Below are 72,089 nucleotides of genomic sequence, written 5' to 3'. Positions count from 1 at the left end.
ACTAGTTTTATAACTCCATGGGGAGTGTTTTGCTACAGAGTGATGCCTTTTGGATTGCTTAATGCCTATGCCAGTTTTCAGAGTGGGGTGGATAAGATCCGATACATGTAGAGAGACTTGACATTGTCTTTAAACATCTTGATGATGATGAAGCCCAACTCAACCTTGCAAAGTGTAAGATAGCAAGGGATAGGGTAGTGCTCTTGGGACATGAAGTGAGTGAGAATGGCATAACCCTAGACCCCTTTAAAGGTAGAGAGTTTACTACAGATGGAAATCCCCCAGCACAACCAAGGAGTTAATGAGCTTTGATCAAAAGCTCAGGTATCTATCTAGATATGGTCCATGATTGGTCTAAAAACCATATCTACCTACAATTTGATGACTCAATTAGACCTAGTGACTGGTCATATACATCCAATGGGTAGTGGTGGACTATTCGACCATAGATTTGATACTACCATCCATTCATTCCCTTTGCAATACTACTATACTTGCAGTAGAGAAGATATCGATGTAGGGAGGGAGCCACCCTACAAAGATGCTAAAAAACAAGCTATTGAGCCTGAAGATGATCTAACCTGGATACATATGATGGCTATAATCGATAGCTGGGGCTAGAGGATCTACATGGGTTACACGTGATGGTGAGAATCTCCCTAAGGTCATGCCCCTACAAATTATTCGTGCTCTACCTTCTGATACTGAAGTAGTGAACTTGAGTCCACATGGGATGACTCAAGCGTAAGCACCAATAGTGGTAAGGGGTCTAAAACAAAGACTGAAAGTGACACCAACTCCTCACTCACACCACCACCACAAGAAAAATAGAGCCCACAATATCCAAAGAAACTACAGGGAGTAGTTTTGAATCTGATACGGATCCCCAATCTAAAGAAAGGGATGAAGTTCATCAAGATGCCAAGAAGCATCTCTCGAGATGTAAACACTATGTAGTGAATCATCATAAAAGGCTGCAAGAAAGAATAACTACTACCCAATGGCTCTAGTACATGGGTGTATTGACTTACATCAAAAGTTTATAGATGATTGGGGAGAGGAGTTATAAAAGGTAAAGTATTATAGACCACTCCTAATTGATATAGCTAAGCTGGAAGTCTCTGATGAACCAAAACGAGTTGCTCAGCTAGAAGCAAACAAAATCGTAAACTCGCCAAACAGAAGGAACAAGAGACTAAGACTCCAGGTAAAGCAGCTGACCAAGGAAAGGAAAATGAGCCTAATTTGAGCTCAGCACTTGAGAATTACAAGTCATACACCATAGGGGAATGCAAGTTAGCGTTTGATAATGCTAAACATAACCCCACTAGTGAGAGTGGAGGAGTCTATGATGGGCCAATAGAGGTCAAGAAAGTAGACTTGGTAGAACCATGAGAAGATCCTAAGCCTGCCTACATAGCTACGGACTTAAATAAGGCTAAGGAGGCTGAACTTGTAGCTTTCTTCAAGTATTATAAGGATTTCTTTGCGTGGATATACTATGATATGCAGGGAGTTCCATAGAGGTGATACAACACACCATCCCCATGGTACCCAAAACTAAACTAGTCCAACAATGACCCTATCCAATGAATACCAAAAATGCAAGCATTGTTAAGGAAGAGATCAATAAAGTCATTGAGTGTGGATTCATTTATGATATTGAACACTCAAAATGGGTCTCACCCATTATGATTGTGCCCAAGAAGAATGGAAAACTTAGAGTGTGTGTTGATTTCAAGAAAGTGAATGTTGCCACGTGTAGGGATCACTACCCCTTGCCATATTCAAAACATGTGCTCGAATGAGTTGCGGGCAAGGAGGCTTATAGTTTTTTGGATGGATACTCAGGCTATAATCAAATTTCGATCGCACCTGAGGACCAAGCCAAAATAGTCTTTGTCATTGAGCATGGTGTATATGCTTACAGAGTTATGCCATTCCGTCTAACCAACACATCAGCTATGTTCCAAAGAATTATGAATACTACTTTAAGGACTTCTTATAAGAAAGTTTCTCGAAGATTTCTTGGATGATTTGTGCATTCATTTGTCTTGAAAAGAGCACCTAGCGTGCCTAAAAAGGATGTTTGAAAGGTGTCGATTTTATCGCATATCCTTAAACCCTTACAAATGCCAATTTTAGGTGAAACACGGAGTTATTCTTGGGCATATAGTGTCAAAAAATGGGATTTACCCACCCCTAATAAGAGAAAAATCAATGTCATCTTGGAATTACCCCCACCAACAAACTACAAGGGGAGTCCAAAGATTCATGGGCCATATCGTCTAGTACCATTAGTTTATTCTTTTCTATGTAGAAATAACTTATCCTTTATATAAGCTATGGATTGTATTTATATGGACTAAGGAGTGTCAACAAGCTTATGATGATGCACTGAAGTAAGCCTTGGGCCAGTGCTCCAATCTTGCGAATAACTAACTAGGATCGCATCTTTCATGTACACATGGATGCCTCTAATTTCGCAATTGGATGTGTCCTAGCACAGCCAGGGGAGCATAAATTGGACTATCCTATTAGTTTTGCAAGCTGGTAATAACTAAATGAAGCTGAAATCAATTACACCATCACTGATCATGAAGGATTAGCAATGGTTTATGTTGCAACAAAATTTTGGCATTACCTTCTTGCTAACAAATTTGTTTTCTATGTTGATCATCAAGCCTTTTTGTATATGGTAAACAAACCATGATCCATGGGAAGAATCACAAGGTGGTTTTAATGATTATTATTGAGTTCGCTTTTAGAGTGCTTGTGAGGTCTGGCAAGAAACATGTCATGGCGGATCATCTATCCCACATACCTAATGGAAAAGCACCAATCGAGTTGGATGACGAGTTACCGGATGCTACATTATTCAAGGTTAAGGCTGTTCTAGAATGGAGTGAGAGAATTGTTAACTTTTTAGCTAATGGTTTTCTAGAAGGAAAGGAACTAAGGAAAGATTTAGCAAGAAGGTTGCTAAAAGAGAGTGCACCTGACTGACTTATTGTCGAAACTCTTTATAGATGAGGTAAGGATAACATATTAAGACGCTATCCCAGGGAGGATGAATACTTATACATCATCAAACAAGCACACCAAGGGGTAGGTGGACACTTGTAGGCAACATTATAGCAAGAAAAATACTCCAATTGTGGTATTGGTGGCCCACACTCTTCAAAGATTGTGCACTATTTGTCAAGGGATGTGATGAGTGCTAACATTGTGCAAAGCCATAGAAGAAGGACATGATGCCATTGCATCTTGTCAAAGTCAACCTTTTGAAAAATGGGGCTTGAATTTCATTGCTTCAATTAGTCATACTGCACTTGGCACACAAGCACGCTTCATCATTATTGCCACATATTATGTAACCAAATGGGTTGAAGCAAGAGTCTCACGAAAAGCAGATGTCGTGGTAAGTTTCTCTATGAGAACATCATTACTCACTTTGGATGTCCATGTGAGCTAGTGAGTGATTAAGGTAAGCATTTCATCAACGATGTAATTAAAAATCTCATTAACACATTCATGATCGCTCACCCCGTAAGTCTACACCATAGTACCCACCATAGGCAAGTGGCCAAGCAAAAAGCACCAACAAGGTTCTTATTTCAATATTTACAAAGACTATTGAGGCTCGATGCACTGACTAGGAGTCTAATCTTACAACAACTTTATAGGCCTATCACACATCATACAAAGTTGTGATTGATTGCACGCCATTTAAGATGGTGTATGGACTTGAGGTAGTATTGCCTTGGGAGGTCATGATCCCTAGCTTAAGGGTAGATATAAGTGAAAAGCTTGATGGTAATGAATTGGCTAACCAATTATTTATTTTAGAACAACTTAGAGAGGAAAGATAAATTGCAGTGAAAAATGTTGACAGAAAAGGACCGAAAGAAGAATTTGTTTGACCGAAATCTCAAGGACAAGGAGATCAAGGTAGGAGATCCTATACTTATGTATGGGGTCCACAGTGAAAAGAAAAGGCTTAAATATAGTGAAAAGGGACCTTTTAGGGTTTGTGAAGTTTCTCCACAAGGTATTATACATGTTATGACTCTATAGAAACTGTTGGTTTCCTTAATGGTAGTAAGTTTAAAAAATATTGTGGACCTCTTACCGAAGAATCCTTATGTGCTTCTCATGAAAATAAATCCACCAACAAGGAAAGGGTTTCTCAAAAGAAGACTCAAGCCCAAGAGGAGGCAAGGGAAAGACAAGCCAAACTTTGACGTCAAGATAAAGACCTTAGACCTACTGCACAAGATTATGTTGGTAATCGACAACGTGGAGGATCACATCCCAATTCTCAGAACACTCATTGAGTTTCCTAGCCCCTATGGTAAAGTGTTCTCATTTCATTGTCCTACCCTACCTCTTTTGTAGTCCATTTCATACGCAATACCCCTCCTCCTCAATGAAGTTAAATCCAACCATAGGTGGCACACACCTAAGAAAATATTACCCTTGTGAGAATATACATACTATAATAGTGTAATCCCATTTGAAAATATTATATATTCATTTGAAAGTTATGAAATTTTTTTCCATAGAAACTTCTTATGTTTGTTTATTTTTGTGTGTGTGTGTTTGGTAGGCGTGCACGTGCATTTGTTTATTTGTGTGTGTGTGTGTGTGTGTGTGTGTGTGTGTGTGCATGTGTGTGTTTAGCATCTATGTGTGTGTGTGTCTGGCATGTGTGTGTGTAAACGCCACCATTTGTGTGCGTACACATGCATGAACGGGTGTACATATACATGGGTGGTTGCAAGATGAGGTTATCTAGTTTCATGTAGTGGGCGCCCTTGGCTTTAGCTGGAAAACAGACATTTTTCAAGAAGAAATAGCCAATCTCTCATAGTTAGCCAAGGAGTTTCACTTCAAGGTCTTCTAATGAAACATCATATGCAAAGTTGGGCACCTAAAACTATAATTTGATCGAATATCCAATAATTGCAAATCCCCTTTTCTTTGGGAACCAAGTTTGTATACAGGCCCTGTCGTAGGTTTAGACAGGTACAGTGAATGTGAGTAAATTGCCTATAACTTTTACATTATTACTCATATGATATTCCCACTTTGCATATCACAAATACAAATAACATAGAGCTTAACTTGATTTATCGAGTAATTTTTTATGTGTTCTACTATTTTTTATATTATTTAAAATATATTAGAATTGTTAAAAAACATACTATTCTATCCTCCCACCACATCTACCATTTAAAATGCTCAAATTGTATGGATCTAGTGATGATTAGATTGGGAAAGATTAGTATAATGTGGGCATAAGGTAAAATTCCAAATCTAACAGTTGGATTTTTGTAGATTTACTTTGGAAAATTTATTATGACTGTCAAAGGTCCATTAAATCAATTGTAATTTAATTCTAGAAAATTAAATATTGAATCTTTCAATCTAAAAACTCAAGGGATAAATACTCTTGTTGCCATGAATTTATTAAAAAAAAAATTGGCTTAATTTGAGTATGGGAAGATCCATTTTCAATCCTCCCAAGTGAAAATTCCCATATTGTGTCCACTCTCCCCTTTTCAAGTCTAAAACCAATCCTAGTTAGGTTTGGAAATCTAGGCTTGGTAAACTTCACAACTTAGGTTTCATTCCATGTGTGAGGCTTGGGTAGGCACAAATCTTATATATGCATGCCACTTTATGTCCACATGAGCTTCGAGAGGATCCACATAAGCAGCTTGCCACCTCCACCCTCCACCCTCCACCCTCCCTTCGAGAGGATCCACATAAGCAGCTTGCCACCTCAGCTTGCCACCTCCACCCTCCATATCAACATGGTCAACCTAGTTGACTCCCCATCTCATCATCCTAGTCATCATTAATGCCACATCATCTTGCCACCTTTACATGCCACCTCGCACTTGGTGACATGGCATGCCACATCATGGAATTGCCACATCAACCATAATAGTGCCACATGTCAAGAGATTGCCACGTGTCATGCCAAGTGGATAACCTATTTTTCCTATATAATCACACATGTCTAGTACTATCCCACAGTTATCTCTAGTACTATCCCATCATTGAGCCTTTATAATATTTTCTCTCTTAGCTTCCTTGAGAATGGGTTCTCAAAGTCGTAGGAGTCGGAAACATGATAGAACTAGACTTCCCCCCGTCCACCAAGTTCAAGAGGAGGAGAGGAGAAGGGTAGCTCGTGAGAGAAAGAGAGAGTGGAGAGCACGTCAACGAGCAACACCTTCCGTTGGCGATGATCCAAGCCTTGCTCCTCCTCTTCCACTTCCTCTCCCTTCGCCCTCTTCCCCCCCACTACCCCTTAGTTTAGATAATCCACATGAACCCGCCCTTCCTGAGTCCCCTTCTTTTCTACAAGAACCCACCCCCCCTCCTTTGGGCGCCCTTCATGTAGATAGGAAAGAACTATCAAAGTCAGGGGCACATCGTCGTGCCCATGCAATCTTCCATTCCTATTTCAAAGACCTCACGCCTTCATCACACAGGCATGTGTGCTTGATGCTTTGATTGATCTGCCCAACATGGCCAACAGCAGGGCGCTTTCCGACATTGGAGGTCAAAGAGAGAGGAGAGTTGGCATGGCGGTGCTACAAAGTATTCGTCATTCCTATATAGTTAACAAGAAGAGGAACTCTACGAGTGCTTTGGCTGCTCGACGGGCTATTGTGGCAGCCATAAGTAGCTCCCAAATGAAGGGTAAGGTTAGTGCCACATCTCGCATCCTTTCCATAGCACCACACGCACTTAGAGTTGGGTCTATTAGACGACAAAGTTTAGATGCCAATGAGGTTGGTGCTTTGTGGGCGAGTAGTGGTCGTGTAGCTAGGCATGATCGCCTACTAGATGAAACCACTAGAACCTTGATAGAAAGTTTTTGGGAGGAAAATTGTCGTGCCTCGCCAGTTTTCAAGAAAGCTTTGCATAAGAGAGTGACAACAGGAGTGTTCATTGAGTACGGTGCTTGCTTTCTTGAAATGACCCAAACTGAGTTGTATTCTCAGTTTGTGGCTTCGTATCCAGAGCTTAAAATTGAGAAAAGGTCATTTGAGGTCTTAGTTTGTGAGGTACTCACGTCAGCGTGACACATGTTGTCGCTACCATGTTGAGTTCAAACTTTTTTATGATGTGTTCCGTTCTCTTAGTAGGCATAGACAGTTGCCTCGTAGTTCTCGTGATTTCATCCACTCTCTTTTGTGTGCACGCACGGAGGATGCCCAGTTCCATAGGATGCCTTGTGTGGAGAGCAATTGCACATCATGTGGTTCACTTGCACATCTACAGATGGTAGATGTTGATGCAAGTGACCAAGAGATAGTGGCATGGCAACGTTATGAGTATGTGACACACTAGCTCCAGAGTGGTGGACAGTCCAGGAAGTTGCAGCTCGTGGACAAACATACACCACATTGTCACTTCACAGCCACATTTAGGGAGCAGATCTACCCCTATATACGGCACAGTCATTGTGCCAAGTGGTAGGATCATCAGTTCCGAGCATGCCTGGCAGAGTTTCCTATTGGTGTGGTCGTCTCTGTGATTGATTTTGCAGAGAACTACACATTCACACCTTTTCAGGAGATACAATCTGAGTATTACTTCTCAGAGCAGGTAATGGTTATATTTCGTAATATTTGTTTTGTGTTTGAGCTACATTACTTATTTGATTTTTTGTGTCCTAAACGTATGTATTGCTTACCTCACCAGGTTGCTATTATGGTCCACATTAGCTATCGACATGCAGAGGCTCATGTAGATGGGATAGCGTCGAGTACCCCCGAGACCCGTGTCATTATTCGAGAGTATCATTTCTATATCAGTGATGATCGTTCACATAATGCACATTTTGTGCAACACTGTTTTCGTCTCCATGACGATTTTTTAGGAGATTGTGGGATCAGACGTGTCCAGCGAGATGGGTTTGGTCGGATGGTTGTGGCGCACAGTTCAAGTCATCACGATAATTCTATTGGCTCTACAGGTATTACTTATGGTTTTCTTACATTTACAATTAACTAAATTCAATAGAACATCTTAAAGAAAACAATAACTAAGACTATCTTTTATGGATTTATAGGTGGCATGTGCAGTGTAGTATCCCAGTGATTTGGTCATTCTTTCAGACTGGTCACACGGGAAGGGAGAGCATGATGGTGCGGACGCGTGTGTGAAACGTGCCTTGAGGCGTCATCAGCTGTGGCGGCAGGATGCTCAGCGGTTCAGAGATGCGGGCCACGTAGTCGAGTGGTGCTCCCAACGTACCCCAAACGTGATACTCGGATTGTCAGGAGATTTTTTTGGCATGTGGATGGTGGCATGATTGACCGTAGAGCCTCCCATGATTGTGACACAGTACCTGGCACCTTGGGCTTACATTCCATCAGGAGCACGTGCATGGCAGCCCCCACGATTTACACACGATGGTTTGCATGCTTCTGTGGAGCATGTATGCATGGCGATTGGTCACATTGTGCCTCGAGAGGATGGGCAGATGCATGGATACAGACATTCCTCTCCCCCGAGCATCCTTCACATCCAGTGTTGTCTGATGAGCACACAGGTCCTGCGTTCATGGTCAGTTATGATGACCTGACAGATTTGTTACAGGAGGGTGATGTATTTGCTGTTATTGCCAGTGAGGGAAATAGCGAGGGAGTAGACTACTATCTGATGAGTTGCACTAGGCCAAAGTGCATCCTTGAGCAGGATACAGTGGATGATCATGGGTTTTCTTATGACGCCCATAGCATGATTGTGGCAGGCCGGTTCTACCAGCAGATTCGACTTCATCGGGGGAGTCTTGAGTTCCAGCAGTGGAAGTGGGAGTTAGAGGCATTTCAGTTCTCTCATCTAGTGGTTGCTACCAGGCTCACTCTTGATCGAGTGTACAGAGCCGAAAACACAGTTCTCACCCTCATTTTCGGCTTCGAGTGGATGACCATGAGAGCATTCTAGAGCAGTTGAGAGCTAGAGAGGGTGCTGCTGACTAGATCTCTATCTTGATAGTGACTAAACTCAAACTAGCTGGGTTAGCTCACTTACATTGTACTTAGATTTATGGGCAGTGACTAACCTCAGACTAGCTGGGGTAGCTCATTTTCATTCTGATGTACTCATTTGATGTTTATATCATTATGAGTTTTTTCATTATTGAGTATCATTACATTTTAGTTGATGTTCTTGATTTTATTATATTTTTTAACACTTTGGCTATCATATTGTTTGTTGAAAATCTCCATGCCATCGTACCCAAACATGCTCCGATGGGGACCAAACTTTCCAAGCATGTGGGGGGGACCCACCCCCACATGCTTGCAAAGTTTGGTCACACAATCAGAGCATGTTTGGATTGGTAATTAGCGCCCAGTTCGGATTTTTCAAGTCTCTTGGTGCTTAAGAGGCCATGGAAAATCCGGGCCTTCCCCATACCATCATACCCAAACATGCTCTGATGCGGACCAAACTTTGCAAGCATGTGGGGGGGACCCACCCCCACATGCTTGCAAAGTTTGGTCACAATCGGAGCATGTTTGGATTGGTAATTAGCACCCAGTGCGGATTTTTCAAGTCTCTTGGTGCTTAAGAGGCCATGGAAAATCCGGGCCTTTCCCATACCATCGTACCCAAACATGCTCCGATCGGCCCCAATATTTCCAAGCATGTGGGTGGCGGGGACCCACCCCCACACGCTTGCAAAGTTTGGTCACAATCGGAGAATGTTTGGATTGGTAATTAGCGCCCAGTCCGGATTTTTCAAGTCTCTTGGTGCTTAAGAGGCCATGGAAAATCCAGGCCTTCCCCATACCATCGTACCCAAAAATGCTCCGATTGTGACCAAACTTTGCAAGCATGTGGAGGTGGGTCCCCCCACATGCTTGCAAAGTTTGGTCCCCATCGGAGCCTGTTTGGATATGATGGTATGGGGAAGGCCCGGATTTTCCATGGCCTCTTAAGTACCAAGAGACTTGAAAAATCCGCACTGGGCGCTAATTACCAATCCAAACATGCTCCGATTGTGACCAAAATTTGCAAGCATGTGGGGGTGGGTCCCCCCCACATGCTTGCAAAGTTTGGTCCCCATCGGAGCATGTTTGGGTACGATGGTATGGGGAAGGCCCGGATTTTCCTTGGCCTCTTAAGCACCAAGAGACTTCAAAATCCGCACTGGGCGCTAATTACCAATGCAAACATGCTCCGATTGTGACCAAACTTTGCAAGCATGTGGGGGTGGGTCCTCCCCACATGCTTGCAAAGTTTGGTCCCCAAACCATCAGAGCATGTTTGGGTACGATGGTATGGGGAAGGCCCGGATTTTCCATGGCCTCTTAAGCACCAAGAGACTTGAAGAATCCGCACTGGGTGCTAATTACCAATCCAAACATGCTCCCCACATGCTTGCAAAGTTTTGTCCCCATTGAAACAGGGTACGATGGTATAGGGAAGGCCTGGATTTTCCTTGGCCTCTTAAGCACCAAGAGACTTGAAAAATCCGTACTGGGCACTAATTACCAATCCAAACATGCCCCGATTGTGACCAAACTTTGCAAGCATGTGGGGGTGGGTCCCCCCCACATGCTTGCAAAGTTTGGTCCCCATCGGAGCATGTTTGGGTACGATGGTATGGGGAAGGCCCGGATTTTCCTTCGCCTCCTAAGCACCAAGAGACTTCAAAAACCCGCACTGGGCGCTAATTACCAATCCAAACATGCTCCAATTGTGACCAAACTTTGTAAGCATGTGGGGGTGGGTCCCCCCCACATGCTTGCAAAGTTTGGTCCCCATCGGAGCATGTTTGGGTACGATGGTATGGGGAAGGCCCTGATTTTCCATGGCCTCTTAAGCACCAAGAGACTTGAAAAATCCGCACTGGGTGCTAATTACCAATCCAAACATGCTCCGATTGTGACCAAACTTTGCAAGCATGTGGGGGTGGGTCTCCCCCACATGCTTGCAAAGAAAGTTTGGTCCCCATCGGAGCATGTTTGGGTACGATGGTATAGGGAAGGCCTGGATTTTCCTTGGCCTCTTAAGCACCAAGAGACTTGAAAAATCCGCACTGGGCACTAATTACCAATCCAAATATGCTCCGATTGTGACCAAACTTTGCAAGTATATGGGGGTGGGTCCCCCCCCACATGCTTGCAAAGTTTGGTCCCCATCGGAGCATGTTTGGGTACGATGGTATGGGGAAGGCCCGGATTTTCCTTGGCCTCTTAAGCACCAAGAGACTTCAAAATCCGCACTGGGCGCTAATTACCAATCCAAACATTCTCCAATTGTGACCAAACTTTGCAAGCATGTGGGGTGGGTCCCCCCCACATGCTTGCAAAGTTTGGTCTCCATCGGAGTATGTTTGGGTACGATGGTATGGGGAAGGCCCGGATTTTCCATGGCCTCTTAAGCACCAAGAGACTTGAAAAATCCGCACTGGGTGATAATTACCAATCCAAACATGCTCCGATTGTGACCAAACTTTGCAAGCATGTGGGGGTGGGTCCCCCCCACATGCTTGCAAAGTTTGGTCCCCATCGGAGCCTATTTGGATACGATGGTATGGGGAAGGCCCGGATTTTCCATGGCCTCTTAAGCACCAAGAGACTTGAAAAATCCAGACTGGGCGCTAATTACTAATCCAAACATGCTCCTATTTGTGACCAAACTTTACAAGCGTGTGGGGGTGGGTCCCCCCCCACATGCTTGGAAATATTGGGCCCCATCGGAGCATGTTTGGGTACGATGGTATGGGGAAGGCCCGGATTTTCCATGGCCTCTTAAGCACTAAGAGACTTGAAAAATCCGCACTGGGTGCTAATTACCAATCCAAACATTCTCCAATTATGACCAAACTTTGCAAGCATGTGGGGGTGGGTCCCCCCCACATGCTTGCAAAGTTTGGTCCCCATCGGAGCATGTTTGGGTACGATGGTATGGGGAAGGCCTGGATTTTCCATGCCCTCTTAAGCACCAAGAGACTTGAAAAATTCGAACTGGGCGCTAATTACCAATCCAAACATGCTCTGATTGTGGCCAAACTTTGCCAGCATGTGGGGGTGGGTCCCCCCCACATGCTTGCAAAGTTTGGTCTCCATCGGAGCCTGTTTGGATACGATGGTATGGGGAAGGCCCGGATTTTCTATGGCCTCTTAAGCACCAAGAGACTTCAAAAACCCGCACTGGGCGCTAATTACCAATCCAAATATGCTCTGATTGTGACTAAACTTTGTAAGCATGTGGGGGTGGGTCCCCCCCACATGCTTGCAAAGTTTGGTCCCCATCGGAGCATGTTTAGGTACGATGGCATGGAGATTTTCAACAAACCATATGATAGCCAAAGTGTTAAAAAATATAATAAAATCAAGAACATCAACTAAAATGTAATGATACTCAATAATGAAAAAACTCATAATGATATAAACATCAAATAAGTACATCAGAATGAAAATGAGCTACCCCAGCTAGTCTGAGGTTAGTCACTACCCATAAATCTAAGTACAATGTAAGTGAGCTAACCCAGCTAGTTTGAGTTTAGTCACTATCAACAGCAACCCAATCAAAATCGTCATCTCTAACTGCCGATCGACGTGCGCATCGAGGCTGCTGTGCACGTCGAGGAGGCTGTGCCAGCTACTACGGGGGTCGTCGAATGTCTGCGGGGGGAGGTCTGTCTCAAAGGTAGGATCGTGAGCTGGTGCCGGTGTACTCGGAAGCTCACGAGTCCCAAAAGCTGCTATAGCCCTCTCTCTCTCTCTACGTCATGCTAATGCAAGTCGTCTCTGTCTATAAACCCAAAATCTATAATCTGCAATGGTACGTGCCTGCCACTCTACTCGTGTAAGCTCCTCTGCTGTAAGGACACGCTGCTCATGAGAAGCAGCACTGCTGCTAGCACCATCACCCGAGGTGCCACTAGGACCAGCACCACCCACGCGCTCATATGCTGTGATCTGGCTCTCATGTAGGACTCTCTGGTATGCATCAAACTCATGTGAGCTCCACTCAATCTCTGGAAGCACCTCAGGCTCCTGATCTCTATCATCGAAGGCGTGGAGTCCCAAGTCAATAGCTGATCTCTATCATCGAAGGCGTGGAGTCCCAAGTCAATAGCTGATGTAAAATCAATAGGCCTGCCAGTCCTAGCATCTACTCGAACGAGGCCTGGGTGAAGATCATCAATGCCCAAAACTATGTATGTCGCTAGGTCGACGCGTGCACGGCAAGAGGGGCATGCTGAGAACCGTACTAGCTCCTGGGTGATGCAAGACAAATGGAAAAAATGTCCACATCCCAGGGCATATCACTGTCACGTCCGAGGATCTGTGATACTCTCGAACATGCAGCATCAACTGCTCTACCCTATGCTGGGCAATCCGCTCCATAATCTGGTGATGCTGTGCCTCAGCTCTAGAGCTCTCTACCTCGGTCCGAGCTTATGCAAAAAAGTAAAGCATCAAAATAGTTGATTAGTCTCTCTCATTAGGTATTACTTAAAGAAATTTATAACTTAGGACCTTAATTATAACTCTTTTACGTGCAAGAGAAACCTACCTGCTCTGCTGGATGTCGGACTCTCTCAGATGCTGTGCCTCTGCAGTAGCTGCCTCTGCCGTCTGTAATGCAGCTCTCAGGCAGTCAATCTCCGCTCTCGCCTCTACCAACTCCTGAGTGAGTCTCTCAGTGGTAGGTGTGGGACCCTACGTGACACAATCAACCATGCCGCTCATGTAAAAATATAGAAAAGTACATATAAACATGTAAATAAATGACTAAAAGAACTTAAGAAGTAATAAATATGTAAATACCTCGACATCTGTCGTCGGTAGTATCGATCGTGAGAACAGGCGCACCACATGCTGGATGCTCTCCGTGGTACTCCCTACGTCGATGCCGACCTGGGTGCCAAGAGCCTCTACTGTCGACATAGGCACAAATGAAGGATCTGTAGTAGGAGCTACACGAAGGGCTGGTGGAGGCCGCCTACCCTGGTCCTGGAGACGGCCTCAGCCAGCACCACCACCCGGCCGATGGCTAGTGTAATCCACCTCCTCCCCTAAGACAAACTCCGCATATAATTGCTTTGCGAAGTATATGGGAATCTGGCGGTTGTTCGGCATCCTCCCCATATGCGGCAACATATCAACTATAGATATGTGCCGCCATACGAGGATGCGAACACCGTGAAATAGTAAGGGGCTTGCCTGCCCCAGGCCTCATCCCACGACTATCGAGGAAAAGATCTAAGTAGGCTCCATCCCTAATCGGAGCAAGATCACAGACCTGACGATATGTCAGGCCATGTGACACAGGAGCAGTGCGACGGTGGACTATCCACTCATCTACATAAACAATATCGTGAAGGCTACGAAGGGACGAAAGCATCGCCTCCAAGTCTGCCATGATATGTAATGTAGACGGTGTGTCTCTAGAACTCCTACGGATAGCCGCTAACTCGCGGTCTATCTCCACGATGAGGTCCACAATAGATGAGCGGCCCTCCTCGTGGCCCTCCTCGTGTGACTCCATGCTAAAACCTAAGCCTAACACAAAGGTCCAATGTGAAGGGTCTAATGCTTAGTGCTAAGTAGGTGCCTCCAAAGATTGAGTGGAGTGCACATGAGTTTGATGCATACCAGAGAGTCCTTCACGAGAGCCAGATCACAGCATACGAGCATGTGGGTGGTGCTGGTCCTATAGTGGCACCTCGGGTGATGGTGCTAGCAGCAGTGCTGCTTCTCATGAGCAGCATGTCCTTACAGCAGAGGAGCTTACACGAGCACACGTACCATTGCTGATTATAGATTTTGGATTTACAGACAGAGACGTCTTGCAGTAGCATGATGTAGAGAGAGGGAGAGGGCTATAGAGCAGCTTATGGGACTCATGAGTTCCCGAGTACACCGGCACCAGCTCATGATCCTGCCTTTGAGGCAGACCTCCCCGCAGATATTCGACGACCCCCGCAGCCGGCACAACCTCCTCGACGTGCACGCAACCTTGACGTGCACGTCGACCAACAGTTAGAGATGATGATTTTGATTGGGTTGCCGTTGATAGTGACTAAACTCAGACTAGCTGGGTTAGCTCACTTACATTGTACTTAGATTTATGGGCAGTGACTAACCTCAGACTAGCTAAGCTCATTTTCATTCTGATGTACTTATTTGATGTTTATATCATTATGAGTTTTTTCATTATTGAGTATCATTACATTTTAGTTGATGTTCTTGATTTTTTTAAATTTTTTAACACTTTGGCTATCATATTGTTTGTTGAAAATCTCCATGCCATCGTACCCAAACATGTTCCGATGGTGGGGGGGACCAAACTTTGTAAGCATGTGGGAAGGAGCCCACATGCTTGCAAAGTTTGGGTGCTAATTACTAACCCACCTGATCATGACCAAACTTTGCAAGCATGTGGGAAGGAGCCCACCCCCACATGCTTGCAAAGTTTGGTCATGATCGGAGCATGTGGGTTAGTAATTAGCGCCCAGTGTGGATTTTTCAAGTCTCTTGGTGCTTAAGAGGCCATGGAAAATCCAGGCCTTCCCCATACCATCGTACCCAAACATACTCCGATGGGAACCAACAAACTTTGCAAGTATGTGGGAGGCCACCCCCACATGCATGCAAAGTTTGGTCATAATCGGAGCATGTTTGGATTGGTAATTAGCGCCCAGTGCGGATTTTTCAAGTCTCTTGGTGCTTAAGAGGCCATGGAACATCCGGGCCTTCCCCATACCATCATATCCAAACATGCTCCGATGGGAACCAAACTTTGCAAGCATGTGGAAGGGGCCCACCCCCACTGTTTGCAAAGTTTGGTCACAATCAGATCATGTTTGGATTGGTAATTAGTGGCCAGTGTGTGGATTTTTCAAGTCTCTTGGTGCTAAAGAGGCCATGGAAAATCCGGGCCTTCCCCATACCATCGTACCTCCGATAGGCACCAACAAACTTCGCAAGCATGTGGGGGGGACCCACCCCCACATCCTTGCAAATTTTGGTCACAATCAGAGCATGTTTGAATTGGTAATTAGCGCCCAGTGCAGATTTTTCAAGTCTCTTGGTACTTAAGAGGCCATGGAAAATCCGGGTCTTCTCCATACCATCATACCCAAACATGCTCCGATGGGGACCAAACTTTGCAAGCATGTGCGGGGGACCCACCCCCACATGCTTGCAAAGTTTGGTCACAATCAAAGCATGTTTGAATTGGTAATTAGTGTTTAGTGCGGATTTTTCAAGTCTCTTAGTGCTTAAGAGACCATGGCAAATCCGGGCCTTCCCCATACCATCGTATCCAAACATGCGCCAATGGGAACCAAACTTTGCAAGCATGTGGGGGGAGGCTACCCCCACATGCATGCAAAGTTTGGTCATAATCGGAGCATGTTTGGATTGGTAATTAGCGCCCAGTGCGGATTTTTCAAGTCTCTTGGTGCTTAAGAGGCCATGGAAAATCCGGGCCTTCCCCATACCATAGTACCCAAACATGCTCCGATGGGAACCAAACTTTGCAAGCATGTGGGAGGGGCCCACCCCCACATGTTTGCAAAGTTTGGTCACAAATCAAAGCATGTTTGGATTGGTAATTAGCGGCCAGTGTGGATTTTTCAAGTCTCTTGGTGCTTAAGAGGCCATGGAAAATCCGGGCCTTCCCCATACCATCGTATCCAGACATGCTCCGATGGGGACCAAACTTTGCAAACATGTGAGGGGGACCCACCCCCACATGCTTGAAAAGTTTGGTCACAATCGGAGCATGTTTAAATTGGTAATTAGCTTCCAGTGCGGATTTTTCAAGTCTCTTGGTGCTTCAGAGGCCATGGAAAATCTGGGCCTTCCCCATACCATCATACCTAAACATGCTCCGATGTGGGGACCAAACTTTGCAAGCATGTGGGGGTGGGTCGACCAAACTTTGCAAGCATATGGGGAGACCCACTCCCACATGTTTGCAATGTTTGGTCACAATCGGAGTATGTTTGAATTGGTAATTAGCGCCCAGTGCGGATTTTTCAAGTCTCTTGGTGCTTAAGAAGCCATGGAAAATCCGGGCCTTTTCCATACCATCATACCCAAACATACTTCGATGGGAACCAAACTTTGCAAGCATGTGGGAGGGGCCCACCCCCACATGTTTGCAAAGTTTGGTCATAATCGGAGCATGTTTGGATTGGTAATTAGCGCCCAGTGTGGATTTTTCAAGTCTCTTGGTGCTTAAGAGGCCATGGAAAATCCGGGCCTTTCCCATACCATCGTACCCAAACATGCTCCGATGGGGACCAAACCTTGCAAGCATGTGGGGGTGGGACCCTCCCACATGCTTGCAAAGTTTCGTCATGATCGGAGCATGTTGGGGTTAGTAATTACAGATTTTTTAAGTCTCTTAGTGCTTAAGAGGCCATGGAAAATCCGGGCCTTCCCCATAACATTGTACCCAAACATGCTTCGATGGAGACCAAACTTTGCAAGAATGGAAGCATGTTTGGATTAGTAATGAGCGCCCAGTGTGGATTTCAAGTCTCTTGGTGCTTAAGAGGCCATGGAAAATCCGGGCCTTCCCCATACCATCGTACCCAAACATGCTTCCATGGGGACCAAACTTTGCAAGCATGTGGGGGGGACCCACCCCCACATGCTTGCAAAGTTTAGTCACAATTGGAGCATGTTTGGATTAGTAATTAGCACCCAGTGCGGATTTTTCAAGTCTCTTGGTGCTTAAGAGACCATGGAAAATCCGGGCCTTCCCCATACCATTGTACCCAAACATGCTCCGATGGGGACCAAATTTTGCAAGCATGTGGGGGTGGGCCCCTCCCACATACTTGCAAAGTTTGGTCATGATCGGAGCATGTTCAGGTAATTAGTACCCAGTGCGAATTTTTCAAGTCTCTTGGTGCTTTAGAGGCCATGGAAAATCCGGGCCTTCCCCATACCATCATATCCAAACATGCTCCAATGGGAACCAAACTTTTCAAGCATGTGGGGAGGGCCCACCCCCACATGGTTGCAAAGTTTGGTCATGATCGGAGCATGTTCGAGTTAGTAATTAGCGCCCAATGCTTACAAAGTTTGGTGATTTTCAACAAAGAATATGGTGATGGTGATTTTCAACAAACGATATAATAGCCAAAGTGTTAAAAAATCAGAAAACCATGAACATCAACTAAAATGCAATGATCCTAAATAATGAGAAAACTCATAATGATATAAACATCAACTAATTACATCAGAATGTGAGCTAACACAGCCACTCTGGGTTTAGTCACTAAGTCAAAAGATCAAGGTATTTTGAAAATGAGCTACCCCAACTATTTTGAGATTAGTCACTCCCAAAAAATCTAAGTACAATGTAAGTGAGCTAACCCAGCTAGTCTGAGTTTAGTCACTATCGAGATAGAGATCTAGTCAACACATCACCCTCTCTAGCTCTCAACTGCTCTAGAATGCTCTCATGGTCATCCACTCGAAGCCGAAAACGAGGGTGCTCATTGGATTTCCTATCTAAGATTGATTGGATAATTAAGATAAACATAAAGATAATTAAAGATAAACTATTATCCACTTAAAAATCAATATTATTAATAATATTGATTAATAAGTCTAAATATTTATCATTACTAGATATATAAATATATCTTTAAATTTATCTTTTATTTTATAATTATATAAATATATTTTTTATAATGTATTTTTTTCAAAGGTTTATTCTACACAAAATATTTTCACGAAATATTAAACTTAAAAATTTTATTTTATATAACTGAATAACATGAACTTTAAAAATAATATTATTGATTTAATTCCAAAATATAATCATTTAAAATTAGTGATTTTAAATTCTTTTATTTAATAAGTTATATATATTTTATTATTTAAAATTCTATATTCTATTTCTCTAAATTACTAAATTAACTTTTTCAAAAATGTGTTTTTTAAAAAAAAGGGGAGGTGGGAAGGAGGTGCCACGTATCACATGCGTGCATGACACATGGCATTCTCTTGACATATGTGGCACTATTATGGTTGATGTGGCATTACATGTCACCAAGTGCGAGATGGCATGCAAAGGTGGCAAGAAGATGTGGCATTAATGATGACTATGATAATGAGGTGGGGAGTGAACTAGGTTGACCATGTTGACATGGAGAGTGGAGGTGGCAAGCTGCTTATGTGGATCCTCTCGAAGCTGATGTGGACATAAAGTGGCATGCATATATAAGATTTGTGCCTACCCAAGCCTCACACATGGAATGATATCTAAGCTTTGAAGTTTACCAAGCCTAGATTTCCAAACCTAACTAGGAATGGTTTTAGACTTGAAAAGGGGAGAGTGGACACAATATGGGAATTTTCACTTGGGAGGATTGAAAATGGACCTTCCCGTACTCAAATTAAGCCAAATTTTTTTTAATGAATTCATAGAAACAAGCGTATTAATCCCTAGAGTTTTTAGATTGAAAGATTCAATATTTAATTTTCTAGAATTAAATTACAATTGATTTAATGGGGCTCTAGCAGTCATAACAAATTTTGCAAAGTAAATCTACAAAAATCCAACCGTTAGATTTATAATTTTACCTTATATCCACATTATACTAATCTTTCCCAATCTAATCATCAATCACTAGATCCATAATTTTTGAGCATTTTAAATGGTAGATATGGTGGGAGGACAAAATAGTATGTTTTTTAATAATTATAATACCTTTTAAATAATATAGAAAATAGTAAAACACATAAAAAATTACTCGATAAATCAAGTTAAGCTCTATGTTATTTGTATTTGTGATATGCAACGTGGGAACATCATATGAGCATTAATGTAAAAGTTATAGGTAATTTACTCACATTCACTGTACCTGTCTAAACCTCCGATAGGGCATGTATACAATTTTGGTTCCCAAAGAAAAGGGGATTTGCAATTATTGGATATTCGATCAGGTTATAGTTTTAGGTGTCCAACTTTGCATATGATGTTTCATTAGAAAACCTTGAAGTGAAACTCCTTGGCTAACTAGGAGAGATTGGCTATTCTTCTTGAAAAAATGCATGTTTTCTGGCTAAAGCCAAGGGCGCCCACTACGTGAAACTAGATAACCTCATCTTGCAACCACCCATGTGTTGCTCTAGTGCTGTAAGTTTGCTTATGTGATAATCATTTCCATTGTGTGATCCATTCAATCATTGTCAAGTTTAAGCTCACATCATGTCTTTTAACATCTTCTAGGCATTGAGAGCTCTCCCTTCACCCATTTAGCAAGGAGCAGTCTCTAGTGTGACCATGAAGTGAGGACGTGAGGTAGAGATGAGCTAGCACACCCACAATGGGAAGTTGCATTTATGGCTCGAAGGTAAGAACCAACAACACATGATTTAGCAAGGCTAAGGTAAGCTCTTGACTTGAACATATTTGGCGCTAGTGCTGGAGGATTGACTCGACTCACCCATGATTAACATAGTTTCACCCGAATTAACATAGTTTTTTACTATCTTACTCACACGAACGGAAATGACACTGGAACATATAAAGCAGCCTTACCATACGCTTACTATCAAATAGGGAAAGGCTTACCATGCGCTTACTATCAAATAGGGAAAGGTTTACCATGCGCTTACTATCAAATAGGGAAAGGCTTACCATGCGCTCACTGTTAAATATGGAAAGTCTTACTATGTGCTTACTATTAAATAGGAAAAGTTTCATCGTGCGCTTACTGTCAGATAAAGAAAGTTTATGAACTTTCCCTAAACGGGCACAAATATCTTTTTTAAGATGGCATGAACATATAAAGTAGCCTTACCATGCACTTACTGTCAAATAGGGAAACTCTACGGATTTTGTGTACTAGTGATAGAGGCCAGACCATTTTTAAGTTTGGCAAGCCTAATATGAAAACTAGTCATTTGTATATAGGTCATTTTTAATAGTAAGCAATACACAATCATTCCCTTGCAATAGTTTCTTTGTGAGCTCTCCTTCTTTCCTCTTCTTACTTGCTTGCATGCTATTTGTGTTCTTGCTTGATGGATGCTTGTTTTAATAGGGTGATTGTAGGTTTCCCTCTTTCATTAGCTTCTTCTTTTCTTGCCTTTTGTTGTGAGAGAGAAGCGGACAAGCTAGTGCATGCATAATGGGAAGTTTCATTTGCGGCTTGAAGGAAAGACCCAACGCCATTTTTTGGGGACTGTTGGCCTAGGTCTTATAGCTAGCCTAGGTCTTATAGCTCCATTTTTTGGGGACTGCTGGCCTAGTCTTATAGCTCCATTTTTCATCAATTCCAAGCTATTCGGATCACCTAATATTCCCTAGTGTTGATTAGGAGATCACAATTCAAAAAACATATAGTTTTGGAGCATTGGATGTCTTTGTTTATGTGTTTGATTTCGATTTGGAGTTTTTCTTACATTAAGGCATTCTATGTTCATCTATTAGTAGGGAAAAACCCTAGTTCGTAGGTGGCCAAAGAGGCTTAGATTTCATTGCTTTGATCCCAAGGATTAGCTTAGTAATTGTGATTAGGAGTGGAATCCACTCCGAAAACATAAACATTAAGCTCCATTAGGTCAAATTAGAGTGGGATTATCAATTTTTGTTCACGTATTTTTGTTACCACTAAGGAGACAAGTTTTCCACAATACACCCAACAATAAGTGTACATAGTGCAAGAAGGAGACCTCCTCATTATAGAAGTACCTTTACTACAAAACCAAGTTCCCGTTCTTCTCTATTTGGACGAGAAACATGGAACACGAGGAGGGTAATGAGCCATTGTTTGGGGTTACCTCACCACAAAGGGATCCATGCAAGCATTCATAAAACGTGTCCTCAGTCGCCCGCAAGCACAGCCTCAAAGCCAAGCTAAGATAGGATAAGTGATATTGGAAACTGCATAGCCCAACCCCATGGGGGGGCAAGGACTCCCACACCCTCAATCCGAGGGTTTCCTACAACTACCTCCTCATGTTCCAACACCATAGGAGTACATAAATGACATGTTGAGGATGGCGTTCGAAATGGGAAGGGGGGTTATGACCAGCATAGCCACTAGAGGCTCAAACTTGGGCAAAACCAAGCCAATGTCCACATATTAAGGATGATCAAATTTGAAGGAACTACAAATCCCATTTAAAGAAGTTCGATCAAATTTGCGAGGCCATGGGATAGATTGTCTCACCAAGATCTGCTCAGGAATTCACCTTGAAGGCAAAGTAGATAAATGGTTTAGGTCACTAAAACCACTTAAAAAGGGTAGCCTACGAGGTCTTAAGACACACTTTCATACTGGGATTCTTGCCTAGTGGATCTAGATGGATCCCATTGCACACATCTACACCCTCAAGTAGGATTAGGAAGAAACATCTAGTGAACGAAGTTGTTGTCTAGCCCCATACTTGATTTTGGTTATCATGTACTGTGGCAACTGTTGACCCTAACTTTACCACCTCTATTATTAATAGCTTTGGTGGCTAGAAAAATTGTAGGTGGCATCTCCTCATCCATGTCTACTTCATTTGTCTCCACTAAGCTTAGTTGATTTAACTGGTCAGCACTTGGGCTTTCTCTATATCATCTGAGGTTCTTTAGGCTTTTTTATTGCAATTATTTTTCCTCTTGGACTATAGTTGTTGCCTGTGTTTGTTACCAAAGGTGTGTCTTTAGTGTTCCCCTCTCTCAAGTGGCACTTCTGTGCCCTTCTAGGGATCCATATTTGAGTGGCACCTTGGTAATATCCTTGTGCAGCTAATGTAGTTTTTGACACTAGCAAGTTTGATTTATGGGGTTTTCTCTCTTTCTAGACTAAGGGCAGGGAAGTTGATGATGAGTTTTCCTTGGTTCCAACCCCTTGCCTTGTTCATTAGCCTTTGTTTGGATATCCATATAGTTCGTATGCTTTGTCATAGTACCCTTGTAAACATGAGATGAGGCTTTTAGGAACCCATCGCATCCTGGTTGGTTACAATGGGGTCCTTCTAGCTTTTGTAGGATCCCAATATCCTTCCTTGTCATTATCTTGGTTGGTTGCTTCCAGCTTTTGTAGAAGCTCGATATCCTTTCTTGTTATACCTTTGTTTTACTTTCACTATCTACGTCATCTTGTTCAAGTGTTGGGATCAAAAGTAGTAATGGACTTGCAAGGCTAGCCATAGGTAATTCCTCCTCCTTGTGGGTGAAACCCAAAGCGTTATTGTCAATTTGTAACCATCCTTCTGTAATTGTGCTACTTTTTCAGTCCATGGGATGGTGCAGTTGGTTGCACTAATCCATGATTTTCTCAGCAGTAGTTTCTCTTCCATCATTCTTACAGGCATCACATACACCTTTCCAAAGCCACATGGTTAATTTTGAGAGTGATATGAACCTTTAAATACCCTTCGGCTTTTACCATTCTGGAATGAAAACTATGGGCTCTAGCATTAGTTAGTTCAAGTTCAAGTCTACCCAGAGTTTCCCATGTTTCATAGGATAGTAAGTTACATCCATATCTATTAAAGAAATGGTTGAGGTAGTCACTTAACTTTTTTCCTTGATGTTTAATGTGTCCAAGTCATTATCGTCATCCTTACTACATTCTTGATGTATATTTCTAGTGAGAGAATATGACATTTTCATACGATGAGCACTTTGTAATGGAAAATTTGGAAGACAGAGAAATTGTAAAATTAGAAAAATAAAATTTAACAAGCTACCATGTGCAAAAGTTTAAGGAATTCAATGTGCACATGCACTTGTCTACACATTGAGGTTAAAAATAGAGGGAAAAAATAATAAAAATAATAATAGATTTTTTCTAAAAGAAAAAAATACATTGATTTAAAAATTAAATAATAATAATTATCCAAAATTTATTCAAGGAAATGTATGTGCATTAGCATTGGTAAAGTACATGAGTATATTGCACATTTAATTAAATTTAAAGGTAAATGTATGAAAGAAGTCTTAGATTGAGGGTGAGAGCAAATAGGGTTACTTTTTGGAAGAAAAATAGTCATTAATGTGGGATAAGCATAGTGAACTAATAGAGAACTCTAGCTGTGCATGGATGTGTTAGTTAACTAGATGTATGGATGGATGTATGTAAAGTGGTTGATGCATGAGAAAATGAATGGATGCATGAAGATTAAAGTGGAAATGCATAAAGATATGGTGGGCTACCAACTTGAGATGATTAATGGGGCATAAGAGAGGCATGCAACTATTATTTTCAAATCCCTCCCTCCCCCGGTGGAGAAATTTATGAGTTTTTCTTCTTCAAGCTAAGAGAGTACTCTTTTGCCCAGTTTTCAGTTTAGTACTTGCCAAATTGCTCCTAGGTTACATTACCAAAGGTCAAAGTAATCAATTGAGGTATAAGAGGTGGAACTTTGGAGGTTGTACACACCTAGTGATTTATACACCTAGTGATTTATAGATAAAACTCATGAAGTTTTTAAGGAGGGAGAAGTCGTATCTTTTATCCACCACTAGTCATTTTGCAAGGTACCCATAAACCAAAATTTACAAGGTAAAATATTCTAATGTTGATAAATTATAATTTTCTTATCCTTTTACATTAAAATTTGATAGATTTGAATTAAATTAAATTAAGGAAGTAATTTAATAATCTCTTCACATTTTTTAAGACTAGAGACCTCTAAATTCTAGCCTTTACCCCTTTCTTTTTAATAATCTCTTCACATTTTTTAAGACTAGAGACCTCTAAGGTCTAGCCTTTACCCCTTTGTTTCTAAATTAATGCCCAGACTTTGAAAATTGAGAAACCCTTTGTCTTGAACCTTAGAAAATTATATTTTGAGATAGTCTATTCCCAACCATAGAAGAATTTATCAAATAATTAAATTGTGGAGATAGCCTTAGGATAGATCAAGTTTTAGAGAGAACAAATTGGTCTAAATGCTATATATATTGAGATGAGACCACGTCTAGATTAGCCTTTAGACTAAATTTTGAGTAATGTGACTCAATTAGAAGAAAAATAATAAATTTTTGAGTTTAGGGTTGGCCGTGGGCCTAGAGAGAGAAAGTAAGATTTGGGTCATAGAGAAAAAAAATGGTATTAAGATGGGAAAGATATCTTAGCTTAATTAGGATTTGTGAGGACTCAAATTTAAATTTTTTTTTCGATAGGTGCAAGTGAAAACAAATAATTGTAGAGAGAGAAAAATCTAAAAGGAGAATTTTAGAGAAAGAAAAGAAAATTCTAGAGAGAGAAAAGGGAAGAGACCCTCTATGCAAGTAGGATTAAGGTTAAGATTAGGTTAAAACCCTATAAGCAACTCTAGAAATAACTTATATTAAACATGGTTAGATTAGATTAATCTCTCTCAAGTAACATTCATTTTAGAGAGAGAAAATCCTAATTAGCCCTTTTAATCAAGGAGATTTTGAGTACTTTAATCAAGTGCAAGGTTATAGGTTAAAAAGAGATTCTTAAGTATACTAAAGAGACCAAATCTAATGACTCTTGGTGATGGACAAGAACTAAGATCAAGGTTGAGAACATGAAGAGTAAGGATTAGATATGCTTTAATTCATAAAGGCCAAGTTCTTAAGATTTGTAAAGATGATATCAAGAGAAAGGAGACTAATGTATTAAAGTTGTGATATCTTAAGAAACCTTCAAGGAAGGGAAGTCCTTAGGAGTGATCAAAAGATTCTTAGAAATTTTTGACATAGGATGATGAGGCAACCAACAGTTGTCTGATAGAGTGTGACATCAAAGTGATCTCCAGCATCATGAAGACTCAACTTCAAACCTGTCTCCATTGGAGTATCAATAGGCTTGCAGTCTTCAAGGCCAAATCTCCGCAACAATGTCTCAATATACTTTGTCTGACACAAAGCAATACCTTCATCACACTGCTTAAATTGGACCCCAAATAATGATGCAAATGCCCCAAATCTGACATCTCAAAAGAGGCATTCAAATCAGCCTTAAAGTCAACAATATGACTCTCATTTGGTCCTGTGAGCAGCATGTCATCGACATAGAGAGCAATGATTAGATGTACATCATCCACATGTTTAACATACAAAGTGCTTTTTGTTGGACTATTCTAAAAACCATGTGCAGTCAAATATGCATGTATCTTTTCATACCAAGCTCGTGGAGCTTGCTTTAAACCATACAAAGCCTTTTTCAACCTGCACACTTTGTTTTCTTGCCCTCTTTAAACAAAACCACGAGGCTGCGATACATACACCTCCTCATGCAAATCTCCATTCAAGAACGCAGTCTTTATGTCCAACTGATGTACATTCCAACCATTATGAGCTGCTAATGCACAAATGCTACGAATCGTAGTCATACGACAAGTGGGAGCAAAGGTCTCATCAAAGTCAATGCCCTTTTCTTGAGCATAACCCTTTGCAACAAGTCTAGCCTTATAGCGATCAACACTGCCATCTGGCTTTCATTTCAACTTAAAAACCCCCTTACATCCAATGACCTTTTTACCAATAGTAGGCAAATCACACAAAGACCATGTACCATTCTTCATTATAGCATCATATTCACTTTGCATTGCAGCCAACCAATTTTCTGATTTTTGTGCCTCATCAAATGAAAGAGGTTCTTCCTCTTCACACATACTAGACACAACCAAAGCATAACAATCTGATGCATAAGAGGCATGCTGAAAACTTGAACGAGTATGACTAGACATAGGTGCATCAATTTTACTATCACGCAAGGTTTGCACCAGCCATTTAGGCATACCTCTAGCCTGCTCATTTTCAGCCCTATCCTCATAAATTACATCCTGTAAATTTGCATCAGAAATAGGCTGATCTATGATGTCGTTTGAAATCTGCATAGGCTGAATATTTGCTTCATTAGGACTTACATTTGAGTTCTCACCTATAAACAGAGGCAACAACGTATCAAATACATCCTGTGAGCTCACACCTGTCTCTTTGATACATCCTGTGAGCTCACACCTGTCTCTTTGATACATGCTCTTTGGTACATGATAACAAAGGCTGCACAGCATCCAAAAACAACATCTCGACTAATCAAGATACGCTTTGACTGCAGATGATACAATCTGTAACCCTTGCTCTCAGCACTGTAACCAACAAAAATGCATTTGACAGCCTTATCATCCAATTTTCTATGTTGTTGCATAGGCACTAAAGCATAGGCCAAGCAACCAAAGACATGCAAGTGACCAATAGAAGGCTTCGTGCTGCCATGCCAAGCTTCGTATGGAGTAACAGACTGCAAGGCCTTAGTGGGGCACCTGTTGAGTACATATGCAGCACACATGATAGCCTCAAGCCAAAACGCATGTGGCAAAGCTTGGCTCTTGACCATACATCGTGCCATCTCAATAAGTGACCTGTTTTTCCTCTCAGCAGCAACACCATTTTGCTGAGGGGTATACAGCATTGTACATCGGTGTTTTATCCCACCACTAGCCAGAAATGCATCAAACTCTTAAGACATGTACTCTCCCCCTCGATCAGAATGGAGGGTGTCCACCACAGTACAATTGGATACAATTTCAACCATAAGCAAAAATTGTTTGAAGCACAAAAACACTTCGGACTTTGCCTTCAGTGGATATACCCATGCATGCCTTGAGTAATCATCAATGAAAGTCACGAAGTACAAGTGTTTACCAATTGACGGAGTTTGCATAGGCCCACATACATCACTATGTACAAGTTGCAATTTGCGAGTGGCCCGCACAGAACCATCCTTTGGAAACGCAGAACGTTGCATTTTGCCCAAAATACAGCCTTCACAAACATGTTTTAATGGTGCCTCAAGAGGGGGCAATGAAGCAACCATATCAAATTTTTGCAAACGCAGCAAACTAGCAAAGTTCAGATGACCAAAACGAGCATGCCATAGTTTTGTATCTAAAACTGCCTTTTCATCAGAAACTGCATTTGCTAAATCTTCCACACACTTGTCATAAGAATTGAGCCTATACAGCCCACGAAACAAGGTGCCAGATACAATAATCGTATCACCAAAAGTCAAATCATGAACAGTACATGTGTCATCCACAAATTTGACTACAAGTCCAAGTCTAGCAAGCACAGAGACAGACAATAGATTCTTCTTTATCCCTGGCACATACAAAGCATCTGAAAGTGTGAAAGCGCTGCCATTTGCAGCAGTAAGCATAATTTTACCAACGCCCTTCACTGGGTAAGAAGCATTATTGGCACATGTGACAGTATTCCCATTAGAGACAGCCTCAAGACAAGTGAACATATCACGATGCGAGGTAATGTGCTTTGTAGCACCACTGTCAAAATACCATACATCAAAGTCAACAGAAACTGCCAAACATGCATCATGTACAGATGGGTCATATTGGCAATACACGCTAAACGCCCATTCTGTATCCTCCACAATATTTGCAGAATCTGCATTTGTAGAAGCATCCGCTATTGTGGCTGCATTTGACTCTTTCTTCTTTGCCTCTTTCGCCTTTAGCTTAGGGCAATTCTTACTGACATGATCAGTTGCCTTACAATAGTTGCACCTGATCTTTTTCTTGCCTTTATCAAGAGCCTTCTCAGACCTATTGTTGCTACCTGTGGAAGGAGAAGAAGTTGCAGACCTACTAATAGCAGAAGAAACAGTGGAAGGGGCTGCCTTACCACTTCTTCTCTGCTGTTGGGCAGCAACAAATGCCTAATCAACTGCACGTTGCCTAGCCCTGTTTTGCTTGGACTGCGCTTCTGCAAAAACTTGTTGACTAAAGTATCATACTTGACAACATCAGGTCTGTCCTCAGTAACAAGTCTCCACGTGGAAGCAAAAGTCTGATATGACTCAAGTAAAGCATCAAGAACAATCTGCACAAGAGAATGATGAGAAATAATCTCACCTCTATAAAAATCAACTGTTCCTTGAGATCTTTAATCTCAGCAAGAAAAACATTCATGTCATCATCTTCCTGCATAATCTTCGATTCTAGCTCTTTACACAGGTAAGAGATTTTTGCCTCGTTACGACCTGCATACAAACCAACTAGAATATCCCAAGCCTGTTTTGCTGTTTTAGCTGAACAAATATGTGGAGTGATGTTACATTTGATAAATATGTGGAGTGATGTTACATTTGACAGAAAGTGCAATCAAGGCATGAGCCTGTGCATCTTTACCATCCCAACGAGCTTGTTCAGCAGTGGATAAAACATCAGCAAAACAGTAGAGCTGCTAGAACCTGCAACATCCTCAAACAGATCCTACATCCACAGAACCTGGATGTTCATCCATACCATGCACAATGTTCCACACTCCTTTTGCAACCAAAACATGCTACATCGTGTATGCCCAAAGTGGGTAGTTGCTGTCTCCATCCAATTTGTCATCAGCAGACAACATGCGAAATACATCATTGCTGTTATCAGCCATGGCCACTGACTGAAACTGATGCAAAAGCTACCTGTAATGAAGCAAAGACTGAACAGAAAACAACTCGTGCTATGTAGCACGGTCCACAATAGAATACGTATGCCTGTTTTGCAGGAAAACTGCACTGTCAAAATTTCTGCACAAAATGACAGAAACACATGTACAGAACTTGTAATGCAAAAACGGAGCCCGAAACGACCTCAGATGTAATTTCTCAATCGGAGAATGTGAGTCGGAGGGTACTAGCGGCGTAGCCCTGGGAGTCGATGCCCGCTCTGATACCAATTGTTGGAATTAGGGTTGCAAGAAAGCACACAAAGCTTGGAGAAGAAGAAGCAAGAATGCACACAACACACAGTGTATTAGATTGTGTCAATGTACAAAGATAAGTTAGCCCTAGAATAATGGGCGTATATACAAGCCAGGGGAAAAAACCTCCTAGAGAGGGAAAAAGTGCCCCGGCGGTCCTAAGTGTGTTCACACACATCACTGCCTATATATATGGCAACAATACAAGCATCTCAAAGTCTTTGGTTGTGAGGCATATAGCCATATTCCAAAGGAGTTTCGGAATAAGTTGGAGCCAAAGAGTAGAAAGTGCATATTTCTTGGCTATGGTGAATCTTTTAGGAATGCTTTAAAAAAAAACCTTCATGAAAAAATAAAACAAAGGTTTGTAAACTTTTAGGAATGCTTTTTTATTTTTTTGATTGAAAAAAACACGATATATGTTTTGGTTCGATGATGCGTTGATGTTGCTGCTCATTGATTATTGTGGTTGTCACCTTGCTTAGCTTGTGTTGTAGCAAGCAAGGCTTGTTAAAGCGTGCTGAGCCACATAATGGAGAAACGTAATGGACGGACGTTGCAGATTGATGGACGGCACAACATTTTGCTTGCGTTTTCTTCTCCTTTTTCCTCTTCTTCTTCTTCTTCTTGTTGACGATGATAAGGATCGTCATCTTCTTCTTCTACTTCCAAGCTTCAAGAGATTGATGATGATGATGGAATCTCCTCTTTCACATGAAGCTCTTTTGTTGCCTTCCTTCTTGACCCCTTTTTACTTCTCACCTTCTTTTATCACCGTTCTTCTTGATGAGGATGTGAATGGCTCATGATAGAGAGAGAGAGAGAGAGAGAGAGAGAGAGAGAGAGAGAGAGAGAGAGAAGGGGATTGAAGGGAAACTTGGCCTTTGCAAGGCACTCGTACCATGTCAAAATTATGGGGAGTATGCACAGCAGAAGCATTAGTTGATGGTGGCAAGATAGAGCAATATATATGAGAGAGAGCAAGAACAGAAGATGTATAGAAAGCTTCTATAGTACCTTCGATTTCAGCCACTCCAAAGTTGTCTTGACCTTCACCTTCATGTGTTGGTTGTGTTGTGTTATGTTGTGTTACAAAAAGTGAGGCCTCCTGCCCTTTATATAGGGTCCACCAAGGGCTAGAGTTGTGGACCAACCCTAGATCCCTTTTTCACCTACATGCCCACTTTATTTGGGTTGTACATGACCTCTTTCTCTCTCACCCTTTATCACTTGTACATGACCTCTTTCTCTCTCACCCTTTATCACTTGTACATCATATATTTCAACACCCCCTCTCAATGCCACCATGGGACAATGCCAAACATGGAGCAAGGTGAGCATTGGATATACAAGAACAAAAAGACCTCCTCCCAACCATAGGATAGATGACAAGGTAGGTAGCCTTATAAATTAAACTTTTATAAAAGTGATAAGTTATAAAGAAATGTGGTTCACTTCCGATTCTAGCAAACATGCTTCACTCTTCAACTAGAAGAGTTGCTTGTCATGTGAGGAACTTATGAAATTCATCTTAACCTCAGTAACATCTTTGGTACCATATCTTCCATAGTGGCTTCGTGCACCACCCTTGTTGCTCCTTCGCTTTGATGAAAGCATCTTCTTGAAAAAGACAATCTTCAAGTTAGATTTGGATGTACCGTTCTTCATTAGATTGGCTTCATTGGTTGCATCTTCGTGCTTCTCCAATCCTTTCTCGTGGTGTTAGACATGCTTCATGCGTACATGTCTCCTTCCAATCATGCTAGCTTCTTTAGTCTAGCTACCACATAGACCAACACATGGTTGCCACCCATGTTTTAATAGCTTATGCATGTGCTTCTCAATATGCTTCTTGCTTCCACCTTCCACTTCATCATGATGTAGAAATACATACACCGATGTGAACATTGATTTAGGAGAGGTCTTACCACTTGTTTATCAACACAAGGGCAGTATCTAACTCCACCTTCCACTTCATCATGATGTAGAAATACATACACCGATGTGAACATTGATTTAGGAGAGGTCTTACCACTTGTTTATCAACACAAGGGCAGTATCCAACTCCATTACAATACGGTAGATGACTTACATGCATATGAGTTCATCAAAAAAATTTAGGATCGGATTTCATGAGATTGATGTGTTGATTTACTTGGTTTCAGAAATTGTCCATACCTTGCACTTCCCAAGCAAGAGCGGTAAAAACAATTTCTTTCTCCCCTTGCCTCGAGCTTGAAAGAATGAGGGAAAACCTTTGTACAACCTTTGAGAAAAAGGCTTAGAGAAAAAAACCTTGTACAAAGGTTTAAAGAAGCACCTTTGAAAGGTTTCAAAGAACCTTAGTAAAAGAGTTGGTTTTCTTTTAATGAGGTTATTTGAAAGGTTTCAAAGAACCTTAGTAAAAGAGTTGGTTTTCTTTTCTCTTTTGAAAAACACCTTATGAAAAAACAAAACAAAGGTTTGTAAACCATTAGGAATGCGTTTTTTACCTTTTCTGTTGCGATCTTAGCTTGTGTTATAGCAAGCAAGGGTTGCCAAAGCAGCCTGATTAGCCACCATATAAGGTGCCCACCATACTAGACGAAAAAACGCAATGGACAAACTTGCAGATTGATGGACGGCACAGAAACTTGACGGATAGACGATCGACGGAAAAAACACATGTTGACTGAAAAATTTGGGATAAAATTCTTGATGGAAAGAACCAGAGATTTACGCATTTGCTTACATTTTCTTTTCCTTTTTCCTCCTCCTCTTCTTCTTCTTCTTCTTCTTGTCGAGACGATTATGAGGATAGTCTTCTTCTTCTTCTTCTTCTAAGCTTCAAGAGCTTCTTGATGATGACGGAATCTCCTCTTTCATGAAGCTCTTTTGTTGCCTTCCTTCTTGACGCCTTTTTACTTCTTGTCTTCTTTTATCACCGTCCTTCTTCATGAGGATGTGAATGGCTTATGAGAGAGAGAGAGAGAGAGAGAGAGAGAGAGAGAGAGAGAGAAAAAAGGGGATTGAAGGGAAACTTGGCCTTTGCAAGGCACTGATACCATGCCAAAATTATGGGGAGTATGCACAACGGAAGCAATAGTTGATAGCAAGATAGAGCAACATATATGAGAGAGAGCAAGAACACAAGATGTATAGAAAGCTTCTATATTACCTTCTATTTCAGCTACTCCAAAGTTGGCTTGACCTTCACCTTCATGTGGTTGTTGTGTTGTGTTGTGTTACAAAAAGTGAGGCCTCCTGCGCTTTATATAGGGTCCATGATACTAGCATGTGCAACAACAACATTAATTATCTCAGTTACCTTCTATGCGACAACTGTTAGCTTTCCCAGCACCACATGTGGGTAAGGGAATGCTTCAAGAAAAGTGTGTCAAATGTGCAAAACCAAACAATGGGAATGTATAGAGTACGTGAAGTGCCTATACCGTCACCTGTCCTACCACCACAACCAGTGCCACCTAGAGTAACGCCAATGAATCAAATGACCATTGAAGAATTATCAAAAGAAGGAGAGTATGCCCGTGAACCTCGACATAACATGGAGAAAGAGTTAGATGACACTAGGAAAGTAATCCCGAAATATTTTTTGATACAAGGGAACACACCAGTACCACTATTCCAGACTGCATTGCAATGGAAAGGCAACAAGGATATTAATGCCACAATAAGGAGAGCCCCGCTACAATGTAATCATTGCCAAGGACCTCGCCGTGTGGCTAAGTGTCCTCACAAGGTCAATATAGCAAATCTACAAACTTCCCAAGTAAGCACACACCCAAGGTTGAGTTATGTGAAATGCAAAATTGACCACCTAATTAAGGACTATCCTTATAGAAAAGCATAGGAGAGACTTCGATGATTACTAACCCAACCACGAGACTTTGAATGATTGGGATACAATCAAGGGTGGTGGCAATACCACTTAACATCATAACACGTGCATAAGCACAAAAGCCCCCAAGAAAGAAATTCTAGCTAAGTCTTCTTTTCACACATAAGGGAGAAGAAGAAGGGCTAAGAAAGTGGAATGAGGAGAGACTATCGTGGTTAATTAGATATGTGAGTTGGTATGATATGGTTAGGATTAATGTGTTTAATGAGCTGTGAGCATTGACTAATATTATTTCACTCTTTCTCGATGGACTTCAAAGCACCATTATTCTTGTCTACTTGCTTCTTCCTGCACTCATTTTGAGAATGACTAGTCGCATTAGAAACACCACCTCTTTCTTCTTCTTCCTTTGCTCCGAAGAAGCGAGGTTATCAAAGTCTTTACCATGTCCTTTTTTCACATTGGTGAAGAAGCAGAATCCCCACCATTGCGTGTCTTCTAGTGTATCTCCGCCGCTACAAGGATTGCACAAAAAATCCCCAAATGTAAGCAACTAATTCCTTACATGAGTGGAGAGTGGAGTGAAGTGATGAGAGAGACGAATTTATCACATGAGTGTGGAAAGCCAAGTGATAAGGCCATCACACTTTTAGGAAAATTGATTTCTTACTTATAAGGCCATCATGCTTTACGCATTTTATCATATACTTGTCTCTTCCTGCAATCATTTTGAAAATAACCAAGTCTATTGCAAGTAGAAATACTTCATCTTCTTCCTTGAAGAAGATTTATCACCCTTTATTTATATTGCCAGAGAAAGCGAAATTCCCACCATTGTACATCTTCTAATGCACCTCCAAAATCATTGCATAGAATCCTCAAATATAAGAGCCTGAATTACTTATCGAGTGAAAGGACAAAATCAACATACCTTTGGGAATCAATTTTGAGAAAGTTTAAAATAGAAACATGTAAGGCATTTGCAATACCTATGGAGGCTAATGGAAAACTATGGAACGGTTTAAAAGGTTAATTGCTTAATGCAACTCTATGAAATTTGACGAGTTCTCTTATTTACTAGACCATCATTACTAGGCTAGATGTTTATTCAAATGTCGATCAACTTACTCTACTTATGGTAAAGCCCCAAACAACTCATTCAGGTGTACCCAAGAGTGTTGAGATATGGAACAAAGGAGCATGGAATCAAATACAATAGAGATTACATCAATATGCATGCTTTTACAGAATTCAATAAGTTGTTAAGCAGTTTATCTTTCTCATGAAGCAATTTTAGTGAGAAAGCGCCTTGTTCTAAAACCAATGCTTAAATTAGATCATACACTACGTTAGTGTCCAATCAAAGGAGGATACATAGTGTTCTGCTACTTTCCAAGTTCCAAAAGAGAACTATAGAATAGTTTCCTAGATTCCTTTCATTGAGTGATATTTTTTAAATGATCCAATGAAAAAGAAATGGTGGAAAACGAGACTATCTGTGACCATAGAGGTATGTCACTTGTCTCTTAAGATATTTATCTCGAACAATGCATCCTTGTATTGTAGTCCTTGAGGCTTACACCAATGCTGGTAAGAAAGAATAATGGAAGTCTTCAATTTTTCCATGATTTGTCCTTGTATCATAGTCTTTGAGGCTTAAACCAATGCTGGTAAAAAAGAGGATTGGAAGTCTAATGCAATTGCTTGCTTAGAGGATAGCATGCTTATGTGTCCAATGTTTTATCCTAGCTCCAAAAAAAGTACTACATCAGTGGAAGTTTTTATTAAAAAAACTGGTTGCACCTAAATGTATGTAACCGTGTATTTGATAGAAGGGCTCATAAACAAGAAGTCAAAGTGCCACGAGTTGCCCACTCACAAATGTAATTGCCCACTCATAAACAAGAAGTCATTAAGAATTGCCAGCAATTGTGGGCTAGTTCTCTTACATAGCTCTTTATGGCCTTTCATTTAAAGAGTGATCTCATTCTAGCCCACCCAATCTATGTTTTCAGGTGCTCATTTCTTACCTGTGGAACAAGATGCTTAGTAGCCATTTTCAAGTTGCCTCACATCAGAAGAGAAATTGTCCATGGGCTCTAACTCTTTCCTTTTTATTTTCCGCTTCTCCCGCTGCTCCTTACTATAAGATTACAAGACAGAAAAAGTAGCAATGCCAAGATATAACTGAGTTATGTTTTACTACAAAGACCTTGTGAAGTTGAATACAATCAAGCTTACGAAGCCAAAATTACAGAATAATAAGGTAAAAATGAGCATACAAAAAGCTTCAACAACACGTTGCTGTCATATGTGGGTTGTACCATGACTATGCACTAGGACGTGATAGGCTGAAATTAAAAATGCTATAATCTGAGCCACGTTAAAGAGAGGAAAGATGATGATACAAAAAACCTTTGCCCTAAATTCTATGGGGGAAATGTTTTTTTCTTGGAGGGGGGAATATATATATATACATATGTAAGTGTCTGGGTGTGTGTGAACCCATTAGGCATGGAACTAACAACACCCAAAGCTGGGGCATTTGAAGGGCCATGCCTAATGGGTTCTGTGGATTACATTTGGGGCATTTGGGCTTTGATTACAGAGACAATTGAGTGCATATGCCACCTAGTCAAGTGTCAACTCAGTGTCAATCAATCAGTAAGTGTCTGGGTGTGTGTGAACCCATTAGGCATGGAACTAACAACATCCAAAGTTGGGGCATTTGGAAGGCCAAGGGTCGAAAGACATTATAAAGTCCTTAGACCAGCCAAAAAGGGTGCCATGGACCCCAAGCCGCCCGAGATCATGCACCCAAGTCCCAGGAATGGGCACCCATGTGTTAACGCACGTTGAAAAGGGAGAAAATGTGGTTTTTCCTGGACCCCCCCAGGTCGAGTGGATCTACAGCACGTCGGCCAGCAGTTGGAGGGCATCTTCCTCCTATATAAAGGAGCAATCAGCCCTCAGAAGGGACCACCTTATACTCTTGCATGAACCTGGGCCATGTATGCATGCCAAAGGCAGCTACAGAGCAGAAATGCAAGGAGAAAAAGGTCTCAACCAGGCAACCAGCAGAGACTGAAGTAAAACGCAGCAGTCTCCACCTGTCAAGGTGTATTTTCTTGATCGCAGAATGAGTAAAAGACTGACCTGCAGTGACTGAATCTACCCTGATCTTTACTGGACTTGCTCGTGCAGACTGTCAGAGTGCACAGCGGAAATGAAGACAACTGCTGTAGAGAGCAATACACAGTTGAAAGAGAGAGATAAGCTAGTGTAACTCTGCTATATACACCAATAAAATCCCAGAATACAGAATGAAGAAGTGTGAAGGCAAGGGGCCATTTTAAATGGCCCCTGGCTGCTGGTCGGCCAGCTCAAAACAGGCCAACAGCAGCCTGACTGCTCATGACCAGCGGAAACGGTCAGTCGGCCAGATCAAACCCAGTCGGCCAGCACTGAGGGGTGGTCGGGTATCAGTAGAGCAATCGGGCAGCCAGCAGACACAGTCGGCCAACACCTGGGGGCAGCCGACAGCCCACACACAGCTCCAATAAATGAGAAAAAATACGGAGAGTGAGGAAAACTGGGAAGACACCAAATACGAAGGCTGAAAATGATGTGTTTGAAGGTCTACTACCTATGGAGTTTCATTCCACAGTTGGTGATCCAACTCATGAGGGTACAGGACAGCCAGCAAATCATGAAGGTGGTGTAGAAATTCGGCAGCAAATTGAGCCAAAAGCTGAACAAAATATGGGGCAGCAGGCACCACAGGTCAGACACATACCTAGATGGTATTTGAGGACACTACAGGACAGCCATCTAGAGGGTCCTCTTGCTGGTCGTACTCGTAGGGAGACACGGACCAATGAGCATACACACATCATGGATTTGAATATGGTTATGGCAGCCAGTTTACAGGATGATGATGAGCCTGATTCATTTGTGGATGCACGAGACAATGTGCATTGGAACAAAGCCATGCAAGATGAGCTTGATTCTATTAAAAGGAATCAAACATGGGATTTGGTTGATCTGCCCAAAGGCAAGAAAGCAATTGGTACTAAGTGGGTCTATAAGTTGAAAAGACATGCAGATGGATCCATTGACAGGTACAAAGCCCGTCTAGTTGCAAAGGGCTATGCACAGAAGAAGGGCATTGATTATGAGGAGACATTTTCTCCTACATCCCGTATGTCGACACTTAGGTGTGTCATTGCATTGGTTGCACATCGTGGTTGGGTTGTTCACCAGTTGGACATTAAGACTGCTTTCCTACATGGGGACCTCGAGGAGGAAGTTCATGTATATCAACCCATAGGTTTTGCAGAACATGGTCATGAAGGGAAAGTATGCAGGCTGAAAAAGGCCTTGTATGGTTTGAGACAAGCTCCACGAGCTTGGTATGCAAAGATAGATGCTTTCCTACTCACTCAAGGATTTGTGAACAATCCATCCGAAGCCACTTTGTATGTAAAGAAAGAAGAGAAAGATCTGCTGGTCATCAATCTTTATGTAGATGATCTTTTGCTCATGGCATCAAATGATGACAAAATTGCAGCTTTTAAAGAGATACTGCAACAGACATTTGACATGTCTGATTTGGGGCTCGTACACTACTATTTGGGCATACAGTTTGTGCAAGATAACAGAGGTATTGGGTTGTTGCAATCTCGGTATGTTGCTAAACTTATGGAGAAGTTTAAATTTCAGGATTGCAAGCCTCTTAGCACTCCTATGGAGCCTGGGATGAAACTGTCACTACAAGATGACAGTATTTCCTTTGATGCCACTACATATGCTCAGGCTGTTGGGTGCCTTATTTTCAGTATGCAGTCTCTCAGTTGAGCAGATTCATGCACAGGCCGCGGTTGTCACATTGGCAAGCTGTGAAGCGTGTATTCCGATATTTGCAGGGTTCATTGTCTCTTGAATTGCTTTATCCTGAGGGGGGTGACATGCAGCTATACGCTTACAGTGATTCAGATTTGGCTGGTGATTTTGATACCAGACATTCCACTAGTGGAAATTGTTTCTTTCTTGGCTCTTCATGCATTTCTTGGCTAAGCAAGAAACAGACCACAGTGGCCACTTCGTCTTGTGAGGCAGAGTACAGAGCAACCTACACTACTACTGTTGAGTGTGTTTGGCTGCATCGTCTCATGACTGATATGGATATTTCAGTGGAGGAGCCTACACCTATCTATACTGATAGTCAGAGTGCCATTGCTGTGGCCAGGAATCCTGTGTTTCATGCTCGCACGAAACACATTGAGATTCACTATCATTTTGTTCGGGAGAGACTCCAGGCAGGTGATATCAGTCTGATCTACTGTCCTACAGATCAGAATGTGGTAGACATCTTCACCAAGGCATTACCACGTCCTAAATTCGAAGCATTCCGCACTGCTTTGAATTTGTTTCCTTTTGGTGGATGATGTACAGTGATCACATATCACTCCAGGGGGGTCTGTTGGGTTTTATGCTATGTATGCACCCAGAGGAGTGCTAGTGATCATCAGTAGATTACTGGGGCACTTTTTACTTCAGTTAGTGAGTTTAGCTTAGTTTCACTTATAAACAGTTTATAAGTGTTTTGGTTAACCGGCACATTTTATGGCCGGACATGTGAACACATCTTTTAGGTCACTTCATTATGTGGCTATTGTACTTCACATTATCATACTGAATACACAAAAAGAGTCGTGTTCTCTCTCTCTGCTTCTCCACGTTTCTGTTTGCAGTACCTCCTAACCCTAACCCTAACTGCTGAAAGCCTTCATTAAGGACATCAAGCTTGATGTATCGAGAGATTTCTTGCGTGATATGCAGGAAATGCTGACCGAAGCTCGGGATTCTATCAGGAGTGCTTAGGATAGGGCACGGTTCTGCCGATAGAGGACGCTCAACTTAGTCTTTTGAACCAGGAGCGTTGGTTTATTTTAATGTTCCTAAAGATTCTCAAACTTTGTCAATAGAAAAATGCTCGAATTTATCTCCTAGATATTGTGGTCCATTTCGATTTATACATCGGATTGGCACGGTTGCGTATGAACTTAAACTATCTCCACATGTTAGAGTTCATCCAGTCTTTCATATCAATAGATTGAAAGAGAAACTCGGAGGTGAGGATAACACAGTTACTTCTCAAGAACTCGTTGAAGTCGAAGAATTATCCTATGTTCCACATGAACCTTATAGGGTACTTAATTTCAGGGAAAGGAAACTTTGTAGTTGACTAATCCCCGAGGTTAAAATTAGGTGGAAAGATAGAGAAATAGAGGATTCGACCTGGGAGTCAGTTGAGATTATTCAACGCAGTTCTCCTTCTTTTCATTGCAAGAGTGCAATGTTTTGAGAGAGGGGAAGTATGTTATATGCACATTATGTGTGCATATACTAGAAGGCTAACCCACATTAGACTTGTGAGCAACGGAGCATGGAAACAAGCTCTAGTGGAGCATGGGTTAGGACTAACCTTAAGGTTTAAGGTTAGGGTCAGGCATCCAAGGGTCACACATGGGAAATGGAGAGTCAAGAGTCACTTGAGGGCCCTCCTATATAATAGGGACATGGGACACACTCAAGAGAGGCTAAGACTATGTTATCTTGAGGCTAGGTTATGATATGATGTTCTCTTGTATAGAGGATTATATCTACTCACTTACCATTTCACACGCTGGTACCCCCTTCATCGAGGCATGGAGGGTGGGCAAAGACAACACCAAGGAACACGCATTCATCCTCAAGTTCGCAAAGTTAGAGGCGAGGCAAGCATTCCTTACCAAAACGCGGGCACTAAAAGGAGAAAAGACTTACCTCGAAGACGATCTCACACTAGCAAAGAGGGCCTGAGACATCTACCTTGCAGTGTGCTACTTTGCACCCTCCAATTCTAAATATGCCACTCATGGAGAGTCCTCGTACTTGCCCCTTTATGATGACATTATGAAGTTTTCCAGTCTAGGGGACATCCTCCTGGCTGCAGACTTCAATGCCCGTACCGTCGGTGCACAGGTACCCTTCTTTGAGACAGATGATCCATGTACTAGGATATCGACACAGTGGGTACGGATCTGGAGCGGACATCACAGGATACAGCAACCCGCATAGACTATGGAGAGTATCTCTTCGCCCTCGGTGGGGCTCATAGGCTAGCCATTTATAATGGCCTGGCTAGATGGCCTAGATCCAATTCCTTCATCTCCTACCCCTTCGGACATGGAGCCAGTACAGTGGACTATCTAATGGGATCCCTCTCTCTGATCCCACTCATTCCGGAGTTTACCATCTCACCTCGCTCCATCCGTGTTGGGGCCGACCATGCATACCTGGCCTTCTCTCTCACATGCCGATACACCATCCAACCACCTGCTTTGCCCCATCACCGTCCGAGATACCACTTCACTAGAGAGACCTCTTTCATCTATTCTGATCACGTCTACCGCATCCTCTCCGACCTCGACCCCCACATCCCACTTGATGAGCTTACCACACACCTCTCAGCCACCCTCCATACGTCCGCTACAGCCGTCTTCCCGCACTCCAGAGCCATCCCTACATCACCAGGAGGGACTGTCCCACAGAATAGCTGGTACGACAAGGAATGTCATGATACCCGAGCCCATCTACATCGGGAGATAGACTAGGATCCACCACTCACCAGCAAGCGCGAGTGATCTTTCGACGTCTCACACGGAGAAAGAAGACAGCCTACCTAGCCAAGTTTGAGCAGGAGCTATACCGGCTATTTCTTGGAAGGGACTATAAGGAGGCCTGGAGGATCTTCCAGGATCATCGCCTTCCAACTCCGATTACTTCACCCAGCACCTGGCACACCTATGCTACCTCTCTCTACCATGCCCTCGAGCAGCCACCTCTCCCCCATCCACCCAAACCTCGTCCCCCACACTCTTCCTTCTTTCACCTCAGCATGGTGAGAGATGCTATTGACAGGATGCAGACTGGCAGAGCACAGGATCATGATGGACTCCTCACCAAGCATTTCTCCCATGCTAAGGACACGCTAGCCCCTTTACTAGTTCACATGTTTAACAGGGCTTTATGTGAGGCCTTCCCTGTCAGTTGGTCATCGAATACTATTGTACCTATCTTGAAAGCAGGTGACCCCATGGACCCCAACAACTACAGGACTATCATGATTGGTCACACCTTGGCCAAGATTTATGGTTCGATTTTGGAGCAAGAGCTTAGTAGATGGTCCGAGGAGCAAAGACTCAGAGCACCAGGGCAAGCAGGCTTCAGGAGGGGGCACTCCACACTAGATCATATCTTTACACTACGGGGGATCATTGAGGAGGGGAGACCTCACAGGCATCGGATATACTGCTACTTTGTGGATTTCCGCAAAGCTTTTGATACCGTCCCACGGGCCAGACTAATGAGGAGATTGCAGGATATGGAAGTGCCAGCAGAGATGCTTTGGGGGATCATTACACTCTGTGAGTCAATCACAGGCAGAGTACGGGCACCAGGAGGTGACTCAGAGATCATACGGAGCACTATCGGGGTGAAGCAAGCTGCCCCTTGTCTCCTACTCTATTTGGTCTATACATTGACGAGATGTCGGATTACATAGATAGACATGGAGGACCAGGAGCACATTTGGCAAAAGTCCTGACACCAATCCTCTTGTATGCAGATGATATTATTCTTATTTCTGATTCACCAGAGGGGTTGCAAAGGCATTTGGATGCATTACAAGCCTTTTGCAAGGACCGAGACCTCACTGTTAACCTTGGAAAGACCAAGGTCATGATCTTTAACACCTCCTCACAGTGGATAAGTAGATCTACAGTACAGTTTACATACAGTGGAGAGCCTGTGGAGTATGTTACCTCATATGTATACCTTGGGATCACTTTTGTTGGACCTTAGTTCTCGATGCGGAAGGCGGCCGAAGCTAGATTGATGAGGGGATATGCATCCCTTGGCTCGCTAGAAAGGCAATGCTCACAAATACAATTTCAGGAGCCGAGGATGAAGCTTTGGCTATTTGATACTCTAGTTACACCTGCACTACTGTATGGTGCCCCCATTTGGGGTCCTAGCTTATACCACAGGAGGAGACAAAGGAGAGAGCTGACTGAGACAGATACAAAGGAGGTTTATGATGGGTAGAAGCCAATGGAGAGGCCCCTAGTGGCGATGATCTCACACATGATTAGGAGTAAGCCATCAATGCCACATGAGATTGTGCGGACAGACAGAGGCTCTATTCCAGACAGTGACATTCTGGCACAGGCTATGGGAGCTTCCACTTGATAGATACCCCCGGCTAGCCCTGGAGTCCTCGAGCAGTTGACACTTGAGGGAGATACAGAGTGCTGGTATGCACAGGTAGGCACTTGGTTTGGCATGCACGGTATGCAGATGGAGGCACTCCCCCCGTTCCACTTCAGCATAGAGGCCCCGTCATTTGCTCTCAGCCACACAGAGCGGAACAAGGTTATCAGGAAGGACATTGTCAGACTGGATACTTAGAGGACATGGAGTTCACCTAGTTGTCCATTGGGGACGAAGATGGCCTTCTACAGAGATCACCTCCTATGCCTGACAGAGGATGGGTTCATCATCCGCCCACGCTACATGGACACACACCTATCCTTTGGGGTGAGATGTGCAATCGGCAAGATCCGCACCTCATCCCACCAGCTAAGAGTGGAGACTGCCAGATATGGGCCTAGGGCGGCTGCACCAGAGGACAGGATATGCCAGCTCTGTCACACAGAGCCCGAGAGAGAGGATCATTACATATGCCAATGCCTTGTATTCTATGAGATTCGGGGGAGGTTCCACTGCCTCTTCCGAGTTGGGTTCAGACCACTTTCCAGGATCACGGACTCCCGGATCAAAGATGCCTAGGACTTTTTCTTCTAGAGCTCCGTAGACACACGGAGTCCTTAGTGAGATCCAGATCAGTTGTACTTGCTCGAGGACCAGCACAGAGAGCTCTCACCGACTTCTTCCATACCAGCACTCCAAGGGCCGATCCACCCATCATACCCAGACCATAGGCTAGTGCAAGAGCTCGGCCGAGAGGTGTGACACTCGACAGAGCCACTGAGTCATGCAGAGCTCGACGCCCCAAACCCCATGGCCCTCACCCACGGCCATGCCACCACCGGAGGATCCGGGCCATCATCGTAGGACCTTCTCACGCCAGCTCAGTTTTACCACCTTGAGCACCATGTCACAACGGCCCATGAGGGATGTATTAGGGTGATATGAGAGCTCTCTGCTCATGTCCCTAGATCAGTTCTAGATTTTTATTATCTTTCTTTATTACTATTTTGTACCCAGGATGATGTACCTCATGGATATGGTGTAACCTTTTGGTCTCATAGGTCATTTTGGCCTTTTGAAGACGTTAATACAACTCTCTCTCTCTCTCTCTCATGTGTGAATTTTGATTTGTGGAATGCTGAATTAGTGCTCTTACAAAGTACACGAATCCTACTCCAAGCTTCAGTTCAGCTCTACGCCTTAAGGTTGCCATTCTTCTGCTATGTGTTTTCACTTGAGTTGGCTCAAAATTGGAATTGCATCCTCCAAAGAGCTGCGCAAAGAACTGTGTGCTTGGATGCCCCTAGAAAGACCTGCTCCTAAATATAGGAGGGAGGGGTTAGTGACTCTCTCATTAAAGATGTTTGAAAAGAAACAAAAAACAGAGCATGATTAGCAACGCTAACCGTAGATAAATCCTCGTCCTTCTCCATAAAGAAATTGTAGACCAACCAACGATTCACATCAGGCAACTCGTATCCCTCAAGGTCTTGCGACTGTACATGTGACACAAAATCGAGAACCGAAGGCTGGCTTATATGTTACAAAGATGAACTTCCACACCATACAAGAAGAGTTGCCATAAGTTAGCCTCTTCTAAATCCTCACATTTGCCCGGCTGCAAAATAGGAGCAAGGTTTTTTCTGAAAGGGTAGCACATAGCATAAATAGGGACAACATACCATCAAGGATAGTACACAGCCAGCAGCTGTAGATTAGAATAATGCAAGAGCAGCAGCAGTGGGCTGAAGGCTGAGGACAAACCCATGGCTTCTGTTGAGATGTTAAAAAACCTGAAATTGCTTCGTAAAATCAAGCTCCTTTTAACTACTTCAAGACTATTTCTATATCCCAAAATTCCTTTCGTGAATCAAGCTCTTTTTAACAACTTCTACATCCCAAATAGAAAAAAATAAGCCATTTTCACCAGCTCAAAACAGCTCTATATTACTATATAGTTTGAACAGAAAGTGCCCCCCCACCCCCAAAAAATAAAAAATAAAAGTAAAAAAGGTGAACGTAAGCTTTAAATTAAACCATTTTCACCAGCTCAAAACACCTCTATATTACTATATAGAATGATCAGAAAGCCTTCAGCCAAAAAAAAAAAAAGAAGAAGAAGAAAAAGGAAAGAAGGAAAGTAAGCTGCAAGTATATATATATACCTAGATGAATCCAGGAACATGCCCAAATTCACCTTATAAGAAAGTGCAATTTATAACCTCATGGTAGTCATCCACAAGACAATAAACCATCAACTCCATGCATAGTACGGACTAGATACTACGACATCCCCACTAATGTCACCAGTGCCCAATAGTAGGTATAGAACTTGGTATCAATATATGCTCCCACACACACACCCCCCATGCGCACACACAACATACATTCATACAAAGGTCTGTGTCTTGAGTTTCTATCAGAGGACTCAGCCATAATGAAGCCTAGCACCAAGGATCATAAAAAATAGAAAGAATTATTACAACAAAAAGGTAGTTGATAGGGCATATGCACCACTAAAGATAGAAACTAAGCTGCAAGTATGCACCTTGATTTGTTAACTTTGAGTTGAGTTAACCACTCTAGAGAACCTGTATCGCTTGGCTCCAATGAGCCAGCTATGTCCAGGAACTCATCCTTCTCTTCAACGCTGCATAGAGAGCAAACAAGTTAGCCTCTCTCTCTCTCTCTCTCTCTCTCTCTCTCTCTCACACACACACACACACACACACACACACACAGTGGCCTCCCGGGAGAGAGATGTAGCACTATTGGGGTCAAGTAGGGCTGCCCACTCTCACCTACACTCTTCAGTCCATACATTGATGAGATTGCAGTATTTGTGGATGGTTTCGGAGGTAGAGGCTCACCAATGGCCCGGACAGTAGTGCCCATATTGATGTATGCTCACGACACTATCTTGATGTTAGATTCAGCTCAGGGTTTGTACATGTCACCATCTCGTCCAGAACCCCTCTCTAATGAATAGGCTGGATGTCCATATACAAGTATTGAGAACGGGAGATTTCCAAAGTATATGTGCATTTGCATCATGCACAGTTGGATGCGAATCTAGACAATTTGATAGACATTTGTTATGTTTTTGTATCTTGCCTGAGATGCTATGTAAATCCCAGCAGCGCCGGGGATGCCCGCTTTCTAGCACGTGACAGTGCCCTTTTCTACTAACTAGTGGCTGGCAGTAGCAGGGTTCTAAAGTTGTGCCAGAATTCGGCTCATAAGCCAAGCTTTGTGTTGGGGTAAAGGCGTTATGCCCACCCTTATAGTGTGTACAAGCCCATAAGTTATAGTACATAGTACACTTAGTACATTTAATGTACTAAGTGCACTATGTGTACTAGTGCAATATACATGTGTGATAGGGGAGTCACACACTCATGCCTCATGAGTTGACTTATCCCCACAACTCTCTCTCTCTCTCTCTCCCTTGCTTCTCTGTGTATGTCTCCCATGAATGAACTCTAAACCCTAATTCTGGTTTTCTCCCCATCAACTGGTATCAGAGCCTAGAAGGCGGTGCTATTCTGGTACCCACATCTGAGATCGTTAGAAGAAGGAGGGGGTTTCGCAAGCGCCCAGAGCCACACCCCACATGCTCTTCGTAGAACACGTTCAGATACGAGCCCCCCTTCTTCCAAGTCCACGTACCTATTCGGGCTTGATTGGCAGAGGCGGGGGCGGCTGCGCTTCGGCAAGGGCAGCCTGGGCCAAGACCGCAGAAGTGGTGTGGCGTTCTGCTGTTCAGAATCTGTTGAGCCTCGACGGATCACGGTGGCGCATTTTTATAGTGGACTGGCCTGGAGTTGGGCTTTCCGGGATGGATCACACTGCGGATAATCTAGAAGCCTTCCTTGTGGATTTCGCCACCGCCGCGGACAGCCCCCTTAGTGTGTCTGTGACATCTTGGTAATAACTGGGCACGGTGATGGACAGAGGAGCCTCCGATAATTGTTGGCGGTGGTCATGCAGCAAGCCTGGCCGTTCGTGCAGTCAGAAAAGACTTGATCAAGGCTCGAGCAATTGCAGCTGTGTCTCCTACCTGGGATGGGCCAGTGCCTAGAGTCTTCCGTCGAGCGACTGACATAGAAACAAGGGCATCAACACTCTGTTGTCCCTACCTGCACAACTGCAAAAGCATCAGCATCAGCATCAAGCATCAGCACCAAATTCGCCTGCAAATCAGAGAAAATCAGAAAATTACGAGGTATTTTGCTTCAATTTTGGATTTTCCTTGTCAATTCAATCAATTGAGCAGGTTCAGGTGCTGAATTGCTCAATTTTGAGCAAAATTGGCAAAATTGGGTGACATTGGTCACAATCAGGATAAATTTGCAGGAAATTGGTCAAATCAGGATCAATTTGCAGGAAATTGGATGTCGAAATTTGGGGCTTTTGATGTAATTGTGCAATTAAGCACTCATACATGCTGTATGATGTGAAAAATCGCACATTTGGGCAAAATCGCAGCAAAGTGCAGTGCAAATCAAGGGGCTTTTGTGCCGATTGAGTTGATTTGCATGCAGGCAATCGCATTTGATGCTGTGGATAATGTGCTGATGCCTTACAAGCACTCAATGTGCCTGTAAATCAAGGGGCTTTCATGTATTTGATGTATATGTGGCCAGGGGGAAGCATCGTGTCTGCCCATCAAGTGTCTGCAATGTACCATGTATGATCAGCAATTGATCTCAAATCAAGGGGCTTTTCAAGTTTGTATGCTTGTTGAGCTTGGCAAAGCAGCAGGCAAGACATTTATGCCTTGAATCCTCAGAAATCAGCTTGCAGTCAAGGGGCTTTTGCCCAATTTCTGTTCGGGACTGTTTTATGCAGTGTTCGTGACTGTAAAAATCTGATTTTCACTCATTTAGACAGCCAAGAGAGCATTTATTGCTATTGTACCTGCTGGTACAGATTTGGCACAGCTTTGTGCAAGTTTTGGCATGGCTGTACACTGTTTTGAGTGACCAAAAGGTTCAATTTCAGCTGCTGAAATTGCCGGTACAGGTTTGGTACATCATTGGTGAGCACTTGGTACTGCTGTACAGTACTTTGGAAGGGCAAAAGAGCACATTTAAGGTGCTGTCCAAAATCTGCAGCAACCAGATTTTGGTGTTTTCATCACAAAAAGTGGGAGAAAAGTTGCATTCTTGCTTCCGCAGTGGGAGATAAAGCTTGGGAGAACATTTGTGAGCACTTTGTGTGCTCTGGGTGCAGTGTTTGCACATCTTGGGTGCAGTGTTTGCACATTTGCAGGGAGTCAGGCATTAAAGGTTGCATATTGCTATGGCAACCACAGGTGAGAGCTCTTCATTGCTTCACATCAAGAAGCTTGAAGGCTCGCAGAATTATGATATTTGGCAAACCCAGTGCTACAATGTGTTGCTTCAGAAAAAGCAGCACAAGCCTATCAAAGAAAGGGGTGTGATGCCCGCTTCTCTTACAGCTGAAGAGTGGGAAGATATGGATGAGCTGGCAAGATCTACTATCATGTTGTCTGTGTCAGACTCATTACTTTTCAGCATTCGTGAAGAGAAGACAGCTTGGGGAATGTGGCAGAGATTGCAGGACTTGTATGCCCAACAAAGTGCCTCAAGCAAAGTGTATTGGTTGAAGAAACTCATAGGTCTTCAGATGAAGGAAGGGGCGTCTATGACAGCCCATTTAAATGAGTTTAATGGTATTGTCAGCCAGGTTATCAATCAAAAGTTGGCAATGGACGATGAGTTCAAAGCCACTTTTCTGTTATGCACTTTGCCAGAGAGTTGGGACACATTCAGGACAGCCACTAGCAATTCGAATGCTCTGCTGTCATATGCAGATGTTGAGGGTGCTCTTCTTCAAGAAGAGATGAACAGGAAAAACAACTCTGTTGGAAAGTCCAATGCAATGAATGCACGTGGGAGATCCCAGCAAAGGGGGAAAAGCCAAGAAAGGGGAAGGAGCAAGTCTCGCTCCAAAAAGGATTTGGAATGCCATTATTGTGGCAAGAAGGGACACATTAAAAAGCAATGCTACAAATGGAAAAATGATCAAAAGGAAAAGGGAAAAGGCAAAGACAAAGAGAAGGATGAAGCCAAAGATGTAAAGCCAAAGGGCAAAAGTGGAGTCAAGATCGAAGAAATCAATGTGTCACATGCAGGTGGCAGTGAGGATGAGGTCCTCTTTACGTCTTCACTTGATGCCCATTCACTTCTTACAGGTGGTCATGGTATGCACTCATGGATCATTGATTCAGGTGCCTCCTTTCATGTCACAGGTTGCAGAGACTTGTTTGTCAGGTACACTGCTGGCAATGAAGGAGTGGTTTATTTGGGTGATAACCATGCATGCAAAATTCTTGGCAGAGGTGATGTGAGGCTTGTATTTTCAGATGGCTCACAGCTTATGCTCCATGATGTCAGGCATGTGCCTGAGATCAAGAAGAATCTGCTTTCTACTGGACAGCTTGATGATGCTGATTATGTTACCACATTTGGTAGTGGAAAGTGGAAGATTAGTAAGGGCTCACTGGTTGTTGCCAGAGGCTCTAAGGTGGACACTCTTTATTTCATGCATGCAGGTGTTTGTCACCATGCTAATGTAAATGCAACCGAGCTGCCGGAAATCTCTATGTGGCATAGCCGGTTGGGACACATGAGTGTCAAGGGAATGGAGCAATTGTCTCGTTTGGGTTACTTGCCTTCTCTAAAGTTTTCAAGTTTTCAATTTTGTGAGCATTGTATATATGGTAGGCAACTACAGTGCCCCCACAAGAAAGCTCTTGGACAGAAAGATGCTCAGTTAGAGCTTGTGCATACAGATGTATGTGAGATGCCTCAGCTTTCTTTGGGAGGGGCAAAATATTTTGTGTCTTTTATAGATGATGCCACACCCAAGGTGTGGGTTTATCCTCTTCGTTTGAAGAGTGATACATTCTCAGTGTTTGAGAAGTTTGTTGCTCTTGTTGAGAATCAAACTGGCAAAACACTGAAGGCTTTGCGTTCCGACAATGGGGGAGAGTATATGTCCAAACAGTTTCAGGACTTTTGTGATGCTAAAGGCATCAAGAGGGAGCTCTCTACTCCTTATGATCCTCCACAAAACGGGACAGCAGAGAGGATGAACAGGACCATACAGGAGAAGATCCGTTCTATGTTGTCACATGCTGCATTACCTCATGGTTTTTGGGCTGAAGCTGTTATGACAGCCGTTCACCTTATAAACAGGTCACCTAACACGAGGCTTGGTGGGAAAGTGCCAGAAGAAGTATGGACAGGGAAGCCTCCGTCATACAAGCACTTGAGAGTGTTTGGTTGCGTTGCGTACGTGCACATACGCAGGGAAATGCGCACCAAACTTGATCCTAAGTCTCATAAATGCATATTCCTAGGATATGGTGACAGAGGTGAAATGGGGTATAGACTTTGGGATCCCATGAATAGAAAGATCATACGCAGCAATGATGTCATTTTTTATGAAACATGCATGTATAAGGAGCCTGCAAGGCAACAGGAGCCTGGCAGAGTCATCTTTGATGATGATGGACATCATGGACAACAACAAAGGGCTGTAAATCAGCCATTACAGCAGGAAAACCAGCCCTTAAATGGTGCTGAAAATGGTCCAAATGGACAGCCAGAGATGGCAGAAGATATCCCTATGGATATACCACAGTTAGAGGAGATACCGGGCATGATATTTCAGCCTTATGGCATGGAACAGGAGCCACCAATGGGTGATATGCAGGCTGGACAGCAACCTGCAAATGATGGTCATTGGGTACGGAGGTCCACTAGACCCTCCAGAGCCCCTGACAGGTTTGTTCCAGGGGTTGACTACTTGATGCTCACTGACTGTGGGGAGCCCTCATGTTATAAAGAGGCTTTACAGAGGGCAGACAAGGCTCTATGGGAGCGTGCCATGAAGTCAGAGATGGATTCTCTGCATAAAAATGAAACATGGAAGTTGGTGCATTTGCCTGCAGGCAAGAAGGTTTTGCCATGCAAGTGGGTTTACAGGCTCAAAGTTGCACCAGATGCAAAGCCAAGATACAAAGCCAGGTTAGTGGCTAAGGGCTTCAAGCAGGAATATGGTGTGGACTTTGATGAGATCTTCTCTCCAGTGGTCAAAATGACCACACTTAGAGCTGTATTAGCTTTGGTTGCACATGATGATCTGGACTTGATTCAGATGGATGTGAAGACTGCTTTTCTTCACGGTGATCTCCATGAGGAGATATATATGCAACAGCCAGAGGGTTATGCAGTGAGTGGAAAGGAGAAGCTTGTATGCAAGCTGAAAAAGAGTCTTTATGGGCTCAAACAGGCACCAAGAGAATGGTATCATAAATTTGATACATTCATGAAATCTCAGAAATTCAGGAGAAGTGACATAGATCACTGCTTGTACACCAAGAAAGCTTTGGATGGCAGTCTATTGATTCTCATTTTGTATGTTGATGATATGTTGATTGCCGGGAAATCTCATAAAGAGATGGATGCCTTGAAGCAGAGGCTGCATCAAACCTTTGATATGAAGGATTTGGGTGATGCAAATCACATTTTGGGTATGCGGATACTTCGGGACAGAAATCAGCATGTGCTGTATTTGTCTCAGAAGGAATACATTGGCAAAGTCTTGCAGAGGTTCAATATGGACGGGGGGAAGAAAGCTAGTACTCCTTTGCCTCCATATGTGAAACTCAGTGCTATGGACAGCCCACAGTCAGATAGAGACAGGGCTGATATGGCCAAGATTCCGTATGCTTCAGCTTGTGGCAGTCTCATGTATGCCATGGTTGCTACTAGGCCGGACATTGCATTTGCAGTGGGAGTGGTTTCTAGATACATGGCCAACCCTGGCAAGAAGCATTGGGAAGCAGTGAAAGGCGTCATGAGATACCTGAAGGGCACACAGGATTTGTGCATTTGCTTTGGCAAACAGGATGCATTAGTGCATGGTTACACGGATTCGGATTATGCCGGTCATCCAGATAACCGGAAGTCTACTACCGGTTATGTATTTACATTCACAGGAGGTGCTGTGTCATGGATATCCAGGATGCAGAAGTGCACTGCCTTATCTACTACAGAGGCCGAGTATATTGCAGCCACAGAGGCTTGCAAGGAGGCATTATGGCTATCTCGGTTAGTGGTTGATTTGGGCTATACAGAAGATATTCCATTGTTGCATTGTGATAGTCAGAGTGCCATCCAGTTGGCAAAGAACCCTGTCTTTCATGCAAAGACGAAGCATGTGGATGTGAAGTATCACTTCATCAGAGAGGTGATAGAGAACAAGCAAATTCAGCTTGTTAAGATTCATACGGATGACAACCCGGCTGATCTGTTGACGAAGAGTTTGCCTCCGGAGCGGTTTGCTCATTGCAGACACTTGATGGGCATTGGATGAGGCCAGTTTCAGCCTTGATATGGCCTTGTATATTATCATGTACATGCTGATTTTTTCTTTTCCTTTACTTAAGGGCACTTTGCCTTTAAGTGGGAGGTTGTTGGGGTAAAGGCGTTATGCCCACCCTTATAGTGTGTACAAGCCCATAAGTTATAGTACATAGTACACTTAGTACATTTAATGTACTAAGTGCACTATGTGTACTAGTGCAATATACATGTGTGATAGGGGAGTCACACACTCATGCCTCATGAGTTGACTTATCCCCACAACTCTCTCTCTCTCTCTCTCCCTTGCTTCTCTGTGTATGTCTCCCATGAATGAACTCTAAACCCTAATTCTGGTTTTCTCCCCATCACTTTGGACTTAGACAAAATTATGGGCTCAATGTATTCACACACGTTAATAAGTGTATGTGAACACTATTAATGTGGGCACCAAGCATTTCATTAAAGATTAGCATCCTCCATCTGAACCAGGTGCCCTCCTTATGGCATTGTGTGGGGTGTCCAAGCTTCATTTAAGAAAGTGTGGGCTGCCCACAAACTTGGCACTGGGTGGTGTTGGTCCCGTACAATGATGCCAGGAAAGATCAGCCAAGAAATAATCACCAGAAGTACAAGGGGATTCGGGGAATTATAGGAGTCGTGAAGATTTGTGGAAAGCATGATTTCTATTAATGTTTCTGCCTCTTTTTATTACAAGTTTTGGCCTTAGGCCCCATATAGCAACTATAGTAACTAAATACTCTTACACCATGTGTGCATCTAGGACTAAGGTTTACAACCATTTATTCAATCCTAACATCTAATATGCCCATGTGTGCACTATCCCAACCAATACTTTATGTGATATTATTTGCACACTACACCACTACATTTTTCCTAACATTCCCCCCTTGGTGGTTATGTGCACATGTCTAGAAACCACGCCCATGTCAACAAGTTGGGCTTCATCCTTTTTATGCTCCCATGAGGATGAGTTGGCAACTTCATCCCTAGCTTCTTTCTTCTCGTTGGCAAGCCACTTCCAACACTCATTGATGTAGTGTCCAACCTTGTGGCAGTAGTAACATTTTGCTTTCTTGTTCTTGGATGTATCACCCTGTGATCCACCTCGCTTTAGAGAGAAAAACATGTTCTTCCCCTGTTTTAAGCTTGTTCTTCCTCGTCTGCTCCTCTTGAAGAAGCAATCCAACCAACTCATCAAAAGATACCACCCCTTATAGACACGTTGATGGGAAGGCAGAGTGGAGAATGGGATTTATAGACTCTCAACAATCTCTCTTACATGTCCTCAGCTAGGTGATTTGTGGCAGTTTCGTCATGGCCACTTGAATGTGGATACGCTACGGCGGGCTTTCCAGGACCAGATGGTGGATGGCTTGCCAAATGTTGGCAGCAGGCAAAGACATTCCAATTCTTGCGTTCGTCAGACAAAGGAGCTTTTACAAGTGAACTATGCTTTGATGTCTCGTATCATTCGGGACAAAGAGCCCACTTCTGTTAAGAAAGCTCTTTCCCAAGAGACTTGGAGGAAAGCCATGCAAGTGAAACTTGAAGCCATAGAGAAGAATAGCACTTAAGTTGGTTCCAAGGTCGTCAAAACGGTCAATCATTGGTGTCAAGTGGATCTACAAGACCAAGTATACGTCTAATGGATCGGTGGATAAGCACAAAGCCAGACTTGTGGCTAAGGGCTATGCTCAGCGGCCTGGCATTGACTATTAGGACAACTTCGCACCGACAGCAAGGGTGACCACGATTCGAACAGTTCTTGCCCTTGCCTCTTCTCAGCGATGGCTGGTGTATCAGATGGATGTAAAATCTGTGTTCCTTGATGGTGACTTGCAGGAGGAGGTGTATGTTGAGTAACCTCTAGGCTTTGAGGTTCCGCAATTAAAGGGGATGGTTTACAAGTTACGGAAGGTCTTGTATGGTCCTATGCAGGCTCCCACGGCTTGGAATCAGAAGATCCGAACTTGTATCTCTTTTGGAAACACGGTATGATCTTACGCTCCCACGGCTTGGAATCAGAAGATTGATTCCTTCTTTCTACGGAAGGGATTCCAAAGATCAGTTGCAGATCTGAACTTGTATCTCTTTCGGAAACGCGGTATGGTCACCTTGATTATCCTATATGTGGATGATCGTATTCTCACCAGCGGTCATATGGAGCACATAGCTGGATGAAGACTGCCTTGTCACACGAGTTTGAGATGACGGATTTAGGCTTAGTCCATTTCTTTTCGGGATTGGAGATTTGGCAAACCCAGAGGGGGTTCTTTGTTTCTTAGCAACGGTATGTTCACGAGTTGCTGAAGGCCTTTGGAATGGAAAATTGCAAGCCTATTTCTTCACCGATGGACCCGAATACCAAACTTACAGTTAATGATCCTTGTAAGCAGGTTGATGCCTCCTTGTATCGGAAGCTTGTTGGTTCATTGATTTGGTTGCCAAACATCAGATTGGATTTGAGTTTTCTAGTGGAGCTATTGAGCTCATTCATGAAGACAACTTTGAAGACTCATTGGGACGCACGATCGTGGATCTTGCGGTGTCCTGCAGGGTACAAAGGCTCTTGGACTCTTCTATGTTATTGGAGGGGGAACGAAGGACCGAGTCAGACTCCGAGGTTGGAGTGACTCAGATTGGAGAGGAGATCCAAACACGAGGAGATCTACATCTTGCTACGTATTTACCCTTGGCTCAGGAGCTATTTCTTGGAGCAACAAGAGGCAGCCAACTATTGCCTTGTCTTCCTACAGAGGCAAAGTATCAGGCTGCTTGTGGTGCTGCTTGCGTGGTTGTGTGGCTACGGAGGTTACTTGGCAAGATTGGGTTTCCAAAGAAGGAACCCACAGTCATCCAGTGCGATAACCAGAGCTGTATAGCTATTGCTTGGAACCCGGTCTTCAATGCCCAGACCAAGCACATAGAGATACAATATCACTTTGTTCTTGAGAAGATTTTGGCTAGTAACATCTTGCTTATCTACTGTTCTACGGAGGACAATGCAGGGGATCTCTTCACGAAGTCTCTACCTCAACAGATGCTCTTTCAGCACTCCAGCTCACTGGGGTTGGTTCCACATCCAGGAGCTGAGAGGGGGTGTTAGAAGTCGTCTCCTATCTGTACCATATCACTCAATAGGGAGTGAGAGCCTCTGTTGTGGGTGTGCCCTCTCCCCAGTTAAGAGTAGTCTCCATTTTTCCTTAATTTCCATGTTTTGTCTAGTCGTGGAGGTTGTCTATTTCTGGCCGACTTGTCTTGTCTCTGGCCGACTGTTGTGATGCTGGCTGACTTGCTAAGGAGCTGGCCGACTGCCATTTTATGCTGGCTAACTAGTATTTTCCAATCGTGGAGATGATTGTGTTGATGTCATCCTGTTTTAGGCTGGCCGACCAGCAGCCCACAATGGTATAAATACCACCCTTGCCCCCCACACCATTCTTGTACCAAATCTTGTGTATACAACAGAGTTTATACAGCTTCTCTCTCTCTACACTTCTACGTTTCCTTTCTCACAGTAGTTCATCTCTTTTCTGCTATGCATTCCGACAAATGATGATGATGATGTCACGTCCGTACTATCTTGCTTTGCAGAGGGAGAGAGATAGAGTCGCTTCCTTATTGCGTAACAAACTTCCGTGCCAACCTTATATACATGGTAAGGCTTGCTTTTCTTTCTTCACTTAAAAGAGTTACGCTTATTGAAAAGGGTGCCTAATACTTATTAATTGATGACTTTTGGATTTATCTCGGGTGCCCACACTTATGTGTAAAAGCCTTTACTCACGGGCCTGTTTATAAGATGTCCATCCTCCCTTTTAATGAAGTGTGGACTTGCACAAGACACTAAGTGAACATAAAACATAATGCTATTAATTGAGTTAAGTGTGTACTTACAGACCACTGCTTTACGCCCAAACAAGTGTGCACACGTGTCCACAGGGGCGCCCCAGCGTCCTTCGTCCCATGGACATTCACATACAAAATACCATGCATTGTCCAAGAACCAAGGTTATGGCCCTCAAACACATCCCCTCTTTTCACATCTCGACTAAGTTTCACCTACATGGGCAACTCTCTACCTGACACCTAGAGTGGACAACTCACTCTCTTCCCTCTCTCTCTAGAAGTAGGCTCCCCCTTCTTGAGGCCTCTATGGCTGTATTTTCTGCACTTTTCTCCTTCCCTACTCCATATCCAAGCTTTCTAGTGTGTTTTCCAAGCTTCCAAGAGTGTTTCCAAGTGGTGTACACTCTCCCACACACTCCCAATGATTGAAATTCAGCAAAATAGCTCTTTTTTTTATGTAATGAAATTCAGCAAAACAGCTCTTATTTTTTATGTAATTTCTGGTCTTTTTGCTAAAAATCCTAATTTCAATCCTCCTTTCTCAAGTTGAACCAAAGGGGAAGCTTTCTCAAGGTTCCCTTCATCCTCTTAAAGACTCTTGTTGCAAAAGATCGCGATAAATCGAAGATATCAGCACTCCAAACGCTTCCATCACCAAGACTTCCATTGTCATCGACACAACTTGCAATTGGTAAGCTTTGATGCTTAAATATGGAAGCAAGTAGCAGGAGGGAGGAACCGGACTCCATGATTACATACCCTGTGTAGTGTTCTCTTGTCCTACGTACTCTCTTGCAGATTGTTGCTACCATGTGTAGGTGAAACAATAGAGAGCAGATGGTAGGGAACATGGGCACTTGAGAGGGAAGTGTGAGCTACAAGTCTACACCGACAACACATTGTTTGCAATACTGTATTCATATGCATTGGTATGAAAATCTGGTAAGAAATGCCCATGACACTATGTACTTGATTCTCCCAAGGTCAATATACTTTATTTGAGGAAGGGGCCCACCGTTCCAGCTCACTGTGCATCTTGTCAATTCAGCAAATTACTTCTTGTATTGAGCATGTTGTCCACTAAATCTTGGTGTATTTAAGTAAATTGATTAGCATTGTGTTCAACCAAGTGACAGCTGCAGAGGCTAGACTGACGCGAGGGTATGCTTCTCTCGTTCTCATGGAGAGATAGTGCTTCCAAGCCCGTTTTCACGAGCCAAGGACCGAGATGTGGCTATTTGACACCTTGCTCACTCCGGCATTGATGTATGGAGCACCATTTTGGACACCCAATGTTACAACAGCCAAATGGCCGAAGATAGAGAGGCCTCATGTCATGATGCTCTCCCGTATGATATGCAGCAAACCATCGGTCCAACATATATTATCCTAGCAGTGTTTGCTACAACACCCATGGTAGTAGAGGCACTCTTCCAAACAGTCACATACATTCACAAGATCTGTGCCATGGCCCCCTAAAAACTCCTGAGGCTCGCCCTACAATCCTCCCAACAGCTAGCAACAGATGGGCATGAGTCATGGTATAGTTGAGTATGCACCTAGTTCACAAAGCAGGGACTCACGATGGATCGTCTCCCGCTACTGCAGTATCCCAAAAAATCAGGCTCTCTCGGGATGACAGGAACTAGTGATTAGATATGATTTATTGAGACTATACAACTTTCATGAGGCTTACAAAGAATGGTTTCATACTGAGAGCCAGATATCTTGTCATATACATGTCACATGCCATGCGGAACGCAGTGGGCCAATTGCCGGTGTCATCGCACTGCACAAGGATAGAGATAGGGAGAGCCACACGGATCTATCACTACCTCTCTCTGACATCACACGTACTCTAAGCCTCCCCCTCGAATGATGTCAGGTGTTCTGAGTGTTTGGTTTGCAACCGGACACCAGGCAGCTGTAGGAGAAGCATGTAGTTGCAGGTAGAAGAGGGGCAGTCCTAAGGGCTACCCCAGAAGAGGGTATTGTATCCCTTGAACATGGGCATGGGGTAGGCCTTAGGACACCCAAAGGGGCCAAGATGGCCCATGGCCTTGCCGCTATGGCCTAGTCGGCCAGCTCAAGGATGGGCTTTGGCAGGCTATTGGCCAGCCAGCCAACATGCCTTAGAGGCCAGCCCAGTCAGTTGGCTAGCCCATAGGGCAACCCAGCACCTTTAGGGGATATAAATAGCCAAGCATAGAATCCATCCAAGCATCTCATTATTCACAAGGGGTTGTGTGTTCCAAGGGCCAGGACAGCCAAGGGTAACTCTCAACCAAGGTGAAGAGTGCAGGTCTTTAATTTGCATTATTTGTACATCATTCTAATAAAGCAAATACACCATTCGTGGTGGGGTCCCTACAAAGGATATTCGGGACCCAATACTATGTCCGACTTCCTCTCTCTCTATTTCTACAAATCTCTCTCTATGTTATGCGTTATCTTCATTGCGAAAGATTGTTGAATTCTGAACATTGAAGTTACCAATTCTATCCACCAAGCTTCCGCATGTTACATTGATATCAGAGACTTCTTTAAGTGTGAAACTTCAGCCAGAAAACCAGAAGACCCTTGTCCGATCAGCAACAAGGCTGTACAAAACATGTGCCAATCCCTGTATCCACTGCCTGCATGTGACTTCTCTCCTGGAGAAACCAAAAACGTGTTTCCTCAAGAAACCTACCACATGTTTCCACATGAAACCCTTAGGCCTGTTTCCCCTTGAAACCTTTGTCCTGTTTCCACACAAAACCATACACAGCACCATTCAAAGACAGTGCCAACAACGGCATACATCCAATGATGTAACATGCAACGCAAGTATTCGTAATTTGAGAATCCTGTCACACATGCTCACACTGTCTTCTGTATCCTGAGTTTCGCGAGTTTAGCAATCCACTTTAAGACTTCAAACTTTAAAAGATTTGAGAGAGAGATGGAAACTGTACACCATATGGGGTCCCGAATTACCCACTGAAGGGCCCCCTATCCCGTTACCGGAATATTATTTGCTTTATTTCTTTGAAGAGACTGACGATGGACTGACGATAAGCCAAACGCAAGATCTCGGAAGATCAAGAGTCGGGCTGAACCGTACACGACTGTAGAAGCACCAATGACGTCCAATCTCGAGCCTATGCACTCTTCCCAATGGATGTAGGAAGGCTGCAAATCTGAGGCTGAGAGAAGGGGCTGATTGGGACTGTTCTAGACTATGTATGAATGCTAAAAACGAGTATGAATGCTGAGTTTTACCTTCACCAAGTGGTTGTAGCAAAACGATGCATATGAGGGTGCTGAAAACTGTATGTATGCAAAAAACGTAAAGGGGACTGAATGTTGAATGCTGTAGATGCTGTGTTTTACTGCATAGAGGCTGAATTGCTAGCGTTGATGCTCCTATATGCTGATGAGGAAAACGCTGAGGTATGAGGTGCTGAATTCTGCAGTCGCTTTATGCTCCTTGTGCTAAAGGCTCCAAGCGATGAATGCTTCAAGGCTGAATATGATACGAATGAATAAATGGATGATATGCTGAGCTATTTATATGGACATGGGGTGCTGGTTTGCTGGCTACAAGACTAGCCGACTGCACTTGTCCAAGCAAAATATATAAATGATGTAAAAAAATGCCCAATAAATGCTGAAAAAATATGGGAATAATACAGGGTAAATACTGATGACTACTAGATGATATAGCAATGGTCTCGATGGCCTACATGCATGAATGCATCTCTTCAAGTGGGTTAAAGGACTTGGATTGACTGACTGACTGTCTGAGGCTAAAAATGACCTACGTAGCTCGTGCCTGACTTATCTTGGACTCGGGATTACAATGGGGTCACGGCGTACGACAATTATCATCCTAAAAGGTACTAATAATGTACAATGTTGCACTGATGATGATGAGCCATCTTGTCACCATACACTACAATGCAGAGTGCATGTGAAAAAAAATGACCTGTTTCCTCATGAAACATCTGGAAACATAGATATGCCCACAATTGCAAGTCCCTCTGTTCCTTTCAAGCAAGAAGAAAACAATTTGCTCTATGAACATGCACCCATGCAAGCTTGCATCACTTCCATGCCAAGAAACACACCCAAGTGACTTGTACTTGTAGCCAACCAAAACATCCCATAAACAGTCTCAAAACAGTCCTAGCTGTGCGCCTCCTTCAGCCAGCTCCTTCCCTTGGGGGAGAGAGAGAGAGAGAGAGAGAGAAATGAAATGAAATGAAATGATATATTAACGTCTTCAAAAGGCCAAAATGACCTATGAGACCAAAAAGGTTACAACAATTGGTGGATCTGATACAATGTCTGTGTAAGAAAAGCTAAAAACAACTAACTGAAACTGAAATAACTGTGAGAAAAAGTACGGTACTAGGAGCTCCTAATGGATAACATCTGGGAGGAAAACTCCAGCAACAAAGGTAAGCATCATACACATCACTATCCAAAGATGTCTCTCATCGGTCGATGGCGGATATCCTCAATGTCCTCCATGGTGAGTACTCTAACTGGACGTCTCCCATGCCGTGCTAGTATGGTCCTGATCCTCTGATGTAGTCTCCGCCGGTGTCGAGATGGGCCTCTCATCTTGGGGCGCCTGGACCGCCCCAGCTCTAAAGCCCGATCAATCAGTGTACCTCTAGTGCGGCTATACTGTGGGGCTAGCTGCAATGCCTGCTGGCCTGACTGCTCAATCTCTGGTCGAAAGAAGCCTGTAATCTGCCTCTGTAGGTGTCTCTCCCTCTCTGATCCCGTCCCTCTCAAGAGACCCTCTCTATGTCTACGAAGCTCCAGCAAGTATAATCCGAGGCATCTCTGATCCTAGTATCTCATGACCCTAGAAAGTGGTCCGAAACCCTCTCTAAACAGGCAGTGAAAACGGCCTCGTATCTCATAATATACTGGACAGTGACATATGTAATGTAACTCTGTCTCTGGCTCCATCTGGCACAGCTGACAAATCCTGGCCTCAGCTGGTACTCCTCTGAATCTGCCAGTCTCAATCTCTAGCTGGTGTGAGGATGTGCGCATCTGACCAATAGCACACCGTACCCCATGAGAAAGATGAGTATCCATGTAGCTGGGTCTAATCACAAACCCATCCTGCGTGAGCTGGAGAAGATGATCTCTATAGAAAGCCATCTTCGTACCAAGCTCCTGTGTCGGCTGTAGCCATGTCCTCCTAGTGTCCAGCTGAATCAAGTCCTGCCTGATAAGTCTGGTAATCTCTCCCCGTGTGAGAGAGAGGGAGGGTGCATCCAGGGAGTACTAAAATGGAGGTAGCCTTTCCATACTAAAGCCATGCAACTGGAACCAAGCTGTCATCTGTGCATACCAACATGATCCGTCTCCCTGTGATGCCAACTGTCGTGAAGACTCCAGGGCTAAGCGAGCATATCTGTCTCTAGGGAGAGCCCAAGTGCTATGTATAAAGGAGACTGATCGAGTGAGTGCCTCTACCACCAATGGGGGGGCAGCCATCTCTGCACGGATAATATCATGTGGTACGGAGGCCTTGGCCCTAATCATCCGGGAAATCATAGAAACCAAGGGCCTCTCCATATGTCTCCATCCATCAGTGCTACCAGCTCGGCTGTGGTGATCCACTGAGGGTCCCCATATCTCCACTCCATACAGCATGGCTGAAGTGACCAAAGTGTCAAAGAGCCAAAGCTTTGTTCGAGGTTCCTGAAACTGAACCTGCGAACACATCCTCTCTAGTCTCCCCAATGCTACATAAGCTCTGGTCAATCTGGTCTCCACTGCTCTCCTCAAGGAAAATAGTGGGCAACTGAAAACCACACCAAGGTAAGTATATGCATCTGTATACTCCACTGTCTCCTGACCATATGTAAAGGTGGGTACTGACCTCCTAACCCACTGTGCTGTGGTGTTAAACACCATCACCTTGGTTTTACCAAGGTTAACATACAATCCACTGTCCTGTGCAAATGTGTGCAATGCATCCAAATGACGCTGCATCCCCTCTGGAGAATCTGAGATCAGCACAATATCATCAGCATACAATAACAGCGGAATCCATGTCCCTGCTAGCTGTGCTCCTCTGTCACCCTCCCGCTCTACATAGTCTGAAACCTCATCCACGTACATCCCAAATAAGGTGGGAGAAAGGGGGCAGCCCTGTTTCACTCCAATAGTGGAGTGAACCATCTCAGATATACCCTAAGTAGTACGTACCTGTCCCACAACTGTCCTGTATAAAGCCATGATTCCCCAAATCAGCTCTGTGGGCACTCCCATCTCCTGTAGTCTGCGCATCAGTCTGGCTCTCGGTACTGTGTCAAAAGCTTTGCGGAAATCCACAAAGCAACAATAAATCCTCCTGCCATATAATCTGCCCTCCTCAATAATAGCTCTGAGTGTCAAGATATGGTCAAGAGTGGAGAAACCTCTCCTGAACCCTGCCTGCCCTGATGCAAGTATGCCCTCTCTCTCTGCCCATCTACTCAACTCCTGCTCAAGAATAGATGCATATAATCTAGCCAATGTGTGACCAATCATGATGGTACGATAATTCCCAGGAAGCATGGGATCCCCTGACTTGAAGATAGGCACAATCGTGGACATATTCCAAGTCTCAGGAAAACCCTCACACATAGCTCGGTTAAACATCATAGCAATAAGCTCTGCAAGCATATCTCTGGCATGAATAAAGTGCTCTGCTACCAAACCATCATGATCATATGCTCTCCCAGTCCTCATCCTGTCAATAGCTTTCCTTACCATCTCAGCAGTAAAGAAAGCACATGTCTCTGGGCATGGCTCCGATGGGTCTGGCAGGGGCGGCTGTCCTGCTGCTGTGTACAGGGATGCTGCATACTCACCCCAAATCTCTGTGGAGGTAATGGCTGGTGATGGTGAATGCTCATGGAATAGTCTCCATGCCTCGCCTGAGTCCTGACTCTTAAATAGCTGATACAAATCCCTCTCTAACTGAGCAAGATAAGCCCTCTTCTTCCGTCGCACTAGGTGCCGGAAGGTAATCCGTGACTGTCTGTGAGTGGTAACACCCATGAGCACTAGAAGGCCACTTTCCCTTTCTCTCGGGCTGCCCTTATCTCTGGCATAACTTCTTTCATGTGGGTAAGTTGCGAGAGTGTGAGGTCATCTCCAAGGAATATTCCCGTCTTCTTGAGTGTAGGACGTCTCTTCAAGAAGTCCTTCTTCGCTTCCACGGAGGGGAAACGAATGATAAGTGCTCTCTCCTTAGAAGATTCGCCACCACTACCTTCTCTCTTCTTTCCCACTCTCCATGCCTTTGTGTGCGTGGCTTCAATGCCCATCATAGAGAAGAGCTCCTTGGTTTCCCCTTCCGCATCATCACGGTCTTTTAGACCGGACACTCGTACATGTAAGGCCCGGGTCTTCCTCCTTTGCTCCTCTTCAAGGGTCATGTTGATGATGGTGGGAGTGGGGATGGGTGGCGATTCTTTACCTTTCCCTTTCTTGGCGACCTCGATCCATTTCTCCGCCTCATCCATCTTCTTTTGTGTCTTTGTGATCACCTCCACCCATGAAGATGTCTTCTCTTTATGTTGCTCCTCCTCCTCTCGAATGATCCTCATTTGCTCCTTCATGGTATTCAGCTCTTCAAGAAAGGAGGGCTGAAATTTTCCATCCTCAAGATTGCTTTTTGAAGTGGCTGCCAACTCCTTTTTGAGGGTTGAGATTTCAGCCGCTTGACTCTTAGCATGCAATCTGGCCTCCGCTAGTTCCTCCTTTAAAGCTGAAATCTCAGCCTCTTGCTTGGAAGATCTCTTTTCGAGCTCTTGGATTTTGTCAAATCCCTTCTCGAGTTTGGAGAGGCGGTTTATGATTGCGGTGATGGAAGAGTCGACCATCTTCTTGTTTTCTTTGATAATTGTGCCGAGCTTGTCCTCCATCTTCACGAGCTCCGCTTTAAACCCGGTCTTGGTCATGACTTTTTGCAGATTCCCACAACCAATGGACTGAAAATTAATTAATTAATTAATTAATCCATGACACAAGAGCAAAACAGCAGCAAACAGGGGGGGGGGGGGGGGGAAGAGAGGAGAAGAGAGTTATGTTGCTGCCTTGGGGGCCTGAGGAAGGGTGGGTGGGGACAGGGGAAGGGTGGGTGGGGATAGGGAGGCACAAAGATAGACAGGCGAACAGCGAGGGGAGGGGGGGGGGGGGGGGGGAAGAGAGGAGAAGAGAGTTATGTTGCTGCCTTGGGGGCCTGAGGAAGGGTGGGTGGGGACAGGGAGGCACGAAGATAGACAGGTGAACAGCGAGGGGGGGGAGGCGCAGGCGGGCAGCGAAGAGAGAGAGAGAGAGCTGCCTTCAGCCTCCACAACCTTCCCCAGCCTTGCGAAGAGAGAGAGAGAGAGAGAGAGAGATCAGTTGTGCGCTTCCTGCAGCCCGACCTATTGGTGAAGAGAGAAAGATAGCAACCTGCAGTCCTGCGCTTTCCCTCCTACAACCATCTGCAGCTCGACCAACCCGCCAGTCCTCCCAAGAGAAGAGCACGTATATGGAGAAGAGCACGTATATCTGCTACATCTGCCCGACCAGCCCTCCCTGCAGAGCTGCCCGCTTTTCACCAGAGAGAGAGAGAGAGAAAGAAAGAGGTGCAGCCCGGCTACTCCTTTGTTCAGCCCACCAAAAGTCACGAGAAGGAGGGGGCTGTGCGCTTCCTGCAGCCCGACTGTTGCTGTGTTCAGCCCACCTCCATCCAATCCTGCCCACGACTGCCCTCCATGGGAGAGAGAGAGAGCAAGCGAAAAAGCACCCTCAGCAAGCAGCCGACCCTGCTTCTTTCCCAATAGAGCAGAGTATCTCTGCAGCCGTCCCCCCTCTATGAGCAAAAGCACACGTGTATAGTTTCAGCCCTGCCCACCAGGAAAAACACCCCCCTTCTCTCCTGCAGCCCAACTTTTCCATAAAAAGGGGCTTCTCCCAGAATAGCTTATGGGCCACAATCCCTCCATAAAGGGGATTGGTTTTTAAATCTTTAAATCCTTTGTCCCCCCATTTTCACATGGAGTTAAAAAAAAGGTCCTTCAAAATTTTGACCCCAAGTGTGAATGTTTGGCAAAATTCCTGCTTGCACTTGTGTCCTGCACACTAACCACCGTGTTCCAATGCACACTTGCATTTTGTCAAGAGAAAAACACAAGGTCGTAACATACCCCCCTCTTGAAAAATGGCAAACGTCCTCGATTGCACTCAATGGCACAGTAAGGCATCCAATGATTGAAGTGGTCTACTCCTCAACAGCTTAATGGGTGGGATATTTTACATCTTTACATTCCTCATCAAGTTATTAAATCAGTGGACTATTACATGTTGCTTCTCAATATACTCCCTTCATTAAGATGTGTAACTTTTGCGGCAAAGGACACTTGAACAACCAGCATAAAACATTCAGTAGGTTATCATACCTTTTTACACAGAATCTGATAATTGTACCCAACTTAATGATGTGCCGTTGGGAATCACTCACCCATGCTCGTTCAAGATTCTGCCAACAGCACAATTCATACTTGTGATGGAATTCATGATACCAACTCACTCCTGGGCAGTTTTGATGCCACCCAAAAAAAAAACCTTAAATCATGAATAAATGATTAAACAAAATGGTTGCATATTGACTGGCAGGGATAAAAAGAATGGACAAAGAAATGAGAAAGGTTGAGAAGCTATACATATACACATACATACATGAATGAATGCAGGCATGCATACGCACAGAGATACACACATACATGCATGTGTACGTGCCAGGATTTAAAAGTCATACCTCTTCCAAAAAATGAAAACCATCTCTTATGTCTGTGACACCAATGGCCGCATTGAAAAGCCCTAATACCAAGACTCCAACATAATCCTCCTCGATTTTATTAACCTTTCCCTCTACACCCAATTGAAGAAAATAGTTCGTTTGCCAAAAAAAAGACCATGCATTGCACTGTTTATGATTAATTTCAAAGTCCACAAAAGGCACCTTTTAAAATGGTTAGTTGGCTGGGAGAACAATGCAAGCAAAATAGTGAGCTTAAAACTTACAACAGTTTCAAAGATTTTCGGGTGTACCCAGCATCATTCCCATTTTTGGTGAGAATATCAGTAGCTTTGCAGTAAGATTGACTCTGAAATAAGGAGACAGCCCCGGAAGGATTTTTGCAATATGGCTTGGAATTTTCAAATCCAGATAAGCTAGCACTACACCATCTAAATCCTCATTGCACCTGCAAAGGTGGAGCTTTAGTCATGTAAGTAGCAAAACACACACACACAAGCACTAACAAAAAGCCGTCATTTTCTGCTGAAAGTAGCTACCATTATGAACTAAAACAACTTCGGGTCACCTCCATGGCCACGCATCTAGTTCTATATTTATAACATGCATGCAGAAGCGTGTTACATTAATGCTAGCTGCAAATTCACAAATAGACCAGAGATTTGATCAGATAAGTATAACTGGGAGCTTCAGATCTGCCAAAGCCTGTCACACAAATGAGGTGGAGGCTTACACCATGCAAAGCTAAAATGCTCTACATATTGCACCGATCTAATAAGAGAGAATTGGGCTCCAAACGCAATTGGGCGCAAGAAGCAAAGGCAAAGCTGTTTGGTGCAGACCATTACAAAACAAGGTATTTCCACTTCATAGGCAGATTGTTCCAGCAAGGACCTGTTCGAAGCAGCAACACTGGCTATTGTTCAGTCTCGGTACCAAGGCTAGAGTTCATCTAAGTAAGGAAAGAGATATCCGAAGGCCAAGGATTCAAATCTGCATAAATAATGAAGCAAATACACAAAAAGGTGGGGGGCCTTAAGTCAGTTCTTGGGACCCAATCAGGTATCTCGTATTGGGTGTATCCCTCAAGAGCAAAGCTCCATTAGTCATGATTTTTTTCATGCTATTGTTCATGATGGATACAATCCTCATAGACCCTCCTGGTCTTTTGTAAGACCTGAATATAATTCGTTCTCTCTCTCTCTCTCTCTCTCTCTCTCAAGTAGATCAGCTGCTATGTTGAGTTATTAAGTGCCCATAATACCCTGCATCTCCACTTTCATTTTGCTTTTATGCACGGGTAAAGCCTGGACCTGTAATGGCCCTTACCTCGACAACTCACAACGATTGGTTCCAAGAGATGAGCTAGATTTACTTAAACATTAGGTTGGTTATTTGATTCTCAGAGCTCTTTTGAAAAGCACTGTTCAGTGCCCACCTTGCTAAAAGGATTCCACAGTAGCGCATAGCCAATCAGGGAGAGAATCGATGCATGATAAATTGCATACCGGAAAAGACGAGAGTTGAGAATCTCTTGCACGCCTTTCTGAACGTTGTTGGCCCACGCAGGGTGCACACACACTTGAAGCTCCGCGTTCCCCACCTTCAGCCACTCCAACTGCATTTCCTCCCCAGAAGAAGAAGTAGGAAGAACCAAGTTTGACATAATTGGCGAGACAGCACAAGCTCACATTCTCCTCAAGCCTCCGAGGGCAACTTCTAAAGGCAAATCGAATTTGATGTGCGTGTCAAAATGTGTAGAAATCTTGTAAAAGATATATATATATATATATCAATTTAATATATGCACCCAAAACGTTTTTGGGCATTAATTAATTAGCAATCTTTTTTCCCCACAAGTGTTTCACTTTCCTCATTGCTCTCTTGTTTGCATGTTGCTACACGTGCTCAACCAACCACTCATCTTTATTGGTGTTGGCGTCTTTTGCTTTTCTTTTGCTCCTGTGAAGATTTCATCGTCATGGACATGCTGTGCTTCTGCACCGTTTTCGTGCTTGTGATCTTTTGTGTCGTAGTGTTTCGCGCTTATCATGTTCCTAAGGTGTTTTTACGTGGTTGTGCAGCTACCCGATGCGCGCTCTATGAAACATCCCTGTTTATGGGCATCGACGTCTTCTGGATTTCCATTGCTCCTTGGTCATCGTCGACGACGGGCTTGGCTTCTCATCTTCCTTAGGTGTTGTTGGGTCGTTTAGCAGCTAGTTGTTTGTGTGGTGAGGTCGGGGCCCCCATCTTCTCGATTTGTTCTGCTCTCGCACAGTTTTCCGTCTTCCCTAACATACTGTGCTTCTGGGCCAGTTCCAGTCTTCTCATCTTTGTTACCTACTATGCTTTGAGATAGCAGGTTCTGCATGTCGTTATGCCATTGGCTGTTCTACATGCTTTCTAACTTACCATGCTCGTTTTCATGCATTAATTCATTCGTGATCGTTGTTGACACGTGTTTCACTTTTCTCGTTGCTGTGCTGTTTGCATGTACCGACACGTGGTGGACCAACCACCCGTCTTTATTAGTGTCAACATCTTTTGGATTTCTTTTGCTCCTGCGCAGATTTCGTCATGGTGGAGGTGATGTGCTTATGCAACATTTTCGCACTTGTGATCTTTCTACGTGGTTGTGCAGCTGCCCTTTTTTATGGAGACATCGTGGGCGTCTCCTTGGCAATTGTCTGTCATCGTCGTCGATGTGCTTGGCTTATGTAGTACTAGTTTCAAGCTTCTCACCTTCCTTAGGTGTTGTTGTGTCGTTTCACACCTTCTCGCTTATGTGGAGAGGTCGTGGGACCCTCATCTTCTAGATTTGTTTTGCTCTCACGCAGTTGTCCATCTTCTCTCACATACTCTCTTTCTGGACCGGTTCCGATCTTCTCATCTATCTTAGCTACTATTGCGTGCTTGTGCATCTGCTTGTTTCCATGGATACGTCGTCTTCCTGGATATTGGGATCTCTGTGCATGTTGTTATGTCATTAGCTCTTCTGCATGCTTGCCAAATTACCATGCTTCTAGACTTCTCTTTACGTGAATTGCCTTTGGAGGTGGTTGTCTTTCTGGAGAACTCATCCTTCTCGACAATTTCCTTCCCATGCCAGTTTATGCATCGTTGTGAATGTCTTTTTATCATGGGTTTCTCTTCATCTTTGCGACATAACTATCTTGTGTCATTCTTTTTTTGGACTCTGTGTTGTTTACTTAACGAGGGTTGATGCTCTATTGCTTATTTGACGTGTCTTACTACTCCTTGTCATGGCTCCTAGGAGGAAAGCCCTTGATGACATTAGCAACATCATGAAAGTTGATCGTTGTCCTTCTTCTTCCTCCTTGCTTTGTCATGAGGGTGGACCATCCACCTCCATTGTGCCAAGAGCCCAAATTGATCGATTGTCCGGCCATGTTATCACCCCTCCGGAAGGCCCCTCTACAGTTCGCAATCTTCATGCACAGCAAAGCAAAAAGCCTAGTTGTCTGGTTTGTATCTCCTCCTCAAACTTGCTTCTTTCATCCTTCTTCTCATAAGATTTGTTCTATGTGCTTTTCCATTGTCTCATTATTTATTTCTCTTTGTGCGTTCTTTGTGTGCAAGATCCTCAGAGCCTGACAGGAAAGGTAAACAGTCTGCATCACATCCGACTCTCCAACTTTTTGACAAATGATAAGCATTCCAACTTGGAGCCATCTGTGTAGACGATACCTCACTTTCCACTAGAGAAGAAGACAAAACTATTTGAAGTGTCAGTGACAGTTGCCATTGGAAATGCAAACATCAATGTCTCCTATTGGGAACCACTCGAAGAGTTTGTAAGCATGGAGTGCTTGAAGGGCTTGTTGCATTGGAGAAAGAAGGCACTCTGAACCCTTTACACTTTTAGATGGTAGTCACTCTTATGGCTCCATCACTCATAAGCATTGGCAAAGCCATCAAACGGTATTTGGGTTAGGTCTTCTTCAAATAAGAGGGTGCTATAGTAATGTGTAGAGTTTTGCAACAAATAAGAATGCATACATTTGAAGGTATGGTAGGCTATTGCATGAAAGACTTGCACAAGCCGCACTTTAAGTTCTTCTCACATAACATCTCCACCACTGAAGAGATAACAAGAGGCCGCCAGTTGTACACTCTTTATGGTTAAGCGGATTTGAAGAATAAGGTATTCTTGTCGCCCGTCTCATCAATCTGTTTGATCAAGCTTATGTATTCATGGATAATTACATAGCTAACAAGCTTGGTGCTTCACTCCAGAGTACGCTCCTCAGAACGGTCCGCACTGGAAAATATTACCCTACCGCATCTTGGATAATTCCAGAGACAGGAAATAGCATAAGTAGAAGAAGATCTTGTGGGATCCCTCTGTCCCCTCCGCGCATCGGACTCTCGGTAGAGCTGACAGCAGGCGAAGCAGCTCCCTCATGCACGAGGCAGGGTTTCTCACTCGGGGCCCCGCCCATGAATGTCCGGGCACGAGACTAGGCTGGTGGTCACTCCAAAAACCGAAATCATTTATGATGAAAATCACACTTTTAATATAAAAATTTATCTTTTATGCATATGTTTATGCATAAAAATCATTTATGATAAAAGTAACACTTTTATAATAAAAATATTCTTTTATGCATAGAAATCAATAATGATAAAAGTAACACTTTTATAATAAAAAAATATTCTTTTATGCATACTTTTATGCATAGAAATCAATAATGATAAAAGTAACACTTTTATAATAAAAAATATTCTTTTATGCATAGAAATCAATAATGATAAAAGTAACGCTTTTATAATAAAAAAATTATTCTTTTATGCATACTTTTATGCATAGAAATCAATAATTATAAAAGTAACACTTTTATGATAAAAAAATATTCTTTTATGCATACTTTTATGCATAGAAATCAATAATGATAAAAGTAACACTTTTATAATTAAAAAATTAATATGATGAAAGTAACTCTTTTGTAATAAAAAAATATATACTTTTATGCATTATTTTATGCATAAAAATCCATAATGAAGAAAGTAACACTTTCATAATAAAAAAATTATCAATAAGTATCTTTCATAGAATTTAATTCTATTGAAAATCATTCTTTTATAAGAATTAATCAATATGCATCTTTCTATGCATGAATGAAAATGACACTTTTAGAATACTCTAACGATGGGGATTACTCTTTTTGATTAATAAAAGATGAAATTTATTTCACAAATTTTCAGAAAATTTCGCCATAACCTCCTTTGTATGGCTGACCATTTTTCAATTTTTAACTCACTAAAATTAATTAGAAGTTCACCAAGAGTATTTAAATCATTCTAGTGTAAACATTTTCTACTTATTAAAGAGAACATTATGAAAAACTTGATTTTATCCAATAATCAATCATCTAGGATAAAGAATGGTTGGATTTACTAAAGAAGAGAGGGGAATGCCTTTTTTTAATGAGGCATAACATCATTTCATTTTAGAGAAGACAAAAATCATAAAAAACCATAAAGAATTAGAAAAGAGAAGAATCTCCAACTTACATAGATAATTTTAGAGCTTTCCTTTGGCTTGATGGTTGGGTTCTACTCTTGTTTGAAACAAGAGTGGCCACCAATCTTTTAGAAGAGGGAAGGTAAAAAACTAATGAATTATGAGTAAAATTCACAGTTTTTGGCACTTGGGAGAGGCAGGGCAACAGTGCAAAACACTATTGAGTTTCAACAAAGGGGAAGGCTTCTATTTATAGGAAAAAGTGAGCTTCTGACCAAGCCAACTGATTCTAGAATTTTCCAGATCAGTTTGGTCAATTTTTGATCATTTTTGGGTCAGTTTAGTCCACTTTTTGGATCTAGTTGAAACACGAGAGAGGAGAGATAAAAATATCTCATTATTTGGGAGTTTAAAACTCATCAATCATGTGAAATAGGTGCCTCCTTCATGAGGGGAATTCCCCCATACTGAGGTGTCAAAAATGCATCATTTCACCTAAATATCTCTCTTTTTTTAACTATTAACCTTGTCCTTAGTCAACTCTTCATCTTATGTGAGTATTTACTCATTTTTGGGGGAATTTTCCTTTTATTCTTCTATTTATCTCCTCCCTACATTTGGATGAATCTTATTGGTCCATAGGAACCTTAATTTAAAATT

General features: G+C 43.2%; 1 protein-coding gene across 5 annotated transcripts; it reads right to left on the bottom strand.

Annotated features, from left to right (window-relative positions):
- Positions 1-26,745: 26,745 nt before the first annotated feature.
- On the bottom strand, positions 26,746-67,696 carry LOC147638625 (DNA-directed RNA polymerase). Of its 5 annotated transcripts, XR_015265950.1 has the most exons (9): positions 67,450-67,696; positions 66,235-66,389; positions 65,942-66,054; positions 65,583-65,662; positions 45,411-45,512; positions 44,545-44,655; positions 44,269-44,358; positions 44,019-44,181; positions 35,358-35,690 (listed from the first exon to the last, which is right to left on the bottom strand). XR_015265950.1 is itself a non-coding variant. In XM_086798545.1 (7 exons), the coding sequence occupies exons 1-6, from the start codon at positions 67,605-67,607 to the stop codon at positions 35,594-35,596; spliced, it is 705 nt and encodes a 234-aa protein (XP_086654671.1). In that variant the 5' UTR covers positions 67,608-67,696; the 3' UTR covers positions 35,088-35,292; positions 35,578-35,593. The 5 variants fall into 5 exon arrangements, 3 of the variants coding, with proteins under 3 accessions (XP_086654672.1, XP_086654671.1, XP_086654670.1); XR_015265951.1 differs by having other exon boundaries at positions 44,269-44,655; positions 65,942-66,003; XM_086798545.1 differs by lacking the exons at positions 44,019-44,181; positions 44,269-44,358; positions 44,545-44,655 and adding an exon at positions 35,088-35,292 and having other exon boundaries at positions 35,578-35,690.
- Positions 67,697-72,089: the final 4,393 nt, after the last annotated feature.

This window comes from Cibotium barometz, chromosome 5, assembly GCF_041138505.1.
Source record: "Cibotium barometz isolate CiBa-2024 chromosome 5, ASM4113850v1, whole genome shotgun sequence".
NCBI lineage: Eukaryota > Viridiplantae > Streptophyta > Polypodiopsida > Cyatheales > Cibotiaceae > Cibotium > Cibotium barometz.
The sequence above is the reverse complement of the archived record's forward strand: the minus strand, read 5'-3'. Positions and strand labels throughout refer to the sequence as shown.

Coding starts and splice junctions, on each gene's coding strand:
- LOC147638625 (XM_086798545.1), bottom strand. CDS start 67,607: ATGTCAAACTTGGTTCTTCCTACTTCTTCTTCTGGGGAGGAAATGCAG. Junction 66,390..67,449: donor CTCAACTCTCGTCTTTTCCG/GTATGCAATTTA, acceptor CCACCTTTGCAG/GTGCAATGAGGATTTAGATG. Junction 45,513..65,582: donor ATCAGATTCTGTGTAAAAAG/GTATGATAACCT, acceptor CTCTCTATGCAG/CGTTGAAGAGAAGGATGAGT.